Genomic DNA, 72,089 nt, shown 5'->3' on the forward strand with positions numbered 1-72,089 from the left:
AGAGCACTGTGGTTTGAAACTCCTAAGAATTAGCCTGAAAGGTTTTCATTGGGTTGTGGTCTAGTGAGATGTTTCCTGGGGGTTTTACAAACAATCATTTGGCTTGTGATGCTCTATAAACATATCATTTAACAAGATGGGGCAAAAACATCCCCTGTATTCAGAGGATGGATGTGTGTGTAGAAGCAGCTGTTTTGATTTTCAGCTTTAGTGATTTGACTAGTCTTTGAGTGTGTGTGTGTTTTCTCAACCGCTCAAATACATCGAAGATGCTTTCTGATTACATCCTAAGATTATTCAGACTGAGACATCAAAATTACTTCATCACCATGAACAAATACTGCCATCCTTAGGTGAAAATGGGGTTCTGCATAGTGCCTCTCTCTCTAGACACTGAGATACTTGTAAACATACTTGAGTCATGAAAGTCAAATTTTAATGTATTAAAATTAAAGATGTGTAATTTATTGCATTTGCATTTGCACTGAACCTGACCTGATCAAGTTCAGGCAAGTGAAAATTACTGTCAAGCCAACTCCCGCCTAGTCGCAAGGTGCTAGTAATTGTGCAAATCATTTCGAGCACTACAGAAGAAGACGTCATTTTCAAGATGGCGACGGCCTGTAGAACTGCATTTGCGGGGGTAAATGTTTTTCAATCCTCGTTTTGTGCACCTGGACAGGTATTTCGTTGAATTATTGTTAATGTTTTTGTCCAGGGTGAGATGTCTGTGTTATTGTGACTTTCAATTATGGACTTTATAGCCTGAAAGAGAAGCAAGAGACAGGAGTTGCTAGCTAGCATGTTAACGAAAGGCTAACGTTAGCTCTCTTCCATCGCACGACAACAACTAACGTTAGCGAGTTGCCTCTGCGGATTTCAATTTATCCTTTCCTAGAAAATGTGTTTGTTCCCCCAAAAGTGACTGACTGGCTTCAATCTACTTTAGTAACTCACCAAAGTAAAGATCCCAGTAAGCTAAATGAAAATACGTATTTTCCAGACGTTGACATCCCGTACATTTCAGGTGCTGAATGAAAGGTTAGAATATGTATTGTCCGGACGTCGAAAATACGTCTTATACAGATGTCATGCGTATTTTCCAGAAGTTTAAATCAGTTTTATTTTAATGAACGAATGTAAAGTAAAAATGTCTCTTCTAGATATTTAAAATATGTAACTACCTAATTTACAGACATTGAAAATATGTAATTTTCGTTTATGATTCTATGGCCAAATGTAAACTGCTATACACTGAGTGTACTAAATATTAGGAACACCTGCTCTTTCCATGACATACTAACCAGATGAACCCAGGTGAAAGCTATGATTCCATAATGTCACTTGTTAAATCTGCTTCAATCAGAGTAGATGAAGGGGAGGAAACCGGTTAAAGTGGGATTTTTAAGCCCTGAGAAAATAGACATGGATTGTGTATGTGTGCCATGGGAAAAACAAAATTTAAGTGCCTTTTTCATGGGGTATCAATCAAATGTATTTATAAAGCCCTTTTTACATCAGCCGATGTCACAAAGTGTTATACAGAAACCCAGCCTAAAACCCCAAACAGCAAGCAATGCAGATGTACTGTAGAAGCACAGGGGCTAGGAAAAACTCTCCAGAAAGGCAGGAACCTCTGAAGAAACCTAGAGAGGAACCAGGCTCTGAGGGTTGGCCAGTCCTCTTCTGGCTGTGCTGGGTGGAGATAACAATACATAGCCAAGATGTTCATAGATGACCAGCAGGGTCAAATAATAATAATCACAGTAGTTGTCGAGGGTGCAACAGGTCAGCACCTCAGGAGTAAATGTCAGTTGGCTTTTCATAGCCGATCAATAAGAGTATCTCTACCGCTCCTGCGGTCTCTAGAGAGTTGAAAACAGCAGGTCTGGGACAGGTAGCACGTCCGGTGAACAGGTCAGGGTTCCATAGCCGCAGGCAGAACAGTTGAAACTGGAGCAGCAGCACGGCCAGGTGGACTGGGGACAGCAAGGAGTCATCATGCCAGGTAGTCCTGAGGCATGGTCCTAGGGCTCAGGTCCTAGGGCTCAGGTCCTCCGAAAGAGAGAAAGACACCGGATAAGACAGGAGAAGTACTCCAGATATAACAAACTGACCCTAGCCCCCCGACACAAACTACTGCAGCATAAATACTGGAGGCTGAGACAGGAGGGGTCAGGAGACACTGTGGCCCCATCCGATGATACCCCCGGACAGGGCCAAACAGGAAGGATATAACCCCACCCACTTTACCAAAGCACAGCCCCCACACCACTAGAGGGATATCTTCAACCACCAACTTACCATCCTGAGACAAGGCCGAGTATAGCCCACAAAGATCTCCGCCACGGCACAACTCAAGGGGGGGCGCCAACCCAGACAGGAAGATCACGTCAGTGACTCAACCCCCTCAAGTGACGCACCCCTCCTAGGGACGGCATGAAAGAGGACCAGTAAGCCAGTGACTCAGCCCCTGTAATAGGGTTAGAGGCAGATTCAAAAGAAGATCTTTGTTTCTTGGGACCTAGAACAAGCATCTCTGTTTTGTCCGAGTTTAAAAGTAGAACGTTTTCAGCCATCCACTTCCTTATGTCTGAAACACAGGCTTCTAGCGAGGGCAATTCTGGGGCTTCACCATGTTTCATTGAAATGTACAGCTGTGTGTCATCCGCATAGCAGTGAGTTAACATTATGTTTTCGAATGACATCCCCAAGAGGTAAAATATATAGTGAAAACAATAGTGGTCCTAAAACGGAACCTTGAGAAACACCGAAATGTACAGTTGATTTGTCAGAGGACAAACCATTCAGAGACAAACTGATATCTTTCTGACAGATAAGATCTAAACCAGGCCAGAACTTGTCCGTGTAGACCAATTTGGGTTTCCAATCTCTCCAAAAGAATGTGGTGATCGATGGTATCAAAGGCAGCACTAAGGTCTAGGAGCACGAGGACAGATGCAGAGTCTCGGTCTGACGCCATTAAAAGGTCATTTACCACCTTCACAAGTGCAGTCTGTGCTATGATGGGGTCTAAAACCAGAATGAAGCGTTTCGTATACATTCTTTGTCTTCAGGAAGGCAGTGAGTTGCTGCGCAACAGCTTTTTCAAAAAATGTTGAGAGGAATGGAAGATTCGATATAGGCCGATAGTTTTTTATATTTTCTGGGTCAAGGTTGGGCTTTTTCAAGAGGCTTTATTACTGCCACTTTTAGTGAGTTTGGTACACATCCGGTGGATAGAGAGCCGTTTAATATGTTCAACATAGGAGGGCCAAGCACAGGAAGCAGCTCTTTCAGTAGTTTAGTTGGAATAGGGTCCAGTATGCAGCTTGAAGGTTTAGAGGCCATGATTATTTTCAGCATTGTGTCAAGAGATATAGTACTAAAACACTAGAGTCTCTCTTGATCCTAGGTCCTGGCAGAGTTGTGCAGACTCAGGACAGCTGAGCTTTGGAGGAATACGCAGATTTAAAGAGTCCTGCCTAATATGACAACTGCTCGGCCTCTGACCGCAAGGCACTACAGAGGGTAGTGCGTAAGGCCCAGTACATCACCGGGGCCAAGCTTCCTGCTTTCCAGGACCTCTATACCAGGCGGTGTCAGAGGAAGGCCCTAAAAATTGTCAGACTCCAGCCACACTAGTCATAGACTGTGCTCTCTGCAACCGCATGGCAAACGGTACCGGAGCACAAAGTCTAGGTCCAAGAGGCTTCTCAACAGCTTCTACCCCCAAGCCATAAGACTCCTGAACATCTAATCAAATGCCTACCCAGACTATTTGCATTGCCCCCCCCCCCCCCCCCCCTCTCTTTTACGCTGCTGCTACTCTCTTTTATCTATGCATAGTCACTTTAATAACTCTACCTACATGTACATATTTCCTCAATTACCTCGATACTGGTGCCCCTGCACATTGACGCTGTACAGGTACCCCTGTATATAGCTTCGCTATTGTTATTTTACTGCTTTAATTATTTGTTACTTTTATTTCTTTTCTTTTGGTATTTTTCTTAACTGCATTGTTGGTTAAGGGCTTTTAAGTAAGCATTTCACTGTAAAGTCTACACCTTATGTATTTGGCGCTTGTGACAAATAAAAATGTATTTGAAGAATTATGTCCCAAACAACATGCATTAACAGTGCCTTCAAAAAGTATTCATACCGCTTGACTAATTCCCCATTTTGTGTTACAGCCGGAATTCAAAATTTATCAAAAAAAAAAAATTCAGGCAATACCCCATAACGACAAAGTGAAAACATGTTTTTAGACTTTTAGCAAATTCATGACAAGTTTTGTATGCAGAGAAATTAAATGTGGACTGTTCTAGCATTTAAAGTGTGCCTCCACAGAAATATTGTTTCATGTAATTCTTTTTTTGATTTTTTATGACTGCAGCGGAAACACTGCACTACTTTTTTTTTCTTCCAAAACCAAGCATTCGCTTGGTAACAGCAGAGAATCCCCTCCTGGATCAAGAGCCTTGCTGGCTAATATTTGTTTTGTGCGTGCAACAAACTGTCAGTAGCGATTTTGAGCTACTTGTAGAGTTTAGGTCAGAAACTGTACAAAATGTTCACAATGCACTCGTTAGTGTTGTCTGTAAGGCTTCCTTAGTACTTTTTGCTAGCATTCTGGTAAGTGCATTTTTTTGGGGGGGCTTAGTTTGAATATTAGTACTTTTTAAATAAATACCTGCAGTCAACTTGTGCACTAGGTAATAAAGCAGATCGCGTTCATCATTTCGCCTGTTTAAATAATCTTTCTTTATGAAGCTTACCGGTACTAGTTAGCCCAAAACAGCGGTTTGAGCCAGTCACGTGTTTGTTTACAAAGGAGCACAACAAGATATATGTGTGCTTCGTAAGGGGAGTCACTCCTGCAGCACAACTTAAGTGAGGTGATGAAGTTACACTTGTATGAAATTCACTGTTTGCTAGCTATAAATCCTATAACTATTAAGTTAACTATCCAAATAAATCATTTCCAGCTGGGTTTTGTTAACTTGCTAATGTCAGATAAGTGTCTAATGTTATCTTGCAAGATCAAGCTTCTTGGTAACAGCAGCAGAGATAATCCCCTCCTTGATTTAGATCCCTGCTGCCTAATATTTGTTTTGTGTGTACTGCAAACTGCATTTTGACATAGTTGCATAACCTTATGAGCTGGGTTGTGTCCTAGTAGTAAATGTTTGCATGTGCTCGTTAGCATTTACCTAGCATCCGCTATAACTTCCTTTTAAACTTGTTAGCATTTTGTCATCATTCTGGTAATTTACATTTTTGGGGCTTTATTTACATTTGGGCAAAAAATGGCATCCCATGTGAGCACGGAAATAACATATCCACGGATGGCACAGGCACGGTATGAAGGTGGATATCTGGTTACCGCCCAATCCTACTGTGTACTGTGCTCTACTGTGCTGGCCAGACTTGTGTCTATGATAGACGTCTATGTTTGAGCTAAATCGAGGCCGGACCGGACCAAATCTGAACCAAATATAGATGTCTATGATTGGTTCAGATTTGGTCCAGACCGGAGCAAAAATCAACATCCAAAGGTGCTTCAACAAAGTACTTAGTAAAGGGTCTGAATACTTATGTAAATATGATATTCCATTTTCTTTATAAATTATCAAAAGTTTCAAAACTATTTTTACTTTGTCATTATGGGGTATTGTGTGTGGATTGAGGGGGGGAAAAACGATTTAATTCATTTTAGAATAAGGCTGTAACATAACAAAATGTGTGAAGTCAAGAGGTCTGAATACTTTCCAAAGTCACTATATACACACTACATGACCAAAAGTATGAACATCTTACTCCAAAATTATCGGCATTAATATGTAGTTCAGGCCAATCAAGTTCTTCCACACCTATCTTGACAAACCATTTCTGTATGGAGCTCACTTTGTGCACGGGGGCATTGTCATCCTGAAACAGGAAAGGGCCTTCCTGAACCTGTTGCCACAAAGTTGAAGCACAGAATTGTCTACAATGTCATTGTATGCTGTAGCGTTAAGATTTCCCTTGACTGTAACTAATGGTCCTAGCCCGAACAATGAAAAACAGCCCCAGACCATTATTCCTCCACCAAACTTTACAGTTGGCACTATACATTGGGACAAATAGCATTTTCCTGGCATCCGCCAAACCCAGATTTGTCCGTCGGACTGCCAGATGATGACGCATAATTCATCACTCTAGAGAATGCGTTTCCACTGCTCCAGAGTACAATAGCGGCGAGCTTTACACCACTCCAGCCGACGCTTGACATTGCAATTGGTGATCTTAGGCTTGTGTGAGGTTGCTCGGCCATGGAAACCCATTTCATGAAGCTCCCGACAAACAGTTATTGTGCTGACGTTGCTTCCAGAGGCCGTTTGGAACTCTATAGTGAATGTTGCAACCGAGGACAGATTATTTTAACCCGCTTCAGAACTCGGTGGTCCCATTCTGTGAGCATGTGTGGCCTACCACTTCGCAGCTGAGCTGTTGTTGCTCCTTGACATTTCCACTTCACAATAAGAGAACTTACAGTTGACCGGGACAGCTCTAGCAGGGCAGAAATGTGACGAACTGACTTATTGGAAAGGTGGCACCCTATGACAGTCATTGAGCTCTTCAGTATGGCCATTCTACTGCCAATGTTTGTCTATGGATATTGCATGGCTGTGTGCTCGATTTTTATTTTTTATATACACCTGTCAGCAACAGGTGTGGCTGAAATAGCCAAATCCACTTATTTGAGTTTTCCTCTCTGTCCACAGATATTTCAATGATAACAATTTAAGGAACAACTGTAAAGTCTCAGTAAGCTAAGATTCTTATTTGTTGTCATATTTTGAATTGAATGTTGTTCATAATTGTTTAGGGGAGATATCTGGATCCACCTCAGTTGTCTTTTTTATAGATCTTCTATCATTGCCTTGCCAAACAGTAGTAATGTTATGCAGCAATACCACTGCAAACCCATGAAAAACCTAACCCCTCATCCAAGATGTGGGAGGCAGAAACAGCTGAACTATGGGATTCGTAGACAGGTCAAAGTTTTGTGGGTGCGCTACGGTTGCCATGAAGGCCTGTCTGGATCCACCACACGCTGGATAATGGGGCTCTCGTAAAGCTAGGTGGACCAATCATCCATTTAGTGAATACTACCGATTTACAGATACATTCATGAAGAAACAACTGCGTAAAGGACCTATGCTTCCCAAAGAGCGAAAGGGTTTAACCTCTAGAGGAAGTGTGAGCCCCCCCCCCCCCCCCCCCCGTGGGATGGTTGAGCTAAAGTGCACTAATGTGATTAGCATGAGGTTGAAAGTAACGAGAACATTTTCCAGGACCGACACATCTGATATGGACAGAAAGCTTAGATCTACAAGAATTTAACTGTACTGTCTAATTTACAGTGAAAGAATATCATGCTATTGTTTGAGGAGAGTTTACAGTTATTAACTCGAACATGTATTAATAAACCAATTAGGCACATTTGGGCAGACTTAATACAACATTTTGAACAGAAATGCAATGGTTCATTGGATTAGTCTAACACTTTGAACATGCACTGCTTCTATCTAGTGGCCAAAATCTAAATTGTGCCTAAACTGGAATAATACATTGTGGCCTTTCTTGCATTTCAAAGATGAAAACAAAATAAATGCTTTTTTCCCCTTTGTATTATCTTTTACCAGATCTAATGTGTTATATTCTCCTACATTTCACATTTCCACAAATGTTAGTGTTTCCTTTCAATTGGTATCATAAATATTCATATCCTTGCTTCAGGTCCTGAGCTACAGGCATTTAGATTTGGGTATGTCATTTTTAGCAAAATATATTTTTTTAAAGGGTCCGATCCTTAAGAGGTACCCTTGCAAATGTCCATTCCCTGTATCCCTAATAATTGTGGATAATGAATTATTTGCATCATCGTTTTAAAGGAATTGTATCTCACAATCGGTTAGTTTCACTTGCCCTCTTCTGAGTGACTTGTTTGTGTATAACCAACAGCTGGGCTAATGCTGGAGAAGTTAAATGGTTTGATTTGAAATCAGGAGAACCCATTTATCCTTGTTGATATGTCTCTAGCATTGGACTATTCTGTCCAAAAAGTTTAACAGATTACATGAATACGTGATTATTGCAGCTCAATGACTAACTTTTGTTGACAATTTCGATAAACAAAACACGTTTTATAAGGATGGGATCCACCCAAATAATTTGCTTTCCTCTATGCTTTCACAGCATTATAAGGCTGTGTTGAGACAATGACTTATCAATGACCCAAGCCCAACTTGACTAATCCCTACCATTTTGACGCAGTTGTCATAATGCTTCCGCAAATGTACATTACACCAGGGGCGTTGGTAGACACAATGTAAGTAACTTCATTTATTTCCCTCTAACTTCCCTGTATTCCTCTGCTGATCCTACAGCTATTGTATGCAGTAATCAAGTGCCTGTGAACCAGATTTATACTGTTAGTACTGAGGCGGTGTGCCCTAGGAGGAATTCCACTGTGTGCAGCTCACCCTGCACTAACATAAATAACATGAGCATATCTCATAGTAACATTTGACATTCATATTCTATCTCTGAAACTCACTTAGATAATACCTTTGATAAAGTGGTAGCAATACAAGGTTATAACATTTACAGAAAATATAGAAATGGTGGTGTTGCTGTTTTTATTCAGAACCACATTCCTGTAAAGATTAGAGAATCTCATGTTAAATACTGTTGAAGTAATAAGGCTACAGGTTCATCTGCCTCACCTAAAGCCCATTCTGGTGGGCAGCTGCTATAGACCACCAAGTGCTAACAGTCAGTATCTGGATAACGTGTGAAATGCTTGATAATATATGTGATATCAACAGAGGCATATTTTCAGGGTGATTTGTAAATATTAACTGGCTTTCATCAAGCTGCCCACTCAAGAAAAAACTTCAAACTCTAACCAAACTGCAACTTAGTTCAGGTTATCAGTCAACCTACAAGGGTAGTTACAAACAGCACAGGAATGAAATCAACAACATGTATTGATCATATCTTTACTAACGCTACAGAAATGAGCTTGAAAGCAGTATCCAGATCCATCGGATGTGGTGATCACAAAGTAGCCATATCTAGGAAAACCAAAGTTCTGGGCCTAATATAGTGCATTTTGTAGTGATTCCAATGTTGATGTAAAGAAATGTTGATGTTCTGTGGTGTGTAATGAGGAGCAAACAAACACTGCACTTGACACATTTATGAAATTGTTTATTCCAGTTACTAATAAGCATGTACCTATTTAAGAAAATGACTGTACAAACTGTTAAATCCACATGGATTGATGAGGAATTGAAAACATTTTATGGTTGAGGGATGAGGCAAAAGGTATTGTGAATAAGTCTGGCTGCACAACCGATTGGCCAACTGTTGCAAATTTAGTAAACTTAGGCATGACATGGAAGCAACAAACCCTGACACTACACATCCAAGTATATCTGACCAAATTATGAAAGACAAGCATTGTACTTTTGAATTCCGTAAAGTGTGGAAGAGGACGAGCCACCGGGGTCTGACAACTTGGATGGGAAATTACTATGGATAATAGAGGACGATATTGCCACTCCTATTTGACATTTTCAATTTAAACCTACTAGAAATTGTGTGCCCCCAGGCTTGGAGGGAAGCAAGTCATGCCGCTATCAAAGAATAGTAAAGCCATCTTTACTGGCTCAAATAGCCAACCAGCCTGTTACCAACCCTTAGTAAACTTTTTGAGAGAAAAAATTTGACCAGATACAATGCTATTTTACAGTAAACAAACTTTCAACATGATTATAGGGAAGTACATTCAACATGCACAGCACATACACAAATGACTAATGATTGGCTAAGAGAAATTGATCAAATGTTGTGGGGGCTGTTTGACTTCAGTGTGGCTTTTGACATTATCCATCATAGTCTGCTGCTGAAAAAAACGTATGTGTTATGGCTTTACACCCCCTGCTATATTATGGCTACAGAGGGTGTTCTTTAATGGAAGCCTCAACATAATCCAGGTAGAATCAGGAATTCCCCAGGACAGCTGTCTAGGCCCATTACCTTTTTCAACCTTTACTAATGACATGCCACTGGCTTTGAGTATGACTGCAACACTTAACAAAGAGCTGCAGTTAGTTTCAGAGTGGGTAGCAAGGAATAAGTTAGTCCTAAATATTTCTAAAAGCATTGCATTTTGGACAAATCATTCACTAAACTCTAAACCCCAACTAAATCTTGTAATAATGTGGAAATTAAGCAAGTTGATGTGACTAAACTGCTTGGAATATCTTTGGATTGTAAATTGTCATGGTCAAAACATATTGATACAAGAGTAGCTAAGATGGGGAGAAGTCTGTCCATAATAAAGTGCTGTTAAGAAGGTAGAGCAGCACTTATCAACCAAGCAGATCCTACAGGCCCTAGTTTTGTCGCACCTGGTCGAGTGTTCAAGTGCCACAAAAATGGGTTTAGGAAAATTGCAATTGACTCAGAACAGGGCAGCACGGCTTGCCCTTGGATGTACACAGAAAGATAATATGAATCATATGCATGTCAATCTCTCCTTGCTCAAAGTGGAGGAGAGTGACTTCATCACTACTTGTATTTATGAGAGGTATTGACATGTTGAATGCACCGAGCTGTCTGTTTGAACTACTGCCTCACAGCTCTGACACCCATGCATACACCACAAGACATTCCACAAGAAATCTATTCACAGTCCCCAAGTCCAGTACAGACTATGGGAGGGACACAGTACTACATAGAGCCATGACTACATGGAACTCTATTCCACATCAAGTTACTGATGCAAACAGTAAAATTTGATTTTAAAAACACATAAAAATACACCTTATGGAACAGCGGGGACTGTGAAGCAACACATAGGCACAGACACATGCATACACGATAACGTACACACAGATTTTCTACTGTAGATATGTGGTCGTGGTGGAGTAGGGGCCTGAGGGCACGCAATGTGTTGTCAAATCTGTGAATGTATTGTGATGTTTTAAAAATTGTGTAAACACCTTAATTTTGCTGGACCCCAGGAGCAGCAGCTAATGGGGATCCCTAATAAATACAAATGAACTGCTTAGTGAATATGGAGGACGTTGTTTACTCATGCTTGTTCACTTCATTTTACAGGGGTGCCCAGGATTTCAAGCCGGGGATGTGCTGCGATCCAAAATCCAGAAAGTGGACGTAACTGGTGTGTTTGGAATGGCGTGCAGGCACAAGCATCCGCTGAAGTTCCTGAACCTGAAGAGATGAGAGAAGTTTGTGGATGGTTGGATGCTTCAGATGTATAGCTGATGTATGACATTGGCTATGATGACTGATGTTGAACTGTCATTTCAGGCTTGCAAATGCTGTGTTCCTACTGGGGACCTGAAAGCAATGCAGGGACCAAACATCACAACGTTTCTTCACTATGACATTGCTTTCCAGCTGAAGCCTCATTTACAGGTAAAATTGATAGGTCAATCTATGTCAGGTATAACAATACATTAATGTATTGAATATTTAACCACCAGCCTGTAGTAAGAGATTCATGAATTACATGATACGGTTTTATGAATGGCTTGAAACTGATTGCTTCATACCTGCTTTGTAATCATAAGTAATGTTTTACACAAAAATTCACAAAAGACCTGCTCCTACACTAAATTATTTTTCCATTTAGAAAAACAGTCCCGATCTGATTGTGGACCCCACATTTGCAGTGCCAGCCTTTCAACCCTATGCTCATAATGCTAACTGTCAGGTAATGAATAAAACATTTTCTTTATAATTTATTCTGTTAAACACCACTTCTTTGTAGTTGCAGACAGTTGCCCAAACAGTGTTAAGAAACAGCTAGTTGTAATTTGTCCTAGTCCCTTAATTAATTATCTTCTCCCATTGTAATTATGGCTTCTGATTTTACTTTAAATGTCAGGTCACTGATGGTACCAGGTATGTGACTGGTAGTGCGCTTGCTGACAGAACAGATGGAGAGGTTGTTCTACCGTGGAAAATTTGAAAGACCACAAAAGAGATGACACCATCTCATAGTGTTGACACCCTAACCGATGCCCTCTATTACATGGTCTGGGAGAAGCAAGGTATCAATGTATAACAGGAAATCAGTTAAGTATTGCGATGACACATTGTTCAGGATTCTTTTAATATAATTTTGCAAAGAACATGCTGATCTATTTGAAACAATGTATGTTCACCTTCATGTGTTATAGCAACGGCAATACAACTCTGTCAGCAGAAGGTCCTGAAGGAGGAAACTGAGGCAAAGGAGGAGTTGTTGTGGCACTAGACAGCATTCCAGGTTAGATTCCATGCGTTTTGCTCATCATTTTTGTTTATATGTAATGATCCTTTTCTGCTTATTCAATCAGATGAATTGGAAGCAGGGCTTCAGTAGCTGGAGGCAAGGCTTTCTCCTACAGAGCTCTTTATGGAATGGTTTGCCGGTGTGAGAGAATCAGACTGTCTCAACCTTCAAATATAGACTGAAGACTTCTCTTCTGTCGGTCCTATGATTGAGTGTAGTCTGGTCCATTTGTGGGAAGGTGAACAGCAAGTTACTAGCCCTCACAACCCATCCCACCCATAAACCTTGACTTCCTAAAACATGAAAGCCATCTGATCCTAGAGTCTTGAAGTGTTTACACCCTTTATAGCCATTATGGTCTTTACCTGGCCTTGCTGGTCATCTATGAATGTTTCCTGTTCTGATTATTCATCAGTCTGACAAGCATGCACACCATGAACCGCTTGTATTGTGCTTCTACCTCTGCATTCCTTGCTCTTTGGGGTTTTAGGCTGGATTTCTGTAAAGCACTTTGATGCTGTTTCACAACTGCTGATGTAAAAAGGGCTGTGGTTTCACTGACAATTCAATATTTTAGTCAAACTCCCAACATTTTCCATAAGACATGTTTGTCTAGTTTGTGGGCATTGCACATGTAGAAGTCAGCACAAAACTGGCACTGTGGTTTTGTTTTGTTCTGCAATAGATTTAATTAGGCCTGTGATTATGTCGTAGGCAGCACACTGTCGGACGTGGAAGTTTGGACCCGTAAGATAAAGGAAACCCTCACAGACAAGAGGACGTTGTCCCTTACCTGGCAGGAGAGAGACATGGAAACTCTGGCGGAGCAACATCGAGTCCCGTAAGTAGTTGTTACATCTCTGACCTAAGGTTTTATCCCATCTCTAAACAGCCCTTTCTGTCTGGCTTAGCCTTACCAGTCATGACTGACACGTTCGTATACCCTACTGTGTATCCTGGTCCCACAATCCACTAGATCTGCATAGCTACTCCCTGTTACTTTATACTCTTATCACCACCTGCTGCCACGTTCCACTACATATCCCAAAGACTGAATGCCCCCCTCTCCTGCTTAATCCATTCAACATTAAGTCTTGACCGGATTGAATGCTGGTCTCAACACTGCAGCAATTTTGGAAAGTCTGCAGACTAGGCTGGTCCTGAAGTGCTCTTTCTATTGTGGCCTGGTCTGAAAGTATGCAGGTACTGCAGCCAATTCAGTCTTGTTGAACACTGCATCACTCCCTGGCATATCACTGCTGTTGTTATCTAATTGTCATTCACACAGGTGTTTTGAACTATATGAAAGATTTCTATCAAACTTCAAGATTTTCATGACCATTTCTTTCAATTGTTTTTCAGATGCACAAACTATTGCTGTGCAGCTCTCCAGAAAAGTCAGGTGGACATCAGAGAGAGTAAAAAACAGATCAACTCCTACAATGGAGGGAACAAGTCACCTCAATTCCCCCTAAGACTGGAGTACATGGATGTTCTCCAGCAAGACCATCCAGTCTGGTCCCAGGTGTCCAAACGTTTGGGGGATAGTCTGCTCTGGGCCATGCAGCGTGCAGTGATGCTGCACAAGGTCCTAAACGATATCATAACCGCCATCGATAAAAGACTGTACTGTGCAGCCAACTTCATCGACCTGGCCAAGGCTTATGACTCTGTCAATCACCGTATTTTTAATCGGCAGACTCAACAGCCTTGGTTTCACTAATGACTGCCTCGCCTGGTTCACTAGCTACTTCACAGATAGAGTTCAGTGTGTCAAATCGGAGGGACTGTTGTCCGGACCTCTGGCAGTCTCTATGGGGGTGCCACAGGGTTCAATTCTCAGGGCGACTCTTTTCTCTGTATATATCAACGATGTCGCTCTTGCTGCGGGTGATTCTTTGATCCACCTCTACGCAGACGACACCATTCTGTATACATCTGGCCCTTTTTTGGACACTTAACAAACCTCCAAAACAAGCTTCAATGCCATACAACACTCCTTCCGTGGCCTCCAACTGCTCTTAAATGCTAGTAAAACGAACACCCGACCGACCGACTAGCATCACTACTCTGGACGGTTCTGACTTAGGTATTTATAGTTGTCCACATATTCAGAGTGTCTGGCTAGACTGTAAACTCTCCTTCCAGACTCCTATTAAGCATCTCCAATCCAAAATGAAATCTAAAACTGGCTTCCTATTTTGCAACAAAGCCTCCTTCACTCATGCGACCCTCGTAAAACTGACCTTCCAACCGATCCTCGACTTCGGCGATGTCATTTACAAAATAGCCTCCAACACACAGCAAATTGGATGTAGTCTATCACAGTGCCATCCGTTTTGTCACCAAAGCCCCATATACTACCCACCACTGCGACCTGTATGCTCTCGTTGGCTAGTCCTTGCTACATATTCGTTGCCAAACCCACTGGCTCCAGGTCATCTATAAGTCTTTGCTAGGTAAAGCTCCGCCTTATCTCAGCTCACTGGTCACCATAGCAACACCCACCCGTAGCACGCGCTCCAGCAGGTATATTTCACTGGTCATCCCCAAAGCCAACACCTCCTTTGGCCGCCTTTCCTTCCAGTTCTCTGCTGCCAATGACTGGAAGGAATTGCAAAAATCACTGAAGTTGGAGACTTATATCTCCCTCATATCTACACAGCCCATCTGTAAATAGCCCATCCAACCAACTACCTACCTCATCCCTATATTTGTTTTTGTTTTTCTGTTCTCTTGCACACCAGTATTTCTACTTGCACATCCTCATCTGCACATATCACTCCAGTGTAAATTGTAATTACTTTGCCACTATTTGGCTTATTTATTGCCTTACCTCCTTACTTCATTTGCACAAACTGTATACATTTTTCTATTGTGTTATTGACTGTATGTTTGTTTATCCCATGTGTAACTCTGTTTTTGTTGCACTACTTTGCTTTATCTTGACCAGGTCGCAGTTGTAAATGAGAACTTGTTCTCAACTGGCCTATCTGGTTAAATAAAGGTGAAAAAATAAATAAAATGTGCCTTATGGCAGCTAAGGACAGGCACCTTATACAGGCAGACCTACACAATGTTGGCTCGGTCAGCACATATGTATAGGAGGACAGTGATTCAGAAGATGAAAGTGGTTGAGGTGTGTGTGTAAGTTATATAGGGGCAAACTATACACTTGAGTATTCAAAACATTAAGAATACCTTCCTAATATTGAGTTGCTGGATGTCATTTGGTTGGTGTACCATTCTTGATACACACAGGAAACAGTTGAGCGTGAAAAACCCAACAGCATTGCAGTTCTTGACACAAACCGGTGTGCCTGACACCTACTACGATACTCCATTCAAAGGCACTTAAATATTTTGTCTTCACCCTCTGAATGTGTTTGATCATTTTTCTTCCTTGTTGTAAGGCTATTTTGTTCTTCCCTGGCAACTCAAGTCTGAGAATGTCCATTGCTACTAAAGAAGGTGATACTGATAACTTGCTGTCTTTCCAGGAACTCCCCTTTGCCCCCATAATGGATGATAATATGCAAGAATGAATTGGTATCCATGTTTGATTAAGTACCTGAAGGTTTTAAGTTATGTTCTTAAATGACAGCAACCGTAGAATGTAAATGGTAATGGAAAAAGGATCAGATATGAAGATGTATTTTTGTCTATTGTAATGCCTATTGTATGTAAGAATCAGTATTTACTAAATGCACTCCTGATGATAGACTGAATGTATGTTAAGAAGTAAAATGTATTTTTGTTATCCCATATGGTGGTACAAGGAGGGAGTGTAGTAGAAATATTTAATGTGTTCTGTCTCCGCAAATCTGTGACTACATGTAGTGTGTTGTTTCTTGTTGTTGGGTTAGGATGTTCTGCGACTGCTCTCAGGGAGGGGACTGATAGAAGAACAGAAAGAAGGGAACACATAGTTTCTAGGCGTTGGGCCAAAGTAACAATGTGTGCAAGGTCATGATCAGCTTATTGCACACTGAGAGCAGCGACGCCTAGTTTGTGCATGAGTATAAAGAGTGCTGAAGGGAGAGCATCCCTTCAGAGCTTCCGACAGACTTGTACTTTGACTGATATGTTTGTTGTAACCTCGCCGGCCGTGATGATAAAGATATGTTAATTTAACTTTGACTTGGAGTCCTTAGTGGTATTTTCCACGACAGTAGTTACCCATGCTTCTCCAGGCATACACCAACACTGAACATAGCATCACCGGGCTTACCCCATTCTTTGTAACGTGTGGCAGGCATGCCTGTCTTCCTGTTGAGGTGATTTTAGGTGTAGAGGCCCTGATGCTGCGGATGGTTCTAGATGGATGGGTGAGGCACCATCATAACCAGCTACGATGGGCCTACAGTCCGGTTGAGACAAGGACCCGATATCAGCAGGAGCGAGAGAAACAGCGGTACGACAAGCAGGCGAAGGACCTCCCATTGATGGTTGGTGAACGGGTGCTCCTGCAAAACTTCCGATGACGTGATCAGGATAAATTAATCCCCCGATGGCAACCGCGGCCTTTTGTCATTCTAGGACACCATCGGCCTGGACTGCCAGTCCTTCGTGTCCGACCAGAGGGAGGGGGAACAATACAGACAATTCATTGGATCCATGTGCGGCCTTGCCCCTAACCAACCTTCAGAATTCGCCCAGATGTATAGCACTTTGTGACATCGGCTGATGTAAAAAGTGATTGATTGTCTGGTTGGCTGAGGAGTTACATCAATGTTCAGCTGAGCCAGGCACCTAGGCCAGACAGGCAGAACTACACATGGTACCCAGTCAGACTCCCTGCCATTCCCCAGGCCAGAGAAGAGCCCGCTGCACCTCCAAGGGTACAGGTCCAACAGAGAGAACCGACGGCCCCTACTTAGGTACTGGGCTCCGTTGGCTAGTTCAGTGTAGTCGGGATGACTACAGAGAAAGTGTGTGTGTTGGGGTCGGGTAGGAGCTCGTGTGATCAGACGCACCTGCAGGGAGTTAGCTAATCCGACAGGTAGCTGGGGATTGGCTGTCATTTCCTTTAAAGCCCTGTGTTTTGTGGTGTTCGATGCTTGGAGTTGAGTGGAGAATGTCTCTGGGGGGATTGGGCCCTTATGCAAGTGTCCATGTCTTAGGTGTTTGCTGTGAGCACACTGGACCAGTGTCTGCAGGACGAAGAGTCTTAGTGGTGAATTCAAGTGAGGAAGTGGGCGGCTGTGCTGACGACGAACTGGGGCTGTGGGGAGCAGAGGACCGAGAGAGGCATTGGTACAACGCACATCTAGGAGCTTTAGCTCAGCCAACTAAGGGATGTGATTCTTCCTGTGTACACCTTACACTACTCTTTCTCTCTGGGCCATTTTGCCACACTACTGGAAGCCACTATTGTCGGCAGGTTTCCCTGCCGTCTGTCTCCCTCAGCATCGGAGATGGGGCCATCGGTGATATAGCCAAGCCAGAGACTCAGACCATGCGCGCTCCAGGACAGGGAGTTGTGCAGATCTGGGTATCACCAGACAGAGATGTTTATATTTCAATTTTTGTGAGGATCTGGTTCTGCCACCCTCTGTTGTCTTTCCCGCTCCCTATTTCGTCCCAAAGCAGTAGAAAGTAATTTTAGAGGGGTTAGCAGAGTAGAGCAGGGCCAAGGGTGGGTCCCATATTGTGTGCCGCACCAGAGTGAGATTGTAGTGCCTTTCACCATATTGTTTGCAGTGCCATATGAGTATTTCGCAATGTGTCACTTTTGCATGCTTGATATTTACCTGAGGCAGTAAGGGGGAGGGTCTATTTTGTGGACACAGTCTTGGAAATCGTACAGTCTGCTGTGGGAGGTGGGGAAACGGGGTCCAATCCATTTTAACCCATGAATTGAAACTAAAACTTACCTTGAGCATACTTACCTGTCCTGGTCTTCTGTGTTGGGGTTGTGTGCTGGAGAACATTAAATCCTTTGTTGGGTGCAGTTAAAAGGGATTCACACTAAACTGTTACATGTGTGGAGTCTGGAGTTGCTAGGGCAACTGGGACTGCCTGCTCAGAGAAGATAGGGAGGAGCAGATGGACCAGAATGGAGAGGAGAAAAAACGGAAGGAAATCAAGCTGCAGTGGCGTCTGTCCAGATAACTCATCCAAAGGGCTTTGACTTCTCGAACACAATATTAATTTAGCTACTTACTTAGATAACTAGCAAGTTGAACTTAGGGGTCGCCCTAACGCAGTATTCTTAGTTTTGTTTTGAACCTGATCCACACCCTAAAAACCTTCCAGTCCTTCCTTAGTTTTTTATTTTCGTACATTGATGACTTTGCATTCCATTTCCCTCTTAAAAGTCCTTGAACTGACTGAAAATGAAAGTTTGCAGAGATGTTCCTTCCTGTTCAAATCATTCCAAAAAGTAATAACTTAAGTCTAACTTTATTAGGTAGATCAAAGTATATTTGTGAAAATGTAAAATTGTTGCACTCATGTACATATACATTTCAGAATAAAATGTCAAAGTTATCCACTCTAACGTGTTTCCGTAGTGTAGTGGTTATCACGTTCGCCTTAGACACGAATGGTCCCTGGTTGGGGTAGCAGGTAGCCTAGTGGTTAGAGCATTGGACTAGTAACCGAAAGGTTGCTGGATCAAATCCCTGAGATGACAAGGTAAAAATCTGTCGTTTTGCCTCTGAACAAGGCAGTTGGCCTACCGGGGAACAGTGGGTTATCATTGTAAATAAGAATTTGTTCATAACTGACTTGCCTAGTTAAATAATGGTTAAATTAAAATATATATAATTTAAGAATTGTTTTTAGTAGCCTTCCATGGTCTGGTTCTGTAATGCAAGCTAAGTGATCAAGATGCAAACCCCAGAGACATTTACATGAAAAGGGGATTGCTGTTGTTCAAATTACAGGGGGGTTTACTGAGGGGCCAATTATTAGCTGGATCTTTATTAAAAAGAGCAACATTTTATGAATCAAAATGTATTTTATCCCTAAAACAAGGGATCAGCTTTCCAGTTGCCAAACATTCTGAACACAGCTTCTCAACATGTCAAACTGAGAAAGGATTATCCTAGGTCATCAAAAAGAAAGGAGGACCAAGGCACTCTTCATATAATGAATTAAAATGCCTTTATTAGTATGGCATGTTCAATAGAAACAATTTTTTTTTTAAACCGACGCGTTTCGGCTGCATGGCCTTCGTCAGGGAGTACATGAAGAGGGCCAAAGGATTATTACCACTACCTCATTGCTAGATGAGATGACAGCCACAGAGAATACTGGAATGGACTTAAACAAGGCTTACAGAGACTTGCAACACCTTATGGAGAAAGATACCAAACTTGACCTCAATTCTATCACCTTGTCTGACTATTGGAGGAAAGGCCTAATCCCCAGAGGCCTCCGTATTATGAAGTTTCCAGCTAATGGAGCACAAGGTAAAACTGAATTTAGAGATAAATGGGAGGCTATTCTCAACAAGGGTTCTTTTGACCTAATGCTACTTCTAATAGAAGAATCTAAAAAGGACAGACAAGTAGTCCAAACAGAAATTGAAGAAGTAAAAAGGAAAATCACAGAACACAGTGACAATTCTAACAAAGCACAATGTGATGAGATCTTGAAAGAGAAAGTAGACACATTCACTCTGACATTGAACCAAGACAAGCTAAGAAAATTTAGATGAGATGAAGTAGACTATAGAGATGGCAAGGTCTTTGCCTGGAGAAAACCAACACGCAAGAATTCAGAATCACATCTGCAGAGAAGGAAGCCTAGATCTATTTCTTTCAACTTTACAAGCAGTGACGATGAGGATCACCCCAGACGCTCAGAGGCCAGCTCCTCTCAAGATTTTTTAGATCAGGAAGAGGAGTCACGCAGGTTCCTCAACAAGAGAGGGAGAGGACGCGGAAGAGGCCAACACGGAGGGGGAGGAAGAAATCAAAACTATCCAACCACACAGAGCAGGACCAGAACAAGGCTGTGATCAACATTTCTGGAGAACCCCTTTCTGATGATTGCATAAGGGTCTTGTCTAAAGGACTGTCCTTTGCCCCCACATATTCAACTAATGAATTCAATACAAAGATTGACCCATTTCGTTTCTACAGGAATCTACATCTGAAGGCCTGCTACAAACAAAACATCTCTCCAACTACACACACCAGTGTCTCAGGTCAGGCAGTTTCTGTTCCCTCAAAAACACATTTTAAGCCCAAGTCCACTTTTTGTCCCATTGTCCAGAATGCCACACTAAATACATTTGCCAAGAAAGTGAATTTTGATGTGGAGAATCTGTTTAAGGGTAAAATTGACTCCAACCAAACACGACGTAATCTTTCTAAGACAGAGAGGGATGCAGTTGAATCATTGTCCAAAAATGAACGGATTGTGGTTAGAAAAGCAGACAAAGGTGGTGCTACAGTAGTGTGGAGTAAAGACAAATATGTGACAGAAGCCTAACGTCAATTAGACAATGATGAATTCTACCAATCTCTTACCTTCAACCCTACAGAGGACCTAAAAACTGAATTGAAAAGGGATCCTCACAGAACCTAAGGAGAATGGCTACATTTCAGACAATGAGTTCAAATTTATTTTCAATGGCAGTCCGCGTATTGCTTCTTTTTACCTTCTTCCAAAAGTCCACAAAAATCTTGTAAATCCCCCAGGCAGACCAGTCATTAGTGGTAATGAAAGTCTGACAGAACCCATCTCTAAGTACATTGATTACTTTATTAAGCCTTTTCTGACATCACTCCCAGCCTATCTTCAAGATACCACAGATGTGTTGAACAAAATTAAGGAATTGAACAATATAGGTACAGCTTCCTTTTTAGTCACCATGGATGTGGAGTCTCTATACACCACCATTGAACATGAACAAGGTTTGGCAGCTATGCACCATTTCTTGAGTACCCGACCTGAAACTGAGATGCCTCCTACAGAATTCATTGTCTCACTGACTGAATGGACTCTTAATCATAACATCTTTATCTTTCAGGACCGTATTTTTAAACAGGTCAAAGGATGTGCCATGGGAGCTTGCTACAGCCCTTCCTATGCTGGTTTGAACTTGGGTAAATGGGAAAATGACTTCATTTTGGATCCTTCTAATAACCATTTCTTTGACCGGATTATATGGTGGGGACGCTATATTGATGATGTTTGCCTGTTTTGGTCCGGCTCAGAAGATGAACTTATTTCCTTCCACCAATACCTTAACAGCATTAACCCTAACATCAAACTAACTATGGAGTACAGCAAGGATAACATTCATTTTTTGGACCTCGACATTAGTAAAAATGACAAAGGTTGTATGCACACATCAATCTTCAGGAAGCCTACAGATGGGAATACCATTCTGAGGGCAGACAGCTTTCACCCCAAAAGGCTAAAAGAGAATATTCCATATGGACAATTCCAAAGAGTCCGCAGAATTTGCGATCAGGAAACAGACTACAGTGTCAAATCTGCTGAATTGGAGAATCGCTTCTTGAATCGGGGCTACAGCTTTCAGGTCCTGAAAGATGCAGGTATAAGAGCTGGATTACTTGACAGAGAGAACTTGTTGCGAAGGGGAGTGCCTTGTGATACATCAGAGAGAGTGTATTTTGTTACAAAATACAGCACTGAAGCAGAGAATATTAAAAGAATCATTAAAAATAATTGGGGAATCATCCAAAGTGATACACTACTACACCAAGTCTTTCCTGATCCACCAGTCATAAGCTTTAAGAGATGTCCTACCCTAAATGACAAATTAGTCCACAGTTATCTTCCGGGTGACTCTCAAAAAAACTTGGCTTGACCACAAACCCAAGGGCTCTTTTAAATGTAACCATTGCAGAAATATTGTACAGAAGCAGTATTTTGTTGACACAGCTTCCAAAATGGAGTATTACGTCAAGCATTTCATTAACTGCAAAACCACTCATGTCATCTATAGAGTGGAATGTCCACAGTGCAAGGTGTTCTACATTGGACGGACAAAGAGACACCTTCAAGACCGCTTAGCAGAACACAAGTATGCCATACGGGTAGGCAATGAAGACTACCCCATGGCAAGGCACTACAAGTCCTTACACCATGGCAACCCTGCCTCCCTACAAGCTATGGGTATTGATCATATTCCGGCCTCTATTAGAAAAGGGGACAGTTTTAAACAGTTAAACCAAAGGGAAAGCTTTTGGATTTACAAACTACAGGCCACTAAATACCCTGGTTTAAATGAAAATATGGATTTCTCACCCTTCCTGTCGGGTCGTGATAGGTCCATTTGCTGTCATCTAGTGGACATTTTGCTCAATTGCCCTCAGCTATGTTTAGACTGTTGTTGTTCATGTTTTGCTGTGTTCTAGTGTACTATGGAATATATTGCTTTCTTATTCTTGACACTTCTCCCAGTCATATTTAAGGTTAGAACTACCTTTCTAAGTGTTCTGATACTTCTAGCTTGGAGTTGTATTTTTATGATAACATAGCTACAGTATTTCACCTTTTAATGTGTATAGTATTGCTTACTAGGTGTGTCTAATCAATTTTGTAACCACTCCCTCTTCCAATTAGGGCTAAAAGCCGTTCAAAAGAGGACATAGTATTCTTCTTTTTTTTGTACTCCCTGACGAAGGCCATGCAGCCGAAACGCGTCGGTAAAAACTTTCTTTCTATTGAACATGCCATACTAATAAAGGCATTTAAATTAATTATATGAAGAGTGCCTTGGTCCTCCTTTCTTTTTGATGACCAATTTACCCCCTTTGCCAAAGAGCACCTTCTATCTACCAAAATGTACTATTGTGTACCTTAGTAGCGCTTCCCTTCCTCCTCTTTCTACGGATTATCCTAGGTGTTTCCAAATACTGTAGTCGCCCAGCCACTGATTATTTGCCAATGGCTATTTGTTGAACAGGCACTGGTGAGATGATTCCCTAATCCCTATCCCTACTGAAAGAAAATGGCTTTATATGAAGGAAACCGCAGCTGCGCATGTCAGATGGATACAGTTTTCACTTGTAGTTCATGCTGAAACCATTCAATGTTTACTCCACCAGGTGGCATCTCGAACCACTTCCTTTCACTGTCAGACGTGAAATGAGTTGGCAGCCTCATGTTCAGCCTCGTGATAATGGCACTAAAGTCAATATGATAAAATGCTGTTTATTGATTGTTGTCTTCAGTTTTCTTAAAGAAACATTTATTACAGAAATTTAATTTCCAAAATACAGGTTACATATTACAATTTCTAAGACAAAATCCTACTAATAAGACAATAAATGAATACATATTTATTTCATCTTGGTATATAGAATATCATGTTGATAGAGCATAAGTGTAATGTGCACATGAATCATTAAAATCATCTTTGATTGAAAAGTATTTCGAGCAAATAGGATTGGTTCATTTCAGTAATGCACCACCTATTCACCCGCCCTCCGTGACGTCAGGGATAGTTTATATAGTTGAATAATTTTCTGCGCGGTCATGTCAGATGGATACGAATTGGATTTGACGACACGACTCCGCTGAAAGGCTCAATTGTTGAATCCGAGGCTTGTTGGAAAATATTTATTTTGGAAGAATGGATACCCCATGTTTCGCCACCTCTCAAGGTAGTTCATGTCTCACGATGAATCCGAATCTATTCAAACCTTGTCCAGAACGTGAAGTTATTCCTCCTACTAAACCGAACAGGACTAAATCCGAACAAATCAAACCAGAACTCGCCCAGGTGGTGACAGATTCCAAGACAGGAAAATCTTACAGTAAAGGAAAACTTCTGGGAAAGGTATATCAATTTGCTCTATGGATTATGTATCTCACCGAATTCAATTATTTCTACACAATTCTGGTGACGATGTGGTCCGATGGTAGTAGTCTAAAGAAAAAGAGATTGTAACAGACGCGGCATTGTCAGTTTTCATTCATTGACATGATTTGTTCAGTTAGGTCGCATGTTCTACAAAGCTACACGTTAGTCACATGTGAATGTTGCGGGATAATTACCTCGTGCGGTGTTGGATATGACAAACTTTATCCTAGCCTCCTAGTCTTTCTCTCACGACGAGTCTAGCGAGATGCGCCCCTCATGTGCATTAATCTAGTCTACTAGCCCAAATATCGATGTTAATGTATTATCTCTTGCGACTGAGGTGGTGGAAATTGGCACATTGGCTAATCGTAAAACCAGCCACCGTTCAAATACCACCCGTCATGAGGATAGACTACATTATTTTGCCAGTGTAATAATACATTCTAACGCCCTACTTGTTACTGGTCAGTCATTTGTTGATAGAATGTGTATATATTCTTAATGTATCAACACAAGCGCGGTGTCACTGTCTAAACATCGTTGCCTCAGTCTGTGCTGCTGCATGTGAGAAACAAATCATTGTTAATGCTTGTGTGATGTGGCATTACCCTAAATATAATAATTTCATTTAATTATAAATTAAATCATGTGTTTAACACAGGTACTAATAAAAAATCGAATGTATCTGATGAAAGGAAAGCGTCACAATTCTGTACGAGGTATATGTTTGGAACATACGTCATTGGATAGGCAATACAAACAGGCAGCCTAGTGTTGAAAGGCAGCAAAACCAACATCATTGTGAAAACCCCATTAATGTTATTTTATGGCTAGAAATTAAATGCTGATGCTGATTTGTCGTGTCTATGGTTTTTCTTCTAAGGGTGGCTTTGCACGATGCTATGAAATGACAGACCTTTCTAACAAGAAAATGTATGCTGTAAAGGTGATACCACAGAGCAGGGTGTCAAAACCTCATCAGAGAGATAAGGTAAGGAAACATTTGAATGTAGATCTACAGATTAACTTTTTTCCAAAGAGTGGTCTCTATTCCTACTTGTTTAATGGTTAACAGTTTCATAATTTTTCTGTCAGATAACAAATGAAATCGAGCTTCACAAATCCCTTCATCACAAGCATGTGGTCAAGTTCTCCCATCATTTTGAAGACCAAGACAACATCTATATTTTCCTTGAACTCTGCAGTAGAAAGGTGAGTGGTGCTGCTGCTTTCTGTTATGGTACAGCTTGTGCAGGAATTCTGAAGGGTGCTCACTGGGTACTGACAGAATTCTCACCTTGTCTTCGCAGTCCCTGGCACACATTTGGAAAGCAAGACACACACTGACAGACCCAGAAGTGCGGTATTACCTCCGGCAGATCATATCTGGGATGAAGTACCTTCACAATAGGGGCATCCTTCACAGGGATCTCAAATTAGGTATTTAGAGTGATTTGTCAAATGTCATTTTTATATTTTACCACCATCTCTTATTCAGTTCAGCCAATTAGAAAATGTCAATGGTATATTTAGAATTTCCTATTTGGTTGTAGTTTCATGACAAACCATTTCAGGTGTGTGCCTATTCCTCATGGGAGGCCTAGGGGAAAAATGGACTTGACAAATGTTGCTCTTGCAGGGAATTTCTTTGTGAATGAGAACATGGAGTTGCGGTTAGGGGACTTCGGGCTGGCAGCAAAGTTGGAAACAGTTGAGCAGAGGAAGAAGTAAGTCAACTGATGGAATATGTCCTATGCCGGAATATTCTTTTTTCCTTCCCAGCCAATCTGAGGTGAACACCTCTAATGCAAACCTGTTTCTCCTCAGAACTATATGTGGAACACCTAACTACCTTGCACCCGAGGTGTTGAACAGGCAGGGCCATGGAACAGAGTCTGACATCTGGTCACTAGGTTGTGTAATGTAAGTATACTTAAAATGGTGGTTTTGTGGTGTCTGAGCTACGTTGTATTTGACTTGGTGCATACTTAATGTTGGCTTTGATCTACAGTGGCACTACAGCTCATACTTAGTGCTTAAACATTTAAAGGATGTACAGAATTTCACATATGCAAAAAGTTGTTTTAGCGTTATGAGGTAGGCCGTTGCTAAGCTAGTTTACGCTTGTAAAACGTTACTCAAATTAAGCTATGTCAACACTTGAACTCAATTGGCATTTGGGAGACTTACGGATTAGTCTTGTTTTTAACCAGGTACACGCTGATGTGCGGGAACCCTCCCTTTGAAACCCTTGATCTAAAGGAGACGTACAAGTGTATCAAGGAAGTGAAATACAACCTGCCCTCAACCCTGTCTCCTGCTGCTCAGAAACTCATCTCTGGCATTCTGCAGAAGAACCCCAGCGACCGCCTCACACTGGACCAAATCCTCAACCACCAATTCTTCACAAAAGTATGTCACCCATGCCCTGGAATTAGGCTAGAATTTACAGGACCAATTCCTATAGCTTTTTACTCATTGGATTACATTTTTAGTCTAATCTGCCTTGATTTGTATTTTGAGTGACTTTCCAATTGGTTTATGCTTCTTGATCTTGAGATGACATTTGGGTACAATTGGAGGCCTCAGCCTTGGCTATAAAGTGTACTTTCTAAAGAGCAACACTGAATAATAGCACATGGACACTGACTGAAGAGATCTCGACAGGATGTCAGTATTCATTGTGCTAAGTTTGATTTTTGAAGTGCCGACCTTGCATTTTCCCTGTCCTAAACCTCTTCTCTCCCTCTTATAGGCTTTCACCCCAGACAAGCTGCCTCCCAGCAGCTGTGTGACAGTGCCAGAGCTCAACCTGCCCAGCCCTGCCAAGAAGTTTTTCACCAAGATGGCCAAGAGTCTTTTTGGCAAGAGAAAATCCAAAGGTAAGCATTGTGGCAAGTCATGACTGACCTTCAAAAGGCTGCAGCCTAACCCCAGGATTAACCCTAGAATCAGGGTTTAATTGAACATGTGTTTGTTTTATAGTGGATAACAGCCATTGTGAAGAGCGGGAGAGCATCTCCAAGCTTGTGTCTGGCATCGTCAAATGCTCCATTAGTCGCCAGATAAGCTATAAAACAGTTGGAGCCAATGAGGTATGTATTATTCTCACATGACAACACATGGTATGGTACAGCAAAAGTTTTTTTCTGTAGGCTAGATAGTTTATAGCATAGGCTAGACATGTTTAATTACTTTAAGTATGCAGCCATTTTGCACTTCCTCTTGTTAGCTGAGATGCATTAGCTAAGGATCAAGCTCAGCCAGGGACTGTTATGGGGTTGCTATAGTAGTAAATCTCTCAGAATAGTTTTCTACTGTAGTTCAGAATCACATTTTAGCCAGAAAACATATGGAGAGCCTGGGGGATGGCTTGACCACGTCTTTTAAAAAATAACCAAGCCTGTGGAATAGAATTAATGTGCAGCAGTATATGCACACTGCTAATCCTTGTTCTCACAGCCCCCTGACATCTGTTTCCCTAGCGGTGCTGTGATTCAGTACAACTGCATTTAATTCATGCGCCATTCTTTGCTTTTTGGGTCAGATTTAAAACTCTTGTAAGGAAGGAAAGCCAGTGTTTCCTTATGCTCAAGAAAGCCGTTTCCTTTTTCAGCCTCCCACTCCCACAGTAGGCCAGCAAGTCAGCTCTGGTCCGCTGGATACTCCAGCTGAGGAAGAGTCCAGGAAGTCCGCAGTATCAGGCTCCTTTAAAGGCACGGTGGCCAGCAGCACAGAACGTAAGTCGCTACTCTGGCTGTTTGATTTACAATCAATGAGCAGTTTTAATGAACATGATCAATGCTTTAAATATAGATTATTTTAAGATCAAGGCCTTTTCCATACCTATACTGTTCAATTACTGTGAAACAGCCTTTCTCTTGTCTTTTTGGTGTATCCAAATTGATCTTTTTAAGTGGCTTGAATGCAATGATCGTTTCATTTTTGAGCTCATGGACCTGATAAGTGGTTGAGTCAGACTGTTGGTGGTGTATAATTAAACCTCACCCTCTCCCATCTCTCTCCAGCGTGTGAAGACGGCGTTACCCCTTCTGCTATCGCTGAGTCAGCCATGAATGTCCTCAACAGCTGTTTGTCTGCCATGCCTGCAGGTGAGCTTTCAGCCCCTCTGCAAGCTAGTATTCAGTGTATGTTTAAATGGCTTGATTATACTGAAATTCTCTTAACTAGCCTTTTCTAAATAAGTCTATTTTCCTCTCCAGCTACAAGAAATCCACCTTGTCTCTCCAGACCCAAATCCTTTATCTGGGTCACAAAATGGGTTGATTATTCCAATAAATATGGCTTTGGCTACCAGCTCTCAAATCAAGACATTGGTGTGCTCTTCAACGAGGGGACACACTTGAGTCTGTGTGATCAGCGCAAGTAAGAGCCCTTTTCAATTAATTTAATAATATTCAAGCAGTTATTAGCCTTATTTTAATGCTTTGAACAAACCCGAGTTGTGCTTGTTTTGTAGCCTTTTGATTGTTTCAAACCCTTGTCTAATGTATCGCCATTGTCTTCTCCATAGGACTGTGCACTACTGCATGACCAACAACAAACACTTCACCTTCCAGGCCAGTGCTTTACCAGAGCAGCTCTGCAGCCAGAAGCAGATTGTGGAGCTTATGGCCAACTACATGGAACAGAACCTCATGGAGGTAAGGCATTGGACAAGGAAGTTATAGGTTGCCTCCCAAATGGTACCCGGTTTCATTAGTACTCTACTTTTGACCAAAGAACTATGAGCCCTGGTCAAAAGTAGTGCATTTCATGGTGAGTTGGTTGCCATTTGAAACTCGGACAGTCATTGTATCTTAAAGTATCAGCTTGCAGTTAGCTGATCTAAGTGGTATTTTAATGTAATGTTTTCTCTTTTCCAGGGTGGAGACCTCCACTGTGAAGACCAGCCTCCCTCCCAGCCACCGCTCCTTCTGCAGTGGGTGAAGACCGACCATGCTCTGGTGATGCTCTTCAACAACGGTACCCTGCAGGTAAGACTTACTGCTACACTTCTGTGCTTTGCGTAGCACAATTTAACTGCAGCACTCTGTTATTCACCACTAATTATATTGTACAAAATTCCCTTTGTCTTATTGTGCATTTACCATCCTTTTCTCACAGGTGAATTTCTACACTGACCACACCAAGATCATCCTGTGCAAATCCTCTGGCTCCTACCTACTGACCTACATCAGCCAAGAGCGTGTGTCCTACACCTACCTCCTGAGCATGCTGTCAGAGATGGGCTGTTCTGCCGAGCTACGGCACCGCATGCGTTACGTGGTCCAGCTGCTCGAACACCACGCTGATTCATAATGGACCCCTGCCTCACAGCTCCAGAGTAAGGTGAAGTTTCCCCCTAAATGCTGATCTAGGGTCAGTTTTGAATTCCCCATGATGGTGAAGGTTAGAATTGGGGGAGGGGAAGCTGATCCTGGATCTGTACCTAGTGAAAACTTCACCCCAGTGCCGTAACGCCTGGCTCTGTCCACAAGCCTCAGCCAATCAACCCGCTGCTTTCTGCTTCCACTGGGAGCAAATAACTCGGAGGCTCTGTTAATTCAGGGAGTCTCCTATCTTCGGCTAGTGTCTGGCCTCTTTGGACTATGGTGCACATCGATCTTTTTCATTTATTCTTTTAGAATGAAGCCTGACAACAGTAACACACTACTGGCTTGACTCACTTCATGCGCACAAACAACCTGACCCTGTTCTCTGAGTAGATGCTCAGACCTGATTCTGAAAATGGCAGGCTGGAATCACAAGCTGCCTAGTGACCAGCCCTATTATGGTTAAATCTGTGAAAAGGGGCTTTTCTGCTTTTCATGCTTTGACTTCACTTGCCTTTTTTATGATAATTGAACTTCACTAATTGGTACACGATGGCATGAGGGCAATGAGTGACACTATTTGCACAATCTCTTATTTCTTTGGATTGGCAGTCATTCTACCACAAGTTGCTACGTTTTTGTTCTGTTTTTAGCTATAGATACCAAAAGGTCATTCTTTTAACCTTAACTGGTTAATGTACAACTCATACCAGCATTGCCCCAAAATATTTTTGCCAAGATCTGGTAATTCTCACATCGCAACTTTATTGGGCAGAAGTATATTTGACATGTTTTTAAGTTTGTATGAATAGTTTCACAAAATTAGTTGCCTGTTTAGACCTATACATGCCTCTTGTAAGACCCTATGATCTGTGAACTGTACATGATACAGACAATGTCTTCGTTTCATTATTCTCCTTATAGTGTGCTCTAAAATATGTAATATTTCTAGATTCTGGAAAAAATATAACTTATTGTTTGACATTTAGCATTATCTCAAAGTACCTGTTTTGATTTGGTTTATTTTTAGACATTGTTTGGAACCAAATACTCTTCAAACAAATCACACTTCCAGTGGGCTCTTGTACTTTTAAGGAAATTACATAGGTCATTATACCAACCACAGCCCTCCTTTTTAGGATTGCACATTCAACAAATCACCATTCACTGTTTTGGTGGTGCTCATAAAATTGAAAACTTCAGAATTACTGGACCACACTCTGGAAATTTGATGTACTTCTATGTGGTGTATTTTGTTCCAAACATGGTATTAAAAGTAGCAAAATCATAAAGGGTGCTTTGAGAGATTCACACTAATATTTTTAATGTGAAAATGTTTCAAAATCTAGACATGCTCGTGCACACTAAGGAGTATAACGACACCAAGATGTCTATCATGTACGGATCATAAAGTCTTACAGGAGGCATGTGTATAGGTCTACAAATGGCAACTTTCATCAGGATTTTCTGAAGTTGCAAATGTGAAACATCTTTTGCCCAATGAGGTCTCTGAGAAGTGCCACAATCTGAGATAAAAAATATTTTTTGTCTTATGATGCCATGGAATCGCCCTAATATATAGTTTGTGTGTTCAGGAGTGAATGTGTGCACTCCAGTTGAAATTGGCTTTGCAAAATTGCATTGCTGTTTGGCAAAGGGGATAAAGTGCCTTTTTGAGAATTCTGTATTGTGCAATAACAGCCCTTTTGAATGTCAGGTTGTGGTGTCAATGGAAATGGGCTATGGAGGCAAATACTTTTTTACCTGGAATTGGGCAACTTAAAATGAAGCGCTAGTCTCACTACCTGGTATAAGCTTTTGGTAAAATGGTATGATAAACCTGTATCAATATGTAAAATGGTGTTTTGTCATACTGTACTCATCCCTCTTTGGTTTACCTTGCCGGCCGTCTCTGCCAAGAGTTGTATCCTTAAACTGTGACCCCTGAGTACAAGTAGTATACTACTTCCGGGTATTGTCTTTTCAAAAATACAACATTGTGAAAGCATCTGCTATTTCAGAAGAACCTTTATTTTTGACAAATGTTGTCTATTTATTTTATTTATTAATGTGTAATTCTATGGTCTTGACATGTGATATGATCACTATGTACTGTATTTGGGCGAATGGAGGAAAATAAAGTTTATGGTAATCACATTGACCATTTTGAAGTCTGACAATTGCCTGATTTCCATCAGAAAATACAACAGTTTAAGCTTTTTTGCCCCATGAGCTTAACATTTGTACAAAAAGCACATTTGGCAATGGTGTTGGTGAAATACAAATTCATTCTCAAACTAGTCTTGGCCATACACCAGAGTTGACATATTCTGGCCCTAGGAACTAGGACTTTATCACTGTTCATCCAGGTGGACTAGCTACTTGCAACAATTTGGATCTACGCTGAACAAAAATATAAATGTAACAAAATTCAAAGATTTTACTGAGTAATGAGAATCTGTCTTGTGAATTGTTAGGCCCTAATCTACGGCTTGCTCAAGACTGGAAATACAGATAGGCATCTGGTCACACAGTTGAAGTCGGAAGTTCACATACACCTAGGTCGGAGTCATTAAAACGAACTATAGGTTTGGCAAGTCGGTTAGGACATTTACTTTGTGCGTGACAAGTAATTTTTCCAACAATTGTTTAGACCGATTATTTCACTTACTATCATAATTCCAGTGGGTCAGAAGTTTACAAACTAATTTGACTGTGCCTTTAAACAGCTTGGAAAATTCCAGAAAATGTCATGGCTTCGGCTTCTGATAGGCTAATTCACATATTTCGAGTCAATTGGCAGTGTATCTGTGAATGTATTTCAAGGCCTACCTTCAAACTCAGTGCTTTGACATCATGGGAAAATCAAAAATCAGCCAAAACCTCAGGGGGAAAAAATGTGGACCTCCACAAGTCTGGTTCATCCTTGGGAGTAATTTCCAAATGCCTGAAGGTACCACGTTCATCTGTACAAACAATAGTACGTAAGTATAAACACCATGGCACCACGCAGCCATCATATCACTCAGGAAGGAGACACGTTCTGTCTCCTAGAGAATGTACTTTGGTGCGAAAAGTGGAAATCAATTCCAGAACAACAGCAAAGGACCTTGTGAAGATGCTGAAGGAAACAGGTACAAAAGTATCTATATCCACAACATATCCACAGTAAGACGACCCGAAAGGTCGCTCAGCAAGGAAGAAGCCACTGCTCCAAAACTGCCATAAAAAAGCCAGACTACGGTTTGCAATTGCACATCGGGACAAAGATTGTACTTTTTGGAGAAATGTCCTCTGGTCTGATGAAACAAAAATAGAACTGTTTAGCCATAATCGTTATGTTTGGAGGAAAAATTAGGCTTACAAGCCGGAGAACACCATCCCAACCGTGAAGCACGGGTGTGGCAGCATCATGTTGTGGGGGTGCTTTGCCACAGGAGGGACTGGTGCACTTCACAAAATAGATGGCATCATGAGGCAGGAAAATTATGTGGATATATTGACGCAACATCTCAAGACATCAGTCAGGAAGTTAAAGCTTGGTCGCAAATGGGTCTTCCAAATGGACAATGACCCTAAGCATACTTCCAAAGTTGTGCCAAAATGGCTTAAGGACAACAAAGTCAAGGTATTAGAGTAGCCAGCACAAAGCCCTGACCTCAATCCTATAGAAAATTTGTGGGCAGAACTGAAAAAGTGTGTGCGAGCAAAGAGGCCTACAAACCTGACTCAGTTGCACCATCTCTGTCAGGAGGAATGGGCCAAAATTCACCCAACTTATTGTGGGAAGCTTGTGGAAGGCTGCCTGAAACGTTTGACCCAAGTTAAACAATTTAAAGGCAATGCTACCAAATACTAATTGAGTGTATGTAAACTTCTGACCCACTGGGAATGTGATGAAAAAAATAAAAGCTGAAATAAATCATTCTCTTTGTTATTCTGACATTTCACATTCTTAAAATAAAGTGGTGATCCTAACTGACCTAAGACAGGGAATTTTTACTAGGAATAAATTTCAGGAATTGTGAAAAACTGAGTTTAAATGTATTTGGCTAAGGTGTATGTAAACTTCTGACTTCAATTGTACCTTTAAAATAAAATAATATAAAAGTAGGGGTGCAGATCAGAAAACCAGTCAGTTTCTGGTGTGACCATTTGCCTCATGCAGCGCAAAACATCTACTTCGCATAGAGTGGATCAGGCCGTTTGTGGCCTGTGGAATGGTGTCCTGTTCCTTTTCAATGGCTGTGCAAAGTTGCTGGATATTGGCGGGACCTGGAACACGTTGTACACGTCAATCCAGAGCATCCCAAATATGCTCAATGGGTGACATGTTTGGTGATTATGGAGGCTGTGGAAGAATAGACATTTTCAGCTTCCAGGAATTGTGAATAGATCCTTGCGACATGGAACAGTGCATTATCATTCTGAATCATGAAGTGATGGCAGATGAATGGCACGACAATGGGCCTCGATCTTGTCATGGTATCTCTGTGCATTTAAATTGCCATTGATAAAATGCAATTTTGTTCGTTGTCTGTAGCTTATGCCTGCCCATAACATAACCCCACCGCCACCATGGTACACTCTGTTCACAATGTTGACATCTGCAAACTGCTCGCTCACACAAAGCCATACACACTGCCATTTGCCCGGTACAGTTGAAACCAGGATTCATCGGTGAAGAGCACCCTTCCCCAGCATGCCAGTGGCCATCGAAGGTAAGCATTTGCCCACTGGAGTCGGTTACTACACCGAGCACGTAGATGAGTTTCCCTGAGACAATTTCTGACAGTTTCTTTAAAATGTTTCTGGAGGCTTATGAAATAAACATAAAATTATCTGGCAACAGTTCTGGTGGACATTCCTGTAGTCAGCATGCCAATTGCGCTCTCCCTCAACTTGAGACGTGACAAAACTTTGGTGGCCTTTTATTGTCCCCAGCACAAGGTTCACCTGTGTAACAATCATGCTTTTTAATCTGCTTCTTGATATACCACACCTATCAGGTGGATGGATTAACTTGGCAAATGCTCACAAGGATGTCAACAAATTTGCGCACAAAATTTGAGAGAAATAAACTTTTTGTACCTATGGAATATTTCTGGGAGCTTTTGTTTCAGCTCATGAAACATGGGACCATCACTTTACATGTTGCATTTATATTTTTGTTCAGTATAGTTGTTGCCAGTGCGTATGACTCACTCACAATAAACTCCATGGACTATGACCAACGTGAAAAGAGAATGGTTTTGGAACATGGCAACTGCAAAGTCATCATGTTGCGAGTCCCAAAGACAGCGACTGGCCACTCGTAGACCCTGGTTCCTGTTCTGCCCCACCACCACCTGACACACCAGCTTGTACCGCGGAGGACTGATCTCTTTCACTTTGCTCTTCACCATGTCTGACAGAATCTGGCTAAGATGGCTGCCTGAGGCTGCGTTATAGCTGGCCCCATCCAGATAACTATCCAGCATGGCTTGCACAAGCTTCTGGACCTTACTGGCTTTAAAAAGACATCCCTTCTCTGGTTCAGTCTTATAGGTGTTCTCTAGCTGGACAGGCTGATGGAGGGGCAACCCAGAGAAACTGGCCCGACTGCCCTGAAGCCAACCGCCAAAAGAAAAACGCTTGGTCAGGGCGACCAAGTCCCGGCGTATGAAAGGGGAGTTTGGGTTGCTGATATTGGGGCTCCTGGATGAGGACTCGATAGGGAGGAAGCCCCTCGGGAGTAGAAGAGGGTACCGGGGATGCTGCTGCTGCTGTTGGTCCCTAGACAGGGAGCTGCGGAGGGTGGAGATGGAGCCTTGGCGGCTCTGGCGAAGCTTCCGGGAGCCCCATGGTTCCATGGCCTGCTGGTTACACTGAGCCAGAATCTCCTGGGAGAGAGGGGGCTGCTGGGTCGTCATTTCGAGCCAAACCTGAAAGTCGAGGGCACTGTACTGTACAAGGATGCAGTTGCTTGCCGGTACATTCAATTAATCACATTCATTTGCATCACTGTTATTTGCCAGAGGAATCAATCTGTCCTGAACTATGGATTTTCAGAGTGCTGCCCTAAGTCTTGTCTATCATATTAGTAAACATCTCCCTTTCTGCATGTGGAGAATTAAAATAGCCTTTACATTAAATGTAAATAAGACACAAAGAACACCATATCACCAGTTCTTTCTGAATGAACATAATCCACAGCATTTTGGTTCACGTCACTGTATGTCCTAAATTTAACCCCTTTGCTAATTCCATCCACCCCTAATACCCTCATGAGAGTTCCTATCAGCATGATGGCTAAAATACCGTAATTTACAATTTCCACTTGTGCTTATCAGTAACTTTAAATAACATCTTTAAAACTATGTATGTGAGATTAAGGTCAACTATTCAAAGGACAAGCGCTGAAGCATACAATAGTAGGTTAGAAAATGTGCTCTTTAAACAAACCAAAGGGAAATCATTTTGACACACAGTATGATGTCATGGGGAAGTTATGTTTACTTAAAAAACGAGTTATGTTGCATGTGTGTCACACTATATACAATCCCATTATGTTGCCTACAAACTTCCCCTTTTTAAAATGAGTCAATCATGCAGCCAGTTGCAAACAGTAGCTTTAGCACACCCCGAAAAATAACAAAATACTGTGACCACAACCAATAACAACAGTAATATAAGTATAACCTTACCTTTTAAAATCACTGGAGTGCTGTATGATGATAAACTCTCCGGTAAAAGCTTTGTGACTCAGACACTCGCTCCTCTGCATGCTAAGGAAAGTTATCAGGCGAACACTGGCCAACCCACCAACAGGAGTTTTACTAGTTTGGGTTCTCAGCAAGCCACTGTGGGTAAATTATTGGCTAGAAGGCCAGTGCAGGTCAGCAACTACAACAGGCTGAGAGCTAAGCAATCATTCCCTGGGAGAGATGTGCAGTCTCTGGCTTACTGCCACGTCCTCTGCTGTTGTCATGGCAAATTGTTTTCTTCAACCTGAACAGTGACCTTCTGAATCAATGGGCTTGTCTGTGTTTGCTGTCTTTGGAATCATTCGATTAAGCAATTGAAATACGAATGGATGAATATGACAGTGTCAACAAATTCAATATTGAAAAGGATCAGTCATTTCATGTGGGTATTTCATTGCTATATTATCAATGGCATTGGTGTTGCAGATTCTGATTTTATTCTGAGTTCCATGCATGATTGACAGGTGTCCTTTTCTATAATACCATGGCTTTGGACTCATAAAACACAACACAAAATGTGCATGTAAGAATGTAGATGTAAGCATGTATGCATATAAGATAATTTGGGTTGGCCACAATGGCGATGCAATACACACAGATTAACAGAGACAAATGGAAGATAGTTTGTATGATGTGGACTGGGAATCCAGCTAACTCCGGAGTATCTCTCTCTTGATTGCAAGTCCTAAAAGACATCCAAGCATCTGAACTGGGGCACTAGCGGGTGGTCATCAAAAGGCATCTGGCGCCCATGAAGAGAGAGAAAGCTAAATGTGCCATTCCAAATGCTTCATTGCAAAGTGGCTTTAGCTTTTAATTTCAGGGCATTCAGAATTATGCGACAGTGCAAATGAGAAAATGTTTTCCTCTAACCAAAAATATCCCCAAAGCATGAGAGTAATTGTGCCATCCATCTGTTTGTGCCTAGGGTGTTTAACATTCTGAAGTCAGAGGAAGAGTAGAAGGGCAGAGGCACTAATGAGCAGAGCACCGTCTAATTCATTTTCCTAATTAACAATGCTATCTTCTCACAGTCGCAGGTACTATACTGTGCTGTACCAGGCATATACCTCCTTCCTATTTTCAGGACTACAGAATAGTTCTGAGGACTCCTGAGGGGATGACGGGATGATTCAGGGATTTGCTATGTCTTACAGTATCATCTTCAGATGGAAATTGAGGGTTTCTGCTCTCTCTCTCTTTCTCTCTCTCTCTCTCTTTCTCTTTCGTATTTAAAAATATCAGGTTATCATCCTAACAGTGAGGTGGTTATGGAGCTATAACTGTAACCTCGGCAAGCCTGGGCATGTCTGTTGGTGGAAGCTGATAGAGATCAATAACTCTGGAGTTGAACAAACAAATGGGAGGTTGATGACTTCTCCTTTGAAGGGAAATATGTTTATAGTTACGCAAACTTTTCTGTTAGATGTTGAAGACTTTCTAAGGTGGGGTTTTGTTTGCTTTTGCCTAGAATGAAAAGAGAGACATTTAAAAAAAGGTTTGTTACAGTTTAAGAGCAATCTATTTGATGGAGTGGGATGTAAGTAGCCTGTAATCCAAACTGATATGTGTAGTACTAGTCTGGTTTAACCAGGCTAGAAGATAAGAGGTATTGGCTCTGACCACTTCAGCCATATTGATACGTTGCAATGGCCCATTTGACAAAGGACCGTAAACAATCAGCCTGTAATGACATAGAATCACCAGCCAGCCCTGTGTCACTAACAATAGACCCTTAGATTGTTCAGAAATGAGGTTGAAACCTTCATTTAATCCTGATGGATCAGTATATTAGTGTTCTTTCCACCTTTTCATTCATACATTGGTCATTTGGGAATCAAAATCAATAACCTTTTGTCTGTTACTCAACATAGCTGCACATTGCTGTTGCCAGAGACTTAGGTAACTTGAATTGATATGAATTCTGCATTTTAATAACAAGGTCCTTTTCACAGAATTGTACCTTTAAATACTGTGGAAGATGAACATGAGGTTTCTATATACTGACATACCTTGTTGCATCTTGACACAAATAAACGTATCTCCATGTTGCACAACTTACCCTTTTGATATAAGGTAAATGTGAAGGAAATCACTAACTGGCTATGAAACACAACTGTAATAGCAGCCAAACCTACCAACAGTTTTTATCCATTATGAAACTGAAGAATTATGTTGCCTTGAATTACTCATCTTGAGTTAAGATGATGCATATTTCATCTCTTTTAATTATGGCTTCTACATGACCTCTGAAGTATACAATAGGCATCATTAAAGTATGTTGACAACCCACAGTGATTGGATGTTTGCATCCTGTATTTTGACCTTCTGCAGTAAACTGAAGGATTTCAGCAGCTATTCATCTGTGCTATTTTTGGCCAGGTTGCCATCCTCTCACATGTGTACATATGGGAGTACCCTATCATTACAATCTGCTTGGTGAGGTACCTGGGAGCCCATTTGGAGAGCCTTTATTGGAGAGATTCTATTTCTGCTAAGTATTTGCTTAGTCCCCTTAGGAGAACAAAGCATCTGTTTCAAAGCTCTTTCAAAGCTTGATGTTATGTATTTCTTTCATTCCAATACAGAAGTCCGAGTATGTGCTTTTGTATAATCATGGCTTGCTCTGCTGTACATTCAGGGAGGAACATTTGAATGTCAAATGCAATATTGCAGAAGTAAGTTCAATGGATTGTATTTGCATATGACCCTGTATTTATAACTTTGCAGAAGAGATGTAATCAACTGACAACTAGTTCAGAACTGACCGACCTGGTCAGATAAAGGTTAAAAAGGGAAGAAAATATAGACTGTAAATGTTTATTAGAGACAGGAAGAATCAACCAAATAACCTCATAGCTGTTTGTGGGACATGTTTGTAACCCACACGGTCTCATGGTTTCTTGATATGTGGGGATTTTGTTTCGAATTTGGTCTATATGCCAACTGATTTATTTGTGAATATGCATTGTTCTTTACATAAAATTTGTGCCCTCCCTTGTATTTCTATATGTTGCGTTGGGTTGAATGCTAACTGAATGTTGTTTTTATTAAATGCTCTTGAGCAGGGATTCAATTGTGTTTTTTGTTGGTGGTGGAACTTTATTCACTTTTCCACATCCTAGTTACTCCCATATTACCCCTTATGTTGTCACGCCCTGACCATAGAGAGCCTTTTTATTCTCTATGTTGGTTAGGTCGGGGTGTGACTAGGGTGGGTAATCTAGGTTGTTTTTTTCTATGATGGCCTGGTATGGTTCCCAATCAGAGGCAGCTGTTTATCGTTGTCTCTGATTGGGGATCATATTTAGGCAGCAATTTCCCCACTGTGTTTTGTGGGATCTTGTTTATGTGTAGTTGCCTGTGAGCACTCCATAGCTTCACGTATCGTTTGCTTTTTTAAAATTGTTTTGTGTGTTTCACAAATAAAAAGATGTGGAACCCATATCACGCTGCGCCTTGGTCCGAATGTTATTTCGACGATCGTGACATATGTGACCCCTGCTTAACTCAAGTGAATGCAATCAATTTATTCTGAGTCGGCCTGGGATTCACTGGCTGATGTCATAGATGTGCTATTAACTACTCCAGCGGCCCACAAGGACTGAATCACACAGGGAGAGTAACGTCACTCTGGAAGAACACAGCAGGATGTGCTCTGCCTTTTCTTTCTCAGATTACTCATTCTTAGGTTACTCATCAGAACAACAGAGGAAAACCTAGCTCCCCTTCCCCCTCCTTATTAAAATGTTTCTACTTTTTATTCATTTAGCAGACGCCTTATTCCGAGCAACTTATAAGAAGTGACATGAGTGGAGTGAGTTACCAATAACTTCACTTCTCTCTGATTATACTTTTTCCCCGAATTGATCCTGGACCTGTTCTAGAGTATTCTATCAGTCCTCTGTTTTGACTATTCTACTTCCGGCCCTGTCCTCATTTATCCCTGTCTACTGATTAGCATGGCTTCCTAGTATGACAGCATCCACAGAAGGCTATGAAAACTACCCCGCCAGGAAGTAAAACATTTGGAAAAAGGCATTCAGACATTTGAGTCTGGGGGTCGGAGAATGTTCCTAATTATTAACTTGTGTTTTCCCAGCCACATGGCAGCTCTGGGAAAGCTCTGGGAAACCTTCTATTATGGTGTTCGGTGCTTTCCTTACAAAAGCAGGGTCTATGTGGGTGGCTGGGAATTGGTCTGGACTGGGTGGGTGGGTGATGGAGGACTGACTGACACTAGCTTCCTTCCTGCTGCTGCTGGGCAGGGAGAGGCCAGGCAGATAAGCAGCCATTGTGAGGAGAGGAGGGTCAGAGTGGAAGATATGGAATGCTTTTTTTTCCCCTCGTGGAAGACTAATGGAGGCCATGTTTGTTTTAAACATGGTGGATTTCTTCTGGAGGCATGGAGCTCATCATGTGAGGGAGGGAAATGGGAATAAATGATTTCATTCATTTGTCATAGCAGAGAAGTAGAGCAGCTCTAGTAGGTGTGCGTCCCAAATGTAGTTCACTATGTAGGGAATAGGGTGCCAATTGGGATGCATACTCTGTCTAGTGAGCTGTCCTTTCCAAAATACCTAATTTAAGATGGTTGGAGTGAAATTGACCACATTCACGCTATTGTTACATATGGGCAATTCCACAGTAACAGAATTGCGCTGAGACTTTTTTCTTATAATGTATGCCAAACAAAAACCATTGATTTCAAAGTTTAACAAACCATGACATGATACCTTGACTTTGAAAAAATCTCTTTTGGTTATTGAACTATGGTAAGTGATGTGGATTTACACCTGGTAAGAGAGTTGCAGTAATGGAATTTTGTCATGGGTCCCCGATTTGTACTACACAGAAATGCATAATTATGGATATGAATGTCATTCTCTTCATGGTGATGTATCCTAAATATGTACACAAAGATAAAAATTTGCAATATCCTCCTGTATATTTGGGTATTATTCTACATAAATATGAACCTGAACCAATCATGGACGTCTATGTTTGGGCCAAATGAAGGCCAGTCCAGACATCTGTGTACGTTGAAATCAAGGCTGGTCTGGACCAGACTGAAAAACGACATCTGTGTACTTTCAATCAAGGCCAGGGCGGACTGACCAAATTTCAACTACCTCATGGATATCCGGTGTCGACCGGTGCTCAGTGGGTGAGGATGCACATGAGTGGCGCAATATCAAAGGCACTGCATCTCAGTGCTAGAGGTGTCACTACAGACATAAGAACACTACAACTAATTGATATATCTACAATTTATGTTACCCCTGCTCCCGCTCCCCCTGTCTGGTGCTCGAGGGCACATCAGCGCTTCATGGGACTCACCTGGACTCTATTACTTTATTGATTACCTCTGCTAAATCTGTTACTTCCTCAGTTTCTTCCCCGTGTCTGCATTAATGTTGTTAGGTTTCCCCTGTCCAGACGCTGTCCTTGTTTTCTTTCATGTCGGTTATTTATTAAATCTTCACTCCCTGTACTTGCTTCTCGTCTCCCAGCATCTGTCCTCACAATCTATCTCTACTTGTTACTTCTGTGATCATCCAGTATGGTAACGGAATTTCATGGCACAACGCAATGTTTCTTAAACTTACAGAAGGGGTTACCTCAGCGTTATTATTAACAGCAACTATTTGCCAAAAGACATTAGGGGATTAGATTAGCATTTCACACTAGGTGTCTCCACATTATTTAAGGGTGTGGACATGCTGTTCCAGAAAGTCTTATCGTCTATGTCATCCGAGAGAAAAGTATTCAAAGTAGTGCTTTTCCTGATAAACAAGTGTTGGTCTATACTGTCAGATACACTGTATGGTGTTGTACATATGCTGATAAAGGTATATACTGTAGTACTGTACATACTGTATTGGAGGATGACTTAGCTATATGATATTTGTCATCTGTCTGTCCGACGCTTGATCATTTCAAAACTACAGAAAAACAATGCATCAGGTTGAATTGTTAACTCTAAAATGGCTTTTATTTGTCTATGCATTTATGAATTTCTATTACGTCCACCGTCATCGGCCAGTGAAAGTGAGGCGTTGCAGGGCTGGTGGAAAGTATTGCAACATGTGATAGAAAGTACAGCACCAAATGCATCCCTCAGACTGTTGCTTTGTTTTCCATGGGTGCAGGTCATAAGCCTTCTCTCAGTACATGACTTCCTCTGTACCTGGTAAACAGGATGTAACCTGATGATCTCCAAGCAACTGCACACCCACGATAGTCTGATGACTTAATCAGGTAGGTATTCTAGGACACTAGGTGGGTTTGTCTCTTTCAGAAATCCTGCATTATTAATGGCAATCTTTACTTATCTCTGGCAGCTACAGTCTTATGGCATCTGGATAGTACGTGTATCGCTGTGAGTGTGATTCGTGTAAAAATGTGAACAGCATTCACAATCAGATATTATGTCTCCAGCAGCCTAGTTTGTGTATCAAATGGCACCCTTTTCCCTATACATTGCACTACTTTTGACCAGGGCCCATAGGGTGCAAAGGGTGCCATTTGGGATGCACCCCAGCACTATTTCAGGTGAAGCACTTAGACTGACTGTTACTGACTATGACAAAGGCTGTTGAGTAGAGGGTCTCTCATCTGAAAGCCACCCTTTGTTTTTTGTTTGGCTTGTTGCGTTTATTGGAAATCCCCAAGAGGCTGTAACGTTTACTAGGCTCTAATTCAAAGTCATGTCTGTCTAAGAACCTAATAGCTGAAAAAGACGTCTCAACTCGAACAATTGCAGGTTCTACATCAAAATGGGCTAATGTGGTATAATTCAGAATAATACCATGATGCTAAATGTGAAAGTAGGCTGTTTTCTTTCTTCTTCTTTCTCCGTATTTCTTCCTCTAAAACCCAAACAGCCATGTGATGAGTACCAGAGAGAGATTCCAGAAGGCTAGATAATGGGGAATTCCCACACTCACTGCACTGTTGATCATTCCAACAGACTCCCTCCCTCCCTCTTTCCCAGCTGAACAAAGTTCAGCCCAGATCAGAAGAGTTCACGTTACAACTATGTGTCTGGCTGTAATTTGTGCTCGGGAGAAACAGGCAGATTTATTTGTCTCTAACTTTTATATTTTGGGAAGCGATAAAGGGAATGTCATTTTATTTAAAGTACAGCCGGGAAGTTCCTCCCGTGTATTTCCCCCTTAACCTTACATCAGGGTTTATAGAAACAGACAAAGTCTTGTGAGTCTTGGGGTTTTTGCCTTTTGGATCTAGAAGAAGTTTCCAAAAATCATCAAGATAAACGACTGATGTCTGATGGATAGACTAAACACAAATAAAACTTGAGTGACAGTGTGTTACTGCGTGGCATTCCAGTAAGACTAGAGATCCAGACGAAGAAGAAGAAGTCCAAGGACACCATTTTGATGGAAGGTGTTATAATGCAGAGATCTGGGAGAGTGGGAGAGCTCACCACTTTAATGGATACGAATAAATCACTTATACTAGGCCTATTCATCGAAGACACTGTTAGATAAGGTGTGTCAAATTATCTCCAAAACCAATCTTATCAAGGAGACTATTGATCAGATACTGTATGTAGGGCAGGTTTATATTTATTGTGCCATATAATAAGCTGTGTGCATATGCCAACAGTACTATTTGGACTTGTTATTTCAAGCCTGTGTGCCAACTAATCTAGTAATATATGCCAACCGTATTGCATTGATCTACTTGATGACCCACAGGCACTGAGCAGGATACAACAATACATTTTAAAACACATGGTTGATAACAAAGGTACATTTTGACAGGGTAGTTAGGTAAGAAAACAGGACATTACCCACAGGGGCGAGTTTCGGTCTAGTGACGGGCATTTTCTTAGTCACTTAATGAACTGGGGAAATTTGAGAAGGAACTTGATGAATAACCCAGACATAACAAATGCAGCTGACACATCAGAGAGAAGGTGAATTTGTGGGAGGGGACAACAAGGTATAATTAACGCAGCAGAAAACCCATACAGTTTCTCATCCTGTAGATCTCCCCACGATGTCCTCCTCCTCATGTACAAACTGGGCCTCTGTAGTCTCTCTAGTGATGAGACGGTCAGGGGTGTCAGGGGTGTTTCAATCCACCTAACTGGGGCTGTCCCAGGTCTACCTCCCCTCCCCTAGCCAGAACTCCCCAGCATCTTTTCTTGGCAGTTCAGACATAATCTACCTGTGGGTTTATGCACTTACTGTAATTTGTTATGGATAAAATTATTATGTCTTCCCCGAAAACACAAGACAATGGGCAATTAGGGAGACCTTATCGTCAAACCAGGATATAGAGAGAGCACTTTCGAAGGGCAACAGAAACTCTAGTCATTACGTTCCCCCTGCATAATCTGGTCGGTTGTTTCAACTACTATGGTAAGATAAACACAGATACCTGCTGTTTACAATGTTTTATGGGAGTGGAGATAAGTTTGGTATTTACTGTCTCATTGTCTGGTAATTTTGCACCGTGGGTTTTATTGCACCTCTGGCATGTGTACTGTACCAATCTAGTGTGTCTCAATTCTGATATGTACAGTGCATTCGGAAAGTATTCAGACCCCTTGACTTTTTCCACATTTTGTTATGTTACAGCCTTATTCTAAAATGGATAACATTTTTAAAAAATCCTCAGCAATCTACACACAATACCGCATAATAACAAAGTGAAAACAGGTTTTTTGAATTAAAAAAAAAACAGAAATACCTTATTTACATAGGTATTCACACCCTTTGCTATGAGACACAAAAAACTTAGGTCAGGTGCATCCTGTTTCCATTGATCATCCTTGAGATGTTTCTACAACTTGATTGGAGTCCACCTGTGGTGAATTCAATTGATTGGACATGATTTGGAAAGGCACAAACCTGTCTATATAAGGTCCCACAGTTGACAGTGCATGTCAGAGCAAAAACCAAGCCATGAGTTCGAAGGAATTGTCTGTAGAGCTCCGAGACAGGATAGTGTCGAGGCACAGATCTGGGGAAGGGTACCAAAACATTTCTGCAGCATTGAAGGTCCCCAAGGACACAGTGGCCTCCATCATTCTTAAATGGAAGACGTTTGGAACCACCAAGACTCTTCCTGGAGCTGGCTGCATGGCCAGCTTTAACATTATGGGGTATTGTGTGTAGATTGATGAGGGTAAAAAAACTTTACAAAATGTGGAAAAAGTTAAGGGGTCTGAATACTTTCTGAAGGCACTATATATTGATACAAGTTGATAGAGTGTAGGAATACTTGACGTGGCATATGACTATCTAGCTTTAAAACAGCTGTGACATGTAACAACTCTATTGGTAAGATTGCATTCAATTTCTTTATTTCCTTGATTGGATGGTATATTTAGAAGACGTCAGAGCCTCAAGCGCTCCATGTATAAATGTGTTTACTTTTAACAAGAAGCTTGGCAAGATCCTAAGTTAGTGACCCAACTACCTATCGTCTCATTAAACTGCTTGCATAAAGACAACTAGCAAAAAACAATCTACAGGTAAAAGTGTGTTCTAGGTATTATGACGGGGAGATGGATTTGGTCACTTGAATAGGAAGATTACATAGTCAGTTTAACTATCCAGGAATTACACCTGATAGTACCTGAATGTATTAACTATCTATACAGACCTAATTTGGCAGACATTTACTCAGTATTTACATTACAACATATTAACCTGCCCAGGGACTGCGGTTGAAAATTAGCCGTCTGGCTAAAACCGGCACTTTTACTGAAACGTTGATTAATGTGCACTGTCCCTGTAAAAATAAAATAAACTTGAACTCAAACTCAATGTGATGCTATAGGTCATGATCATCCTCTAATCCTTATGCATATTGTTTTTAGCACGGAGTGCTTTTCTCTGTATTTCTCTTAGTACTGCACAGTGCCAGCACAAGCTAGTGATTAGTCAGAAAGCTCCCTCTCACCCAAGGTTATTGGAAGTCATCCCTGTGGAGAGAGATCCTCATTGAGTTTCCGGTCACACGCTCTGGGCTTTATTTTAACAAACCTAACCTAATGTCCACTCAGCTAAGCTGTGCTCGCAAATGTTAGAACCATCTTAAAGATCATATTTGCACTTCTCCAGAAATAGCCGACAAAATTGGCTTGCATTCGAGCCATGTATGTTATCACCATAAACCAATGGATGGTGAATCTTTCTTATAAGTTTGGTTTATAATCAAGTTAAACAAAACAATATTTCAAAATAGGATCGGGTCAGAAGCATGATATCATAAATCGCTTCTCTTTCTGCTTTTGTGGGTCTTAAAACTTCCCATTATCGCTTCATGAAATTGTCCCTTTTGCTCTAGTTTTTAAGGACACACCTCAAATATTGCCAAAAAGCGCAAGTGAGCTAATGTTAGACGGATAAATGGCAGAACCAGGCGTTAGGGCTGGGAACGAAAATAGATCCCTCTATATCTGTATCCCAAATAAGATTTCCTGTGTAGTGCAATCCTTTTGACCAGGGCCCATAGATGTAGTGCACTATATAAGAAGGAGGGTGCCATTAGGGACACAGACTAAAGACACTCTCACTACACATACAGCTGGCATTTCAGTCATGAGCCACCCACACTCCTCAGCCAGCTCTACTCAGTCCAAGCTGTTGTATATTAACCTGTGTGCTGGAATCATTCCACTACATGTTCAATCACTTGGGCAGCAGGGCTGAGATATTATGTGAGAATGCATAATGGATAATGGTAATGGATCATTACCATCCTGAAGGCGAGGTCAGTACAGGTGCATCAAAGCAGGGACCGAGAGACTGAAAAACAGCTTCTATCTCTAGCCATCAGACTGTTAAATAGTCACCACTAGCCGGCCTCCGCCCAGTACCATGCCCTAAACTTTAGTCACTGTCATCTTAACGAGTCAGCATGCTTCAGTTTGGCTGGCGCCTAGCCGAACTTGGCTAGTCGAACCGAAAGAGTGTACTTGCATACTCACTTAAAAGACCTTCGCTTGAAAAATGAGAAAAAAGCGGCAAAAGTACTGTTTGTTCATTTTGAGATGACTTAGTCAGTATATACTTCCTCAAAATAGTTCAAATTAATCTTACATAACTCCAGAAATCTGTCATAAATTTTTACGTTTTTGCCAAAGAGATCTTAGTCGTGCAATTTTACTTCTAACTAAGAAGTTAGGTACAGTATTTCTCAATTAAAACATTTGCATGAAAACGAGTAGTCTATCGTTGAATAACTGCAAAGACTTTATTGAAGAATCCCTACAGTTGACCAATCACCGACGAAGGGGCATAGACTTCGGCTTCCAATCTTCAACTTGCATGTGGGAAAAAATATTGTTTGCCTGAACAGCTGAAAAAATCCTCACCCAAGTCCAAAACGGGAAAAAAAATCGCAAAATGTCCTCATAATATATGCACAAACTCTTCCAAACTGTTTCGGCTGGGAAGCATGCGGACGTGTTTAGAGGCTGCTGCCCTATGTACATAATCATGGAACACTTGTCACTTTAATAATGTTTAGATATTGTTTTACCCATTTTACAGTATGTATATACTGCATTCTAGTCAAGGCATATCCAATTTAACTATTGCTGTGCATATACTATTCTTCAGATATACTACATATTCTATCCATATACTGTCCATATTGTCTATACATCCCATCACATATACATATATATATACTATGGTACTCCAACATTGCTCATCCTAATATTTCTATATTTAATAATTCCATTATTTTACTTTTTAGATTTGTGTGCATTGTTGTGAATTGTTAGATATTATTGCACTGTTGGAGCTAGGAACACAAACATTTTGCTACACCCGCAAAAACATCTGCTAAATATGTGTATGCGACCAATACATTTTGATATGATTGATTTTATTTGACTATGTAAAGCAGAGAGACAGTCACATGTCTGTTGTGGACGATGACGATTAATGCCTGGGCTTGCAGATAAGCCTTTCACCAGAAGATCAATAGATTTGACAGAAAAATGCTTGGTGGCCTGAAGTGATGAGCCTGTAACTTGAACGTCTTTGGGAAGGATACCCATGTAGGGAAGGGAAATCATATGAGAACTCTTAGAGAATTATAGTCTCACCAGATATTTGCTTTACAAACTTTAGCCTAATTGAAGTTACAACCATTGTTATAGGCTTCCCAAATAATCCACAATAAACTACAACCTACTCATATGCGTAGCTGTGCTGGCTGCACACACTGTGCAATTAAGGCCTAGTGTGACAATCTATTCAGTCTCCCACACACATGGGAGGAGCCTGTACGTAGAACAGGATGTGTTGCTATGGGAAACACATCCAGGCCTATAATCAGGTCTTGTCCTTGTGAGTGACATCACCAAGCATCAATCCATATTTCTATCCATTTCAATTCAATCCATCTCTCTGAGTCATCACAGACAATGGCCTGACCTTGCTCTGTGTGATGTGTGTACAGTGAGGTATGTGATGAGCAACCTGAGCAATCAGGTTCCCACCCCTTCATGAGGTAAAAGGATGATGTCGACATCTGTAATCATTGTTGTATAACCAATCAAGGGAGGAGGGGGGCTGTGACGCATGTAGAGTTAGGCTAAGGATGACTGCTTCCTCTGCTCCTGGTTGCTCCTGTAGGCATTTGTACTTTATGTTGTAGTCCACTGTATTGAGATATTATAGTTCCCTTGTTTTTCTCTATACACCACAACATGTATTTGCTCTGCACAAACACAGTTTATGTTGTACAGTGTTACATACCATAAATGTTCTAGTCACCTAAAATCCCCTCCTCTCTTGTGTGATGTTATGATAGGTCTGTCTAGCACTACACATATGTCTACACAGTTTTTGTCCGTGTTATGTACAGAAACACATTCAAACAAGCCTGTTTCCCATGATGTTCCAGAGAAGGAGAAGTGTGGGAATGTAATCACCTGGGTGAGACATGTTTACCACGGGAGGGAGAGAATGTTTTCCTCAGAGACCCCCCTGAGCTGCCCCCAACACACCCCACTGAGTTTACAGTCTGGAAGTGTGAGATGCTTCAGATCCAGGGTTACTTCCCAAGTGAAATAACCCACTCTGAGGCTCTCTATGGCTGCTGACCTCTCTCGTGGTGGTGTGAACATCTCACAGCTATTCTCAGGCAGTTACGGGCAGGTGGGGGTTGGCCTTCTGAGCGGCACAGAGGCTGCCTTTGTGATTTACAAGATATACTGTAGTTGGGAAAATAGCTTGGTCACACTTTTTTGGGATAGTCCGGATACTCTACACATGGTCAAACTATCTGTTGATAAGCAACTGCTTGCTAAGGTTACGGTTAGCGCTAGGGCTAGGTTTAGGGCTAGGGTTAGGGTGAGGGTTACGTTTAGGGTTAGGATACAGGTTAAGGTTAGGGTTAAAGCTACAGTAGAGTTAGGGTTAGTAGATAGTTAGTTCAAATGTATGTTGATAGTTTGTAGAGCATCTACTGATTATCCAAATAAAGTGTTACCAATAACTTTGCTGGTAGACGGTAGCTCTTGATGCTTTTTTCTTATTGTCAGAGTGTACTGGTAAAGAAAGTTTAAGTGCGGTGGTTGGAATGTTTTGTAATGACCGAGGTATGATGACTCACAACTGCCTCTCCACTCCTGGAAGTGCAAACACCCACACAGTAGTTTAATCAAACACATGTCACAGACTAATGGCTGTTATTTACTTTTTATGGTGTCTGACTTCTCTTCTTTCCTTTTGTTCAGTTTTTTCAAACTGTGGTTTGTGGATTTTGGAGGAATCTGAAATATGCCATGACAGGTGTTTTGCAAGTAATCAATGAGAGATGTGAGTATTGTGAAGTCAATGGCTTTTGGGACAACAAGGTAACACACGTGGGCCTAATGCCCCGTTTATCTTAATTTCTTCATTTCATCATGAAAACTTGCAGGGAAGAGATTCTGATGTGTTTGCCTTGACATCAATAGCTTGGTCACCAGCTGTATGTTCCTTCAATCACACAGCAACATAGATCTATAACCAACAGAGTCCACAAGTGACGCATGTCCATACTGTACATAAGCAATTGCCAGTAAGTATAAGCAAAGTACTGCAGTATGACGCAGTATGGTGACACATTGTCATAGTCTGTAGAACTAATGGACTTGTCCATAACCCAGATACCACTAACTTTTTGAATACTCATATAGCAACAAAGTGGCACACAGATTTTCCCTATCAAGTGGGACACATGGTATCCAACGCTAGCAAAGAGAAGAAGCAGGCTTTTGTGTGTGTTCTCCTAACCTTCTCTTACTTCAAAGCCCTGCTTTTAGCACACAGAATAAATTGCCTTTTCATGTGTTCAATTCATGTGTATGAATGCTCTCAGATTAGTTAATTGACCTTCAATTCCTGAAATAGTTTCATATGAAGTCACAAAGCAGCTTTTTTGCATTCATAGACGGCTTGTTTTGCATGCTTACAGAATTCTAAAATACACTCATCTACATTTTAGTAGATAATAATTGAAGCCACTGAAAATGTCTGTGCCTCTTACGTCGAATGATCAAGGGGATTAATTCAGCTGGGTCTTTCATGAAAACACTTGACATGTTTCAAAGATTTAGGCAGACATTTTACACAGGAAAATGCAAGCAATATCATCCAAATCAAATTCAGAATACGACAACTCACAGTTGCATTGTGTGCATGCATCGCCTCAATACTGAGCCCCTGACGGGAGTTCAATGTCATAGGTGTGGCATTTAAGGAATGTTTACCCAAGACCATAACAGTCTTGTTGTCATGTGTCTGAAATCTTACTAATGTTCACAGCAATTGGATAGCCATGAAACAGCCTCTGTCTTATTTGTTAAGAATTTGCCGGGCTGCCAGCCATAGAGAGAAAGAGAAAGAGAGAGAGAGAGAGAGAGAGAGAGAGAGGGAGAACCACTGTGTACCTTACTGTACTGTAAATGAAAACCCCAAGCCTGGATGAGAGGGGAAAATAGTCCTTCAGAGCAAACCATCCAATCAATATCCTCCTGACAGGCGATCGATGCTTCCTCTGGACCTGCACGTCATATCCCCGTTTACACTATGGATCTACCAGCCTAGACTAGAATTAAGTTACACTGCACATCATTCAATGACCGTTTGTTCTCTGGACCCTTTTCTAACTGATCACTAACATTGTCATTGGATTAGATTTAGCCTATAGCCCCCTTCACCCAGAGGCCTTTACCCAGAGGCCTTAATTTATAAAAATTGTATTTAACCTTTATTGAACTAGGCAAGTCAGTTAAGAACAAATGCTTATTTACCCAGAGGCCTTTAATTATTTTTCCCTTCTTTTTATTTTGTATATTTGAAAAACAGCTTAGTTTACAATGGGGTTACGTGTAAATGACAGCACACAGAGGAGACCTCCATAGACTATACTACTAACGGTCTCTGTCTCACTGAGGCTGTGTTGTCCCCAATAAGGCTTCACATGATAGCCACTAGACTTTTCAATAGCAGAGAGCTGTATAAAAGCTACTTGAACTGTGTCAGGGGAAGGGAAGCAGCACAGCAGGAGGGATTGTGAATAACAGATCCATTTGATTGGTGGTGGAAGCCTTTGTCTCTGAGTAGCAAAGGAGATAGGGGAGAGAGACACAGAGAGAGAGGGAGACAGATAAAGAAAGGGAGAGAAACAGAGAGAGAGTGAGAGTGAGAGAGAGAGAGAGAGAGAGAGAGAGAGAGAGAGAGAGAGAGAGAGAGAGAGAGAGAGAGAGAGAGAGAGAGAAAGAGAGAGAGAGAGAGAGAGAGAGAGAGAGAAAATTAAGGAAACAATGTGACAGGTTCTCTTTTCCTCCAGTCAGCCAGCCAGGCAGTTTCCCTAGGGAGAGTTCCTATGGTGTATGTAACTGCAGGGAACAGAACAGCCTCTCTATTTTCCTCTCACTCTCTCTCTTTCCTTCTCTTTCTTCCCTTTCCTCTCACTCTCTCTGTCCCTCTCTCTCTCCCTTCTCTCTCTCCTCCCTTCTCTCTCCCCCCATTCTCTCTCTTCTTCCCCTCCCCCTCTCTCTCTCTCCATCCCTCCCTTTCTCTCTCTCTCTCTCTCTCTCCCTCTCTCTCTCTCTCTCTCTCTCTCTCTCTCTCTCTCTCTCTCTCTCCCTCTCTCTCTCTCTCTCTCTCTCTCTCTCTCTCTCTCTCTCTCATATTTAAAAATATCAGGTTATCATCCTAACAGTGAGGTAGTTATGGAGCTCTCTCTCTCTCTGCAGCAGCAGCATACCGAGCAGAGTGATGTGACAAAGCACAATGATGTCACCTCCTTCAGACATGGTCTGCATACGTAATCACAGGCAAAAGTACAAAAAAAAAGTAATACTTTCATCCACTAGGTAATGATTCATTTACATTCAGATATACAGTACCAGTCAAACGTTTGGACACACCTACTCATTCAAGGGTTTTTCTTTATTTTTACTATTTTATACATTGTAGAATTAAGGTGAAGACATACAAAATATGAAATAACACATATGGAATCATGTAGTAACCAAAAAAGTGTTAAACAAATCCAAATATATTTTAGATTCTTCAAAGTCGCCAGCCTTGATGACAGCTTTGTACACTCCTGGCATCTCTCAACCAGCTTCATGAAGAATGATTTTCCAACAGTCTTGAAGGAGTTCCCACATATGCTGAGCACTTGTTGGCTGCTTTTCCATCACTCTGCGGTCCAACTTATCCCAAACCATCTCAATTGGTTTGAGGTCGGGTGATTCTGGAGGCCAGGTCATTTGATGCAGCACTCCATCACTTTCCTTCTTGGTCAAATAGCCCTTATACAGCCCGGAGGTGTGTTTTGGGTCATTGTCCTGTTGAAAAACAAACGAGTCCCAAGCAAGTCTCTTCTTATTATTGGTCTCCTTTAGTAGGGGTTTCTTGCAGCAATTCAACCATGAAGGACTGATTCACGCAGTCTCCTCTGAACAGTTGATGTTGAGATGTGTCTGTTCCTTTCCTGTGGCGGTCCACATGAGAGCCAGTTTCATCATAGCGCTTGATGGTTTTTGCGACTGCACTTGAAAAAACGTTCAAAGTTCTTGAAATTTTCCATTTTGACTGACGTCCAGGTCTTAAAGAAATGATGGACTGTTGTTTCTCTTTGCTTATTTGAGCTGTTCTTGACATAATATGGACTTGGTCTTTTACCAAATAGGTCTATCTTCTGTATATCACCCCTACCTTGTCACAACACAACTGATTGGTTCAAACACTTTAAGAAGGAAAGAAATTCCACAAATTAGCTTTTAACACGGCACACCTGTTAATTGAAATGCATTCCAGGTGACTACCTCATGAAGCTGGTTTAAAGAATGCCAAGAGTGTGCAAAGTTGTCATCAAGGCAAAGGGTGGCTACTTTGAAGAATCTCAAATATAAAATATATTTTGATTTGTTTAACACTTTTTTGTTTACTACATGATTCCATATGTGTTATTTCATAGTGTTGATGTCTTCACTATTATTCTACACTGTAGAAAATAGTAAAAATAAAGAAAAAGCCCTTGAATGAGTAGGTGTGTCCCAACTTTGACTGGTACTGTTTTTATTTCAACCAAAATCATTTGTCCCCAACAAATATTTGAGTGGGTATATCGGTCACACTTTATTTGGATAGTCAGGATTTTCCGTCTTTTGATGCTCTACAGATGGTCATCTTACTATCAACAGACTATCTATTGATAAGCAACTGCTTGCTAAGATTACGATTAGGGTTTGGGTTAGTTTTAGAATAAGGGTTAGGATAAGGATTAAGAGTTAGAGTTAGGGTTGGGGTTAGTAGATAGTTAGTTGAAATGTTACTGATAATCTGTAGTCTGTCTCTAGAGCATCCTTTGCCTTTAGATCAACCATCCAATCAATATCTCCCTGACAGGCGATCGTTGCCGCGTCTGGACCTGCACGTCATAGACTATTTACAGATGGACTATCTAAATAAAGTGTTACCGAGATATCATTGCCTGAATGTAGGGATTTCTAAAATTGCATAATTATTAAGGGATGTGTGGAAGAATAGCATATGAGGCCATCGCCTATCCTAAACACATGGAATGTATAAATTGTATTTACATTTTTGGTGCACAGTGAGAGTTATTTAAGATACTCTTCAAAGAGGTAGGATTTCAGACGTTTTCGAAAGACGGGCAGCGACTCCGCTGTCGTCACTTTAGGGGAATGCTTGTTCCAACATTGGGGTGCCAGGACAGAAAAGAGCTTCGACTGGGCTCAGTGGGAGCGTACCTCCAGTATCTACACATTTTTGTTGGCAAATTGTTGGATGCTTCTCCTCAAATGTATTTTTGTGAATCTCTATGTTTAGAGGAGTCTTGACTGAACAGTACTTTTCCATGTTCTCCTGATTACCCAGAGTATACCACTCCTCTACCAAACCACTTCTGGCATGGAACAGGACGAAACAACATAGGCCTTCATGTTTCATGACTATAACACTTTTGCTGCTGGCTGCAGTAGAAGTAGAGACCATGAGTGGCGGTAGCTAGCTCGGAGCCAAACAAGCGGCAGCTGTGTATTGTTAATATTCATATGGCCTCCTTTAGAATATGTTTGGAAATCCTTTTAAGCAGTATTTATGCCCTCGTCGACAAAGACACAGTGAAGAAAAGCCTCCTGGGTCTGACAGGCTGCAGTGCGGGGTATTGTGATGACACGGGCCTGCTTTGTGTGGCCCCGGCAGGTGGGACCAACCCCCCCCCCCCCCCCCCCCCCCCCCCGCCCAGCCTGGACCCTCGGCAGGGCAAGAGGTATCCAAACCCCATCTGCTGCAGTGACAGCGGGGCACACGACCCTACGGACGCCACCGCTAAACCTCAACCTATGGGCTGAGTGAGTAGGGGCCCCTCTATTCCCCTCCACTTCACTCCCTCCGCTCCCCACCAACACAAAGACAATCTGCTCATCTTTCAGCCAGGGAATAGAAAGCGATCCTGGGCCCCAATGACTCCTATTCACTCCACTGAATGCAATTATTCAAATCCTATCCCAGCTATGAATGTGCATGTGTACACCTGTCTCTAGGGCTGGCCAAGGCGAGGAAGGTTAGAGGAAAGGAATGTTATTATAGTAGGCTGTTCATGACAATATTGGCTGCGATAGTGAAACAAGGGCTCAGCAAAGTTGGGAAAACACAGGAGTGGTGGTAGATATCTCTATCAGTGATCTTTCTTGAACCAAAGGGTTTTCTGTCCTTTTCTAAAATGTAACCTTTATTTAACTAGGCAAGTAAGTTAAGAACAAATTCTTATTTACAATGACAGCCTACCAGTGAACAGTGGGTTAACTGCCTTGTTCAGGGGCAGGACGACAGATTTTTTAACCTTTTCAGCTTAGGGATTCGATCCAGCAACCTTTCAGTTACTGGCCCAACACTCTCACCACTAGGCTACCTGTCACCCCAATGTTGTTATTGAGATAAATGCAGACTGACTTCAATTAGGAAATGTGCAAAGGACACCCCAAAACAATTAAATATGTCCATAAAACAATGTTTGTATAGTTCTATTGATTTGTTGTGATTGTTATTGATCCATCGGTCTGCGATTCCTCAAGGTCCAAGACTTGTAATTTGTGAGGTTTTTTTGTCAGTTGTTGAACAGTTTCTCAGTAATGTAACAGTTTATTAGATACACCCATCTCATACCGGGTCGGACCCGCCTTTGCCTCCAGAACAGCCTGAATTCTTCAGGACATGGGAACGTTGCTCAATTGGTATCAAGAACAAATGTTTTTCCACTCCTCAATTGTCCGGTGGTGATCTCATACCCACTGGAGTCGCTTCTTCTTGTTTTTAGCTGATAAGAATGGAACCCGGTGTGGTCGTCTGCTGCAGTAGCCCATCCGTGACAAGGATCGATGAGTTGTGCGTTGCGAAATGCCGTTCTGCACACCACTGTTATTTGCCAGTTTGTGGCCCGCCTGTTAGCTTGCACAATTCTTGCCATTCTCCTTCGACCTCTTATCAACAAGCTGTTTTCTCCCACAGGACTGCCGCTGACTGGATCTTTTTTGTTTGTCGCACCATTCTCGGTAAACCATAGACACTGTCGTACATGAAAAGCACAGGAGGCCGTCCGTTTCTGAGATACTGGAACCTGGCGCGCCTGGCGCGCCTGGCGCCGACAATCATACCACGCTCAAAGTTGCTTAGGTCACTTGTTTTGTCCATTCTAACGTTCAATCGAACAGTTACTGAATGGTTCAATGCCGGTCTGCCTGCTTTATATAGCAAGCCACAGCCACGTGACTCACTGTCCGTAGGAGCGAACCATTTTCGTGAAAGGGGTACCTAATAAACCGGCCACTGAGTGTATATTGTGAATTTCGTATACCAAGCACTTTTTAAGAAATCTATAACTTCTGCAAGGATGCAGATTTAACTTTTTTTAACCATCCCTCCAGGAAGGTATTGTCTTGGGACCCTTTTGCTCCATATTATTTACTATTAGCAGCACTGCTGACACAGGAGAAAGGCAGTCATAATGATCAGCGTTTGCGACAGACAAGGGAATGCAGCCTGTCGTCCCACTTAGGCTGAATATATTACCTTCTTCACTGACAGAGAAGAAAAGGGTACAGCCTGTTCCTCCTTAACGCTTGCTTCAACAACAAGGGAACAGAAAATTAGCTGCATTGGGTTTGAAATGAATATGCAAAGAATGCAAGTGAGCTTAGAGAAGGCAGTGTGACCTGGGCACTTCGTTTCTTTCCAGAGCTGGTGCCCTTAACTACTTTAAGATATACCTATTGTGTATGGGCTGAATCCTAACTTGAGATATCAGCGTTTAACTCTGACTTTTGTGTATGTATTCATTTGTGAGAAAAATCAAGTTACATCAAGTTACAAAAATGTATATTGCTTCATTTTAGCCTCTCTCTTTACTTTACATATGTATAAACATATGGCTTGCTTTACATATGGACCAAACAGAAGAGGATATCCTCTGTTGGTACAGGATCTGTGACATAACTCTATACACAGCGTCCAAACTGAAGGAAGGGAAAACCCTAGTCCTGGCCCAGACACCATATCCTGATCCTGAATTACAGGCCTGACCTGTCAGCTTCAAAAGATTCAGCATCCCATGGGGGACATGATTCATGAATAAAACAGCTGAGGAGAGCACAGTCCTTCTTCCTCGCTTAGCGGTATCCTGCTGCCTCCCCCTAGTACATGACAGGACATGTCCAGACACATCCTCTTTTTGGGACAGAATCAGGGAAGGCTTTACATTAACAAATTGCTTTTTCATGGTTCTAGGACAATTTTTAACAAATAGACATTTGGGAACCAACTGAACAGCTGTTTTAGGTGAACAGAAGCAAATGATCCAGCTCACGCCAAAACATTTTTAAATGTCCATCACTACTTGGCTGTTCTCCTGCCTCCCAGTACAATTCGTAACATATCATACGAAATGGATGATGGACATCCACAAATGTATACATATTTTACTAAATGGAGGGAAAGAATTGTACCTTTACTATGTTATGTATACACCTGAGTTTTGGTTGTTGTTTTCGGGACAGAAAAATAAGTTTTGTGAAACAGCCTTTGTTGTGGTAGTAGTTGGGAAAGGGTTGGGAGGGAGGGGTGGTTATTTCCGACTGTCACGTTCCTGACCTGTTTTCTGTTGTTTGGTATGTGTTTATTGGTCAGGGCGTGAGTTTTGGGTGGGCAGTCTATGTTTTCTGTTTCTATGTTGGTTTTGGGTTGCCTGGTATGGCTCTCAATTAGAGGCAGGTGTTTGACGTTTCCTCTGATTGAGAGTCATATTAAGGTAGGTTGTTCTCACTGTTTGTTTGTGGGTGATTGTCTTCCGTGTCAGTGTATGTTCGCACCACACAGGACTGTTTCGTTGTAGTTAGTATATGTAGTCTGTTCCTGTTCGTGCGTTCTTCATGTTTTATGTAAGTTCTCTCGTTCAGGTCTGTCTACTTCGTTTTGTTGTTTTGTAAAATTATCAAGTGTTCTTCGTGTGTTTAGTTTCGTCTTGTTAATAAAGTTCATTATGTATTCACAACCCGCTGCACGTTGGTCCAATCCTTGCTACTCCTCTTCGGATGAAGAGAAGGAGGAGGCCCGTTACAGAATCACCCACCAAACCCGGATCAAGCAGCGGGTTAACGGACAGCGCAAGAAGGAGGAATGGACATGGGAGGATGTTTTGGACGGTAAGGGTTGCTACACATGGGAGGAGATCCTGGCTGGAAAGGATCGCCTCCCATGGGAACAGCTGGAGGCAGCTCGGAGAGCGGGGGAAACCGGAGAGAGGAACCGGAGTTATGAGGGGACGCGTCTAGCACGGAAGCCCGAAAAGCCCGTGAGTACTACCCAAAAATTTCTTGGGGGGGGGCTAAGAGGTAGTGGGCCGAGGGCAGGTAGGAGACCTGCGCCCACTTCCCGGGCTTACCGTGGAGAGCGAGAGTACGGGCAGACACCGTGTTAAGCAGTAGAGCGCACGGTGTCTCCTGTACGTGTGCATAGCCCGGTGCGGGTTATTCCACCTCCCCGCACTGGTAGGGCTAGATTGAGTGTTGAGCCGGATGTCATGAAGCCGGCCCTACATATCTGGCCACCAGTACGCCTCCTCGGGCCGGCTTACATGGCACCAGCCTTACGCATGGTGTCCCCGGTTCGCCTACATAGCCCGGTGCGGGTTATTCCACCTCCCCGCACTGGTCAGGCGACGGGGAGCATACAACCAGGTAAGGTTGGGCAGGTTCAGTGCTCAAGGGAGCCAGTACGCCTACACGGTCCGGTATATCCGGCGCCACCTTCCCGCCCCAGCTCAGTACCACCAGTGCCTGCACCACGCAGCAAGCCTCCTGTGCGTCTCCAGAGCCCTGTACGCACTGTTCCTTCTCCCCGCACTCGCCCTGAGGTGCGTGCCCTCAGCCCGGTACCTCCAGTTCCGGCACCACGCACCAGGCCTACTGTGCGCCTCATCGGGTCAGAGTCGGCCGTCTGCCCAACGCCTTCTGCACTGCCTGTCTGTCCAGCTCCGTCTGAGCCATCCGTCTGCCCAGTGCCATCTGAGCCATCTGTCTGCCCAGCGCCGTCTGAGCCATCTGTCTGCCCAGCGCCGTCTGAGCCATCTGTCTGCCCAGCGCCTTCTGAGCCATCCGTCTGCCCAGCGCCTTCTGAGCCATCCGTCTGCCCAGCGCCTTCTGAGCCATCCGTCTGCCCAGCGCCTTCTGAGCCATCCGTCTGCCCAGCGCCTTCTGAGCCATCCGTCTGCCCAGCGCCTTCTGAGCCATCCGTCTGCCACGAGCCATTAGAGCCGCCCGTCTGTCCCGAGCCATTAGAGCCGTCCGTCAGTCAGGAGCCGCTAGAGCCGTCCGTCAGTCAGGAGCCGCTAGAGCCGTCCGTCAGTCAGGAGCTGCCAGAGCCGCCAGCCAGTCAGGAGCTGCCAGAGCCGCCAGCCAGTCAGGAGCTGCCAGAGCCACCAGCCAGTCAGGAGCTGCCAGAGCTGCCCTACAGTCATGAGCTGCCCTCCAGTCATGAGCTGCCCTCCAGTCATGAGCTGCCCTCCAGTCATGAGCTGCCCTCCAGTCATGAGCTGCCCTACAGTCATGAGCTGCCCTACAGTCATGAGCTGCCACCCAGTCCGGAGCTGCCACCCAGTCCGGAGCTGCCACTCAGTCCGGAGCTGCCATTAGTACAGAGTTGTCCCTCTGTCCTAAGCTACCTCTCTGTCCGGAGCTACCTCTCTGTCCGGAGCTACCTCTCTGTCCGGAGCTACCTCTCTGTCCGGAGCTACCTCTCTGTCCGGAGCTACCTCTCTGTCCTGAGCTACCTCTCTGTCCTGAGCTACCTCTCTGTCCTGAGCTGTCTCCTCTATGTAGGAGGGGCCTTAGTGGAGGTTCCTGGACCATGGTCGGGGGCGAGGGTCGCCACTCAAAGGACGCTAAGGAGAGGGACAAAGACAGTGGTGGAGTGGTGTCCTCGTCCGCCGCCGGAGCCGCCACCGCGGACAGATGCCCACCCAGACCCTCCCCTTGAGTTGTAGGGGTGCGCCCGGAGTTCGCACCTTGAGGGGGGGGTTCTGTCACGTTCCTGACCTGTTTTCTGTTGTTTGGTATGTGTTTATTGGTCAGGGCGTGAGTTTTGGGTGGGCAGTCTATGTTTTCTGTTTCTATGTTGGTTTTGGGTTGCCTGGTATGGCTCTCAATTAGAGGCAGGTGTTTGACGTTTCCTCTGAGAGTCATATTAAGGTAGGTTGTTCTCACTGTTTGTTTGTGGGTGATTGTCTTCCGTGTCAGTGTATGTTCGCACCACACAGGACTGTTTCGTTGTAGTTAGTATATGTAGTCTGTTCCTGTTCGTGCGTTCTTCATGTTTTATGTAAGTTCTCTCGTTCAGGTCTGTCTACTTCGTTTTGTAAAATTATCAAGTGTTCTTCGTGTGTTTAGTTTCGTCTTGTTAATAAAGTTCATTATGTATTCACAACCCGCTGCACGTTGGTCCAATCCTTGCTACTCCTCTTCGGATGAAGAGAAGGAGGAGGCCCGTTACACCGACAGAGTTTTTTTAACCTTTGACCTCTTCCATCCCCCGCCCCTGACAGCTGTCACAAGGCCAAGGGCCTGTCCAGAATTTGCCCCATCTGCCATCTGCCTCAGCGGTCAGGTAAAGCCAGCAGGGGCACGGAAGTGCTTTTCACTTCATTAATCTTCAAGCAGGACGGAGGTGCAGCTTTCTGTATCTCAGGCACACTTCTCCAGACATGGGTTGTTTTAGTTTAGACCCACCCCATGGTTCTGCCAGCTGTCTTTAGAACCGCTAACAATACTAGGGATACCTGCATATTCATTGCTCTGACGTCGATATCTTACTATGTTTGCGTCCCAAATGGCACCCTATTCCCTATTTAGTGCACTACTTTTGACCAGTGCTCATAGGGCTCTGGTCAAAACGAATGCACTATAAAGGGAATAGAGTTCCATTTGGGACGCATCCTACATGCCTCCTGTGGTATTGTTTCATTCAACACCAGTATAAATCTGTTAACTCTGTAAGTAGAACTACTGGGACATCAAAAGAGTCTCTCCATGAATCTTGATCATAGCACCCGTGAAGTTCATGGGCTAAGCCTTCTAACGTCATAAATTCCTGTGCTTGTCTCCAATATCGTCTCCTCCCTGGCATTCTGTTTATTTGGGAAATTCCCCCATATGCATTCTCCGCTACATAAAATACGATGAAACATTCTTTAAAGATGATATGAATTACAGGTTCAGATTTTATCTAATAAATATGCTTTATTCTCTTTCCAAGGTATGGAACTTGGAAGTATTTCCAATAAACCGTTAACATGCAGGAACTCGTTTAAAATCAAAGACGAACTCTAGCCAATAAATGAACATTACACAAACAGATAACAAAGGGGTTCTCAGACATAGATTAGTGGGGTCATGCACCTCCTTATTATTAGCTCTTAAAACCCTCTTGAATTCTCTCCATTTCCAAGAGCCAGTCTTTTTGTAAATGAAAACCAGATGCTTCAATCCAGTTACAGTATGTAATATCTAGTATTTGGTGGTACTTGAGACAATTAGGATGTTATGTAGGCCTAATGAGTTTCAGCAACATAAATAATTGCAATTAAATGCCACAATTAATCAATTATTGGTGGTGAATCCATTACAATGATTAATGGCTCGATTGTTTTTACAGTGCTGATACTCCATCATACTCTATCATATAAATGTTAATCAAATGATATAATCTAAAAGGCTAGCTATACACTATGACCTAAGAAAGCTGTGCAACATGTACGTATGTTGTTGGGCACAACACCACATACAATGAGTATACCAACCATTAGGAGCACCGTCCTAATATTGAGTTGCACTTCCTTTTGCCCTCAGAACAGCCTCAATTTGTCGGGGCATAGACTCTACAAGGTGTTGAAAGCATTCCACAGGGAGGCTGGCCCATGTTGAATCCAATGCTTCCCACAGTTGTGTCAAGTTGGCTGGATGTTCTTTGGTTGGTGGACCATTTTTGATATACATGGACAACTGTTGAGCCTGAAAAATCCAGCGGCGTTGCAGTTCTTGACACAAACCGGTGCGCCTGGCACCTACTACCGTACCCCGTTCAAAGGCACTTCTTGCCCTCTGAATGGCACACACACAATCCACACAAATCTAACTGCCTGTAGCTCAGGCCCTGAAGCAAGGATATGCATATTCTTGGTACCATTTGAAAGGAAACACTTTGAAGTTTGTGGAAATGTGAAAGGAATGTAGGAGAATATAACACATTAGATCTGGTAAAATATAATACAAAGAAAAAACAAACCGTTTTTTGTATTTTTTTGTACCATCATCTTTGAAATGCAAGAGAATGGCCATAATGTATTATTCCAGCCCAGGGGAAATTTCGATTTTGGCCACTAGATGGCAGCAGAGTATGTGCAAAGTTTTAGACTGATCCAATGAACCATTGAATTTCTGTTCAAAATGTTGTATCGACTGCCCAAATGTGCCTAATTTGTTTATTAATAACTTTTCATGTTCAAAACTGTGCACTCTCCTCAAACAATAGTATGGTATTATTTCACTGTAATAGCTACTGTAAATTGGACAGTGCAGTTAGATTAACAAGAATCTAAGCTTTCTGCCAATATCAGATATGTGTATGTCCTGGGAAATGTTCTTGTTACTTACAACCTCATGCTAATCGCCAGAGGTGGGACCAAGTCATTGTTTTACAAGTCACAAGTAAGTCTCAAGTCTTAGCACTCAAGTCACAAGTCAAGACAGGCAAGTCCGAGTCAAGTCTCAAGTCAAGACCGCCAAGTATCAAGTCAAGTCTCAAGTCCTAAACTTTGAGTTTCGAGTCCTAAACAAGTCATAATGTGCTCTTCACCAAATGTAATACCATTTCATATTTTTAACAAGAGTAATAGTATGTTACATTTATGCAAATCATGAATGATTTAAAAAATATCTATATATTTATTACTTTCCAAATAAACGTTATATTTCCATGGAAATACATGGGTAGCCATGAGAAAGACACCCCCCCAATAGTGATCAACTATCGAAGATCACTATGGGGCGCAATCGGGCGATGTAGGCTTGTACACAATCGCCCAACCTTAGCACACACACACACACACTCTCTCTGTGTGGTTACAGTAGGCTAACGTATGTCAATGGTTTTAGGAACAGCAGTAACATCAGGCAGGATTTAAGCTACCAACTGCCTGGCCAGTTGTAGCTCAGTCTTGGGTGCAATGATCACATTCCCACACTGACTGAATGTGTGGAGGCTCATTGATTTAATGTTACGTTAGCCTACATGATACACCGGGAAAGTAATAAAATATATAGCTATCGGCTATATTAGCCACGACTTACCGTTCTTTGTGCAGCTTCAAATGTCGAACAAAGGTGGAAATTGCTGCGCCTCCATCTGTAATTTTCTTCCCGCATGTTTTGCAAGTTGCAATACGTTTTTTTGTTGATACAGCGTCGTCTTTATATCCGAAAATAATAATTTTGGGGTGCCATCTTTCCAAGGGCTCTATCTGAATTCACCCGCCGACGTTCCTCTGCACTGCTCTCAGCTGGCACAATTTGATTGGCTGCTGTCCGATTCAAACTGTAATCCTTTTAATGAAGAGTTGATGCGCTGCACACTTTTTTTAATAGCATCATTTTTAATATTTGGGCTTAGAGAGTATCAACTCAGGTCGAGTCATAAGGCTGAAGTCCAAGTCAAGTCATGAGTCATTGGTGTTAAAGTCAAAGTCGAGTTGCAAGTCATCATATTTGTGACTCGAGTCTGACTCGAGTCCAAGTCATGTGACTCGAGTCCACACCTCTGCTAATCGCATTAGCCTACGTTAGCTCAACCATCCCGCAGGGGACCCACCAATCCTGAAGAAGTTTTAACAAGTGACATCAGTAAGGGATCATAGCCTTCACATGGATTCACCTGGTCAGTCTATGTCATGGAAAGAGCATGTCATGGAATGTTTTGTATACTCAGTGTATGTGCTGCAGTCTAGCAATCATCAAAATAGGAAACAATGCTTGTCTGTCTGAGTAATACGTCTTTGAGCTCAGCAGCACACAAAAGGCACCAGGAAGTGATCTATTGGTCTTGTACAATGGGTGGGAGGTGTTCGGAGATGCAAGGGAACTTGCCCAGAGGGAGGGAGGGAGAGAGGGAGGGAGGGAGGGAGGGGAGAGTGAAAGGACTGGTGGGTGATTGTGAAGTGCAAGGCAAGTGACAGCGTTGAGGTGACGCAGCGAACGTGTCATCAGTCGGTTTGATAATTGGATTGCAGAAGGAAAGGGAGATAGGAAACCCCAGTACCTCCCACATCGACATGACAGACATACAGACATGTGGGTGGTTGGTGGAGGTAGCTATTTCCATAGTAACAGGCAAGGATTATAGTTGCCATATGCCCTTTCTCTCTCCATAGCTGTGTTGTGCGTCACACTCTATTTATCTCTATTTCTCTGTAGCCCTCTATAGTCCTCTCTCTCTGCACACGCACACACACATGTACACACACATACAGTACACACACAAACACACACATTCTAATCACTCTAGTCTAGAGTTGAGAGGCTCACTGTGTCACATGCTGTGACCTTCAACACATCCTGTCATTACACCACACACAGCTTGTCATGCATATTATTGTTTTGCTTATGAATACAATGATTAGCGTTGAGTCCTATAACAAAAATAACCTTCCTATAATGTGTGATAGAACAGAATTGGCATCTACAGTAAGATTTCACTTCATTCTCCAAAGTGTTTCAATATCACTGTGGTGGACTGTATCAGTATCTCTTTGAGGTGACTTTCAAGCTCTAACAGTTCAGCTTTTTCCAAGATAAACCACTAGCACAGCTTGCAGGTCTTGTCAATTTCTTTGTTCTCCTGACTCCTAACCTCAAAGACAGACTAACAACTGTGTGGTACTTTGTTGATGTTGGTTCAAACATAATTAGAAAGCTTGTAGATGGTCAGAATAAAAAAAAAATAAGATCACTGGCCAAAGTTAGGGCTCCCGAGTGGTGCAGAAGTCTAAGGCACTGCATCTCAGTGCAAGAGACATGACCACAGTCCCTGGTTTGAATCCAGGCTGTATCACATCTGGCCGTGATTGGGAGTCCCATAAGGCGGCGCACAATTCGCCCAGCGTCGTCCGGGTTTGGCCGGGGTAGGCCGTCATTGTAAATAAGAATTTATTCTTAACTGATTTGTCTAGGTAAATAAAGGTTAAAAAATAAAAATAATAATAAAGACAACTAGATTAGAGAGGCCACAAAACGCCTGCCTGCCTGACCACTCTAAGCTGATCTGTAAACATCTTTATTGCAGGCTAACAGATCAATCATCCATCACCTCCACTGTCCTCTTCCACTCAACTCCACTGTGTCCTCGCAGATGCCTGCAGTACAGGAGTGGATCAATTCGTGCTAGCTGTGTGCAATTGTGCAAGAATATCCACATATCCATGACTACCATATTCAACAGACCTTCATATTTAGCATACTATATTCATTTTATAGATTTTTTGGACTGATCATGGACAATTTCACTGCAGTCTGGATTGGTACACAAAAGAGTGACGACTGAGGAAACATTGATCCCTTATGATTCAGCATTGCTGTATTAGGATGACAGCACACAGTCTGACAGAGCTAATAGCCAAGAGTTGACTGTACTGACTGGGGGCATGACAGGGCTAGGAAGACAAGCAGGAAAGGTTCTGGCAGCCAAAAGAAAAATGAATCAGTCTAGACTCAGGAAGAGAGACTAAAAAATCTCCCTTTAGATCAGAAGGGGCCTTTTGACATTCGAGTACTTTGTGTATGTGTCAAAGACAATCCAAGTTAAATCCATTTTAATTTCTTGGTTGTAACTCAACAAAATGTGAAAAAGTGCAAGGGCCTGAATACGTATGAAACCCACTGTAGGGAGAGAAGCCATGGTAGCCATGGTAGCACAAAGGTCTCTATTTCTCCTTTCCTACAGTATTTTAGTAATCTCAGAAGGGATTGAGTGTTAATGTGTCCAAGCTCCTGGATTTTAGATGTTGCAATTTACATAAAGCAACTACAACAACAGCCATTCTGGCCTGAGCTGGCAATACAACCAAACAAATAGAATAGGGTGCATTGTACTGGCCGTTAACTGGCTCTGCTACCCAGTGCTGTAAGTATCAAAGACAGGGCATTAGGGCACTAGTGCCCAATACATACCTACATGTAAGTCTGTTCAAGTTGCCTTGATTACCTAATGCTTTCACAACAAGCAGCATAACCAAAGTCTCTGCTCACAACAACTGAGGTTCATAGAACTATAAAAGTCGACTAAACTACATACTCTTGTTCCTTTACTCTTGCTTACTACAATGTATTACTAGGTTGGTACACCTGTACTTTCACCTCTGTCATGTGGACCTGTTATCTTCCATAATGAGACACCTGCCTCACACTGATGTTCAGGGTTAATGTCTTATGCAGTAGTATTGGATCCAGAGGACACACCCTTCCCAACCAGGCCAGTCCTCCCGCATTTAACTGCAAAAGCTGATTGGACAGGAGAGCAGAAACCAGTTGGGTGTTGGAACACAGCCAACTAATAGAGTGATCAATCTGCCCAGACTGCAGCTGGATTGCGGCAGTGTCAACCTTAGGGAGAGACATCAGGACAATACTGCAATCAGACAGAACCACCATGAAACCACCTTACACTAACCATGCAGAGGCGCACAGGGCTGTTTGACCACATTTGCAGTGAGAGGAAGACAAACATGTTTTTCTATTCTTCAGCAGTTTCCACTGCTACCAATCAACAGCAGGTGTGTGATATTTGTGTGCACTGTTGCTCGCCCTTAATGCATTCACTATTGCATGTTTATGTCAATCTATACACACACTAACAAAATAGGGTTTCTCAAGGGTTCTTTGCAGTTCAGAAAAGGGTTATTTCCTCTTTTAGTGATAGTTAAAATGAAGGGTTGGCAGCTCATTTGAACATTTTGTGGCGTGGTTTGCTCACATCTCTTTAGTGCATCCGTGAGTTAGAGTGTCATTCCAGTTGATCTAATATGTTGTGTTATGTCACTGCATGATAAATATGACTATGGCCCGTAACCATGTCTTGTGAAAGACTCACATAAGGCTTTGTCTCAACTTTCTCCCCAGCTTTTCCAGAGCTAACGCGTGATTCAACTGGTCAATGAAAACAATTATAACACCAATGTAAATGTGATTAATCACAAACCCTGTGTGGTTCATCAAAAGGATCTACACATTTTTTTTTATATTAAGGAAGGTTCTTTATAGAACACTTTTCCATAAAGGTTCTAGAAAGATCCATAAAAAGGGTTCTACTGTATATAGCCCCAAAAAGGGTTGTAACCATATAGCAGAACCCTTTTTTGGCACTATACAGAACCTTTTATTAATGGTTCTTTATAGAACCTTAAGAAAGGGTTCTTTATAGCACCATGCATATTCCAGTTAGAACCTTATAAGCATGGTTCTTATAGAACCTTCAAAAAACGGTTCTTTATAGCACCAAAAAGGGATTTGCTATGGTTACAAGACAAATAATATTATTTGGCATTATATATTGCTTTTTTTGTGTGCAGTCACTATAATATCTGTAAACAAAGCCTACAGTAAGAATTCAGAAACTGTGTCAGAAACTGCATCTTGAAGGCATTGACTGTTTGTTATATAGTATTGTTTACTTTGAAGGTCATGTGGACACTACACGCGGTTTGTCGACCCTTGTCGCCCACACTGTTGTTTTGTCCTTTATGAGTATTATGAAAGGTCTCAGCATCCTGTTGATCTCTGTGGTCAGTCAATAACACACAGGTTGTTGATGCACATCCAGGGCATCATTACCCACTGCAGACAGAGGCCCATCTGTGATAAGACCAACGTATGTTTCCACCCACTTTCATTTCCATCTACGTAGGATATCAGAAGAAGTACAAATAGTACATGTCTTACAGTGTACCTTTTAGATTTTAGTGACGCATTTGTGTAGCTGCTGGTTGCTACACTCAGACACTTTCTATTTACAACTGGCACTGTTCAAGTCCCCGTCTCTTGAACTACACAAATAGAACAATGCTATATGTAAAAGTAGGCCATTGATGCAACAAGTCATAGACTAAGAAACAAATAGCGACAAGACAAACATGACAAAAAACAGTCGTGTGTTAATCAGAATCAAGTTCAGTAGCATTATTTCAGCTGTTCTAAGGATGTGCCCTTCAGCCATTATGAGAGGTCAAACGCAACTCCACTCTCTCTACATATTTGACTATGGTGCATCCGTATCAGAGTGGTGTGACAAGTATACACCCATGTGTGTGTGTGTGTGTGTTTCATGCGACAGTGCGAGAGTGTGTGTATGCTGTATGTGACATGTACACCTTCATACGGCACACACAACCTCCCACCTCATCCCAGGATCTATGTAATCACATAACAGGCCAGATTAATCTCTGTGTTGCCAGACCACTCGTCATCTCAGATGTAATTATTCCACTGGCTCATAAGGGACTGAGCTACGTCAGTGCACAGCTGTCATTTAAGCACATCTAAAACAAACTCCATCAATCAAGCCTAAACCATTACACATCCCCCGCCAAAGACCTCCATGATCTGCTCTCAGCTCTCTGACAGTCTCTATGTCTCTTTGATCTTCAAACATTGTCAGAGTATCTGTGACTGTCATTCTCAGGAGATGAACAACACTCTGTGGGGCAGTGCTGTGACCGGGAGTAAATATGGCCAACTAATACTAAATCATCAGTGTTCTGGTATTGTAGGTTAACAGACGTACAGGATCATCTCCTCCAATGTGTTGCTATTCACATGTCTGTGTCACATCCGGGCCCAAAATAGAGGAGGACAGACAGTGGTGCCTGGCTCCATTTTATTGAATATTTCTCATATGATTGTGTCTCTGTGCATTATTGCTGTACGTTAGCTAGATGCATAATGACTATATGGTGCGGTGTCATTGATGTGCTGGTTAGGATAAGTTTTATTTCAGGCATCATGACTAGTCTGATTGCTTTCTTTGTTTAGTTTGGACACATTTTTGTTTTGGTTTCCATTACAGAGCAATATTCCTCTGTGTTGGCTCTGCTGTACCAGTCCCATGGTTCATCAAGTACCAGCAGTCTACCAGGCAGAGTCCCTCCAAACCTTCTATGGTTACATGTTTAGTTCTGAGTGATTCAGCTTTGATCCAAATTGAGAGTATCTAGGCCACCATTCAGTAGAACCTACCTCCTTGTTAAAAAAACCCGGAGGAAAAATAAGAGAGAGAGAGACCAAACGAGAATCTGACATCATTAAGGGATTATGGTGCAATAACAGGCCAGAAGGTTTCTCTAATTTTAACAATGGGAGAAATTCTGGGTGATATGGTATTGGGGTTTTCCCTCTTAGGAAAAGGGCCTTATCCCGAGCTGTCTAAGACCTGTCTTAATGAACCGTTAGTCAGCATTAGTCCAGAAGTTAGAGTGATACGAATGCCAAATAGATTTGAGATGGAGAGAAAGAAAATATGTAATGAATTTAAGATCCTTTTTTTCTTTAGAAACATCTTCAGAGAAGTTTTCTTATTTGTATTTATACTGAATCAAACTAGATATACTGTGTTTCTGTCTGAACTTCAATAAACTCACATCAAATGTGCACTGAGAGGCACTGAGAATAACGTGGTAGAACAATGTGACAATGTGACCCGCTCATCTGTGTCTGTTCACTGTTGCTCATATCAATCCTACAGTAGTCAACGACATTTCATGGGCCGTTATTTACCTGGCCAGAGCAGAGCTGTAGAGCAGGACACAGATGCTGTTTTGTTCCCTGGTTCTGCACCATCGGAGCAGAAGAGGGAACACGGTCTTTAGAGACCCTGAGGGGGAAATACATAACCACAGCTGCTACTTAATAAGCCAGTAGTGGCCAAACGACTACCACAAAGGTTGATGATGGGGAGGATGGAGGACTGACACCATGGTGATGGGTGTGTCTGTACTGTACTGTATGGCCACCAAGGAGTAGAAACAGGAGAACATGTTAATAGCTGTCTTAATTGATGTTAATTGGAGTACATTAAATTGTATGGCATAAGTGTATGATTATCATTTAGACAGCCCTCCTCTCTCTCTCTCTCTCTCTCTCTCTCTCTCTCCCTCTCTCTCTCGCTCTCTCTCTCTCTCCCTCCCTCTCCCTCTCTCCCTCTCTCCCTTCCCCCTCTGTTCCTATATCTCTCTCCAATGTTAGTAATACAGTGCATTAGAATCTTCTCTGTGTATGAATGGGGCAGAAATGCAAATATGTTCATTTCTTTCCGATGGTACAAATAGCAGTCAATTACAGACGCATTAGAAGGTCAGTTGGAAAGTTCAGGAACATGTTTACAAACAAGGAGGGAGAGATGGATAATGAACCCTGTATGGCAGCCATCTTTGCCATAGCATTGGGAATGTGTAAAATTCTCACAGTCCTAACTCCTGAATACTTTACTTGTGACTTGCCAACAGCTTCTGTAATTTATTTGTAATAGACTGGATGCCTGCTGAATGACCCCTTGTGAATGGTCATGTCCAGATGACCAACTCTTCCTGAGCCACCAACAACCTTCTACCAGAACAAGTCTGTTAAAGAATTAGTGACCATGGACTTTACAACGTCTTAAAAATCACAATACTTAAGTACTGCATTTTGTGTATACTATTTTAGTTCAATACTGAAGACGATCCTGTGTAGTTAAGATTAGGGAGCTTGTTCGTTTACGTTTTCATTTTGGATTGAATGAGCCAACCACATATGAACTAACAGTCGTTCAGACTGTCTGATAAAACTGCGTTTGTAGAGAGCTGTACATACTCAGCGATCAGAAGGAAATGGAAAACTCAGCAGACACATTGTGGTTAGCTATTATCTACTCTCACTTTGAAGAAAACAAAAAAACTCCACCTGTGTTGTGGTTGTTTTTTTTTGTTTTTTTTTCACAACTACCCGTCTGAGGCTGGGCCCAAAAATAGGACTCCATTATAAGTTTGTATGATGCTGGCCTCTGCTGGAGAATAGGAAAACTTCTAAACAATTGGCAAACATAGATCACTCTGGTATTGTGTACCTCCCGGGTGGCGCAGTGGTCTAGGGCACTGCATCGCAGTGCTAGCTGCGCCACCAGAGTCTCTGGGTTCGCGCCTGGGCTGGGTTCGCGCCCAGGCTCTGTCGCAGCCGGCCGCAACCGGGAGGTCCGTGGGGCGACGCACAATTGGCATAGCGTCGTCCGGGTTAGGGAGGGTTTGGCCGGTAGGGATATCCTTGTCTCAGTATGTAATATGCGAAATGTATGCACTCTACTGTAAGTCGCTCTGGATAAGAGCGTCTGTAAAATGTATTGCCATGTAAAATGTATTGCCATGATGCATTTTAGCATTTAATTGATAACTGTTACATTTGGTTTCAAGCTGAATACACTATGGTTCACTTCCAAGAATAATATGTATTGTCTTGGACTCTGACTTCTAATTCATATTTTCACTGATATGATTGCAGTCAGAATATTTAGACCTCATCTTGTATTCTAGGGGATTTTTCTATCTTGTGGATTGTTTATGTCGTTTTTTTAACCATGTGTCAGCTGATGGGGATTCCTTGGCGAGTCATGGTGACTTGTTCATTAGAAATCATCCCAACAACAAGAAGAAAAAGCATCACAACTCCTCCCTTACCACTTCTCCTTCAGAATCATATGGCTTCT

At 42.2% G+C, this 72,089-nt stretch overlaps 2 protein-coding genes and 1 long non-coding RNA gene across 5 annotated transcripts; 2 read left to right on the top strand and 1 right to left on the bottom strand.

The window, feature by feature from the left end:
• The first annotated feature begins 614 nt into the window (after positions 1–614).
• On the top strand, positions 615–14,031 carry LOC120055532. 2 transcript variants are annotated; one of them, XR_005477699.1, is made up of 8 exons: positions 615–682; positions 11,182–11,323; positions 11,395–11,502; positions 11,720–11,800; positions 11,975–12,164; positions 12,270–12,358; positions 13,079–13,205; positions 13,727–14,031. It is a non-coding gene; the product is annotated as an uncharacterized LOC120055532 (long non-coding RNA). The 2 variants fall into 2 exon arrangements; XR_005477698.1 differs by having other exon boundaries at positions 11,182–11,502.
• A 9,813-nt stretch (positions 14,032–23,844) lies between these two features.
• Positions 23,845–31,655, top strand: LOC120055871 (serine/threonine-protein kinase PLK3-like). 2 transcript variants are annotated; one of them, XM_039003899.1, is made up of 15 exons: positions 23,845–24,134; positions 25,042–25,149; positions 25,254–25,370; positions 25,469–25,598; positions 25,798–25,885; positions 25,986–26,081; positions 26,372–26,570; positions 26,914–27,040; positions 27,144–27,253; positions 27,775–27,898; positions 28,187–28,270; positions 28,382–28,544; positions 28,693–28,822; positions 29,045–29,155; positions 29,286–31,655. In XM_039003899.1, the coding sequence occupies exons 1-15, from the start codon at positions 23,928–23,930 to the stop codon at positions 29,478–29,480; spliced, it is 1,989 nt and encodes a 662-aa protein (XP_038859827.1). In that variant the 5' UTR covers positions 23,845–23,927; the 3' UTR covers positions 29,481–31,655. The 2 variants fall into 2 exon arrangements, with proteins under 2 accessions (XP_038859827.1, XP_038859828.1); XM_039003900.1 differs by having other exon boundaries at positions 23,845–23,958.
• Positions 31,656–34,418: 2,763 nt separating this feature from the next.
• LOC120055533 (tctex1 domain-containing protein 1) lies at positions 34,419–36,323 on the bottom strand. The gene is made up of 2 exons (XM_039003394.1): positions 36,181–36,323; positions 34,419–35,418 (listed from the first exon to the last, which is right to left on the bottom strand). The coding sequence occupies exon 2, from the start codon at positions 35,404–35,406 to the stop codon at positions 34,696–34,698; it is 711 nt and encodes a 236-aa protein (XP_038859322.1). The 5' UTR covers positions 35,407–35,418; positions 36,181–36,323; the 3' UTR covers positions 34,419–34,695.
• Between the last annotated feature and the right edge of the window lie 35,766 nt (positions 36,324–72,089).

This window comes from Salvelinus namaycush, chromosome 11, assembly GCF_016432855.1.
Source record: "Salvelinus namaycush isolate Seneca chromosome 11, SaNama_1.0, whole genome shotgun sequence".
Lineage (NCBI taxonomy): Eukaryota > Metazoa > Chordata > Actinopteri > Salmoniformes > Salmonidae > Salvelinus > Salvelinus namaycush.

Excerpts from the sequence above, each read along its gene's own strand:
- LOC120055871 (XM_039003899.1), top strand. The coding sequence starts at position 23,928 with ATGGATACCCCATGTTTCGCCACCTCTCAAGGTAGTTCATGTCTCACG. Across the intron at positions 25,599-25,797 it reads TCACAGGGATCTCAAATTAG|GGAATTTCTTTGTGAATGAG; the intron begins GTATTTAGAGTG and ends TTGCTCTTGCAG. Across the intron at positions 27,041-27,143 it reads TGGCAAGAGAAAATCCAAAG|TGGATAACAGCCATTGTGAA; the intron begins GTAAGCATTGTG and ends TTTGTTTTATAG.
- LOC120055533 (XM_039003394.1), bottom strand. The coding sequence starts at position 35,406 with ATGACGACCCAGCAGCCCCCTCTCTCCCAGGAGATTCTGGCTCAGTGT.